We start from the raw sequence: 72,089 nt of genomic DNA, 5'->3' as shown, positions 1-72,089 counted from the left end.
AGGTGAAAGCTCATCATCAAATAACACCGTTTCAACATCCAATGCATCAATTGCACTCTTGATCTCATAAACCTTGCCAGAGCCAATGTATGTTCTTGGATTTGGAGCAGCAAGCCTAAATTGTACAGTAGAAACTGGTGTTATTTACCGATCATAAACCATAACCAAAATTGAAAAAATAAAAGGAAGAATGTACTTGGCTGAGTTTCAAACTGATAATTGCGCTCAGACAAGATCTCACAAGTCATTACACACTAAGAAAGAGAGATTACCCACTGATGTAGCAATATACTTGACTGATGATTCCCAATGAAAAATAAATATACCAGAAAGAGATATGAATAACTACCCAACTCGAGTTTGCATGAGCAACAATAGAATGGTGAGTGAGGAATCTTAAGAGTAGATATATGCAGTGGAGTAGAACAATCATTTTTCCTTTACTTACCTAGCTTGAATTAAGATTTTGTTTTATTATGGTCCTCTTTGCATTAGGATGTATAGAAAGTGATTTACTTAATCTTGAAAGTTTGAAACCAGAAGATTGGATCTAATAGTTATATATGAGTATACTATTGAATCTATCTTATTTAAAGAGTAAATGCCAAACAAAATTGGATTTTGATTCGTCTCTAACTCTAGCTTTAGCTTTAGTTTGAAAAGGTAGACCGATAGTTGACAAGCCACCAACAAATATTTAGACAACCTATGTCATATCCATTAGAAGTGAAGAATTTAAAAGTCCAACCTACTAATTCTAATGCTAGATCAAAAATCTTGATGCATAAGAATATTATCATTTCTCTATTGATCATGAGAGCTTACTAAGAGCGTAAAATATGAGGAAATGGAAATAAGTAGCTAGATAATTTAATCAAGCATGAAAACAAAATTCCAACAAACAAAAATGAACCCATAAATGAAAAGTCATCTTGAGAGCATCTCTTTCAAATGTAAAACAAATAAAAGCGAAAAAGCAAGATAGAGAGAAAGAGAGAGAGAGAGGGAGAGAGAGAGAGGAGTGTAAGTGAAGAGAGATGATAGAAGTATGAGAGAATATGGAAGAGACGGAGAACAAAAAAAATACAAAAACGGCGAGTGTAGTAGCAGAAGCTAAGATTCAATAATAAATAATACCGGAATTATAGCGTCAACAAGCATGTTACTTTATAGTAGTCGCAAGGGGATAGTGGTGAGAAATGAGAACCCAGATGCTAGTGACGGGGAAGCAACAACCTAAACAGCAAAGTCTTAGTGTCGGAAAATAAAGGTAAATATATGATTTGGCTCAATAAAAAAAAGTTTCAATACGATAACGAAGCACCAATAATAGAAGAGTCAAACTACTACTAAGCCAGTATATTCAATTTGATATTGCTAATTAGTCAATTTCTAAGAAAGGGGAAAAGGCTTAAACTTCAAAGCTTGAACAAAACAAGATACATGAAACAAACCAAGAAAGAGAATCTTGTTTGACCCCAAATATTTACTTTCAAGTAACCAATATTTTCAAGTAGTAAGAAAATCTTTTTATACACCAACTAATTTCATTTTGGTGCTAAATGATAATATTTACATCAACAAAGAGATCGATGAAGATATAGAAGTAAAAGAAAGGCATGGTTTCATATGAGTACTAACCCAGGAACTATGGGGTAGTGAGACATGCCAAGGTCGTTCTTAGCCTGATGAAGATTTGTGTGACATATTCCAAAGGATTCCTGGATTCCTTTTTAATCAACCTTTTTCTAATCATCTTAAATCACATATAGTATAAACAAATCGCAATATTATTCTGATATGATAAGGAGATCATCAATATTACTGGATACAAACCTTCAAAAGGATTGGAAGCTTATGAGAGGTGCGGCATGAAAAACGACAAGATTTCAAATAAAACTACAAGATTTAGGAATTTCCTAGATATACTACCCTTTCTTCCACATATTCTTCTGAAAGGGTGTTTGTGTATGCTTGAATTATCCTAGATATACTACCCTCTCACGCCAGGAAAAGACTTTGCAGGTAAGCTATCATGGACAAGTTACACAAATTGAACGAATTACAACCAATCAAGAAAAAAGATCTAAAATATTTAACCTCTATCTAGTATCCAGCTACACAAATTTAACAAATATTCACACGGCTACAATAATAACATCACCAAATGCTTAGATTGTGGACCATACCATGAGGAAATTCTTTATTCCTTCTCCACTGGATTTCTATGTGATCTCCAGGTTGTAGATCATTCAAGCAATCAGATGCATGAAGATCATGTAGTGGATTATCTATTGGGGATGCCCTTAGTCTTTCCCATTGGATACCACTTTCAATTGCCACTGTCCTTCTTCCATGGGAGGATACTTGCAACCATGAATACAACTTTAGTCTTTAGATAATTTCATGAATCAAATATTCAAATGCATGGTGTTCTTCATTTTTTTCATGCTCATAATATAATGAAGGTTCTTTAGAGATATAGAAGTATATAACTAAAAATGTATAACTAATGATCCACAATAAAGTTTTCACTATGCTTCTTACCTTTCCTGGGAAGTATCAGTTTGGGGATCATAGCTAAGCTCAGCATCATAGCAGACAACATAAATCCAACATGACCATCTGTCAAAAAAAATAGCATACCAAATTCAACTTTATTTTAGAATTGCACAAAGACGAAAAATGCCTTAAATTGACACAACAAAAGAAACCTCAAGCAAAAAAAACTTAAGATAATTGAGTGTGATCATTGATCAATACCTCACGGTTGTAAACTTGAGGTGGGAACCAGAACTTGCCACTTTCAAGAGCCAAATACCAGGACATAACAGTATCAACCAGGGGGAGAATTTGAATCATTATTACTATTACTTTTGTCAAATCTTGATGTAAACCATGTCAAAGGCCATACATGCCAAATGAATTTGATCAAACCATGAGATTTTTTCCCTGAAGAAGGGTCGAATTCCGGCTACAAGCAATAAACCATTGCCACTCTCAGTACGCTGTGAGACCCAGAATTCTCCCCCATTAATGCTTCATGTGCCTACCCCAAAGGTGATCACTAATGCACCTTTCCCTCAAAGAAGTACAAAAAGCTGACATACTACACAACCCAGCAGGGGAAAGCTTCTCTAAGATACAATCCAATGCTAGTTCAGGCGAATGAAGCATAAATGGTAACAACTAATAAAAGATGTACTACAAAGTACTCAAAAAAAAAGATGTAGGTAATAAAAGAAGTTTGTAGTTAAAAAACCAAAACAAATCACAAAAATCATAATTTTAAAAAATAAAATAATAGATGCGAATACTATCACTGAACTTTAGATCTCAACTTCCTCTAAAAAAATGAAGAGAGAGAAAATGGAAAGAAATTCAAAACCTTCTTACGCTGATCTGATCTTAAATATTTAACCAGGAATCATTCTAATACCTGCTTACACAATTTGCGAGTGTGAAATATTTGAAAGTCATTCCAGAAATCAACGCGAAAATTGGGGAGCTTCACGGCTATGGAAAAAACATTAATTTTCTTATTTTGAGATTAAATCTAAGTTAAATTAGATAATTCAGATACTTTTAATCAACAAAGAGTGAGCCTAGGACATCCTTCCGACTCTGAAATTGAATGTATTTGTAGGAAAAAAATTATAAAATAACACAAAAAGGAGAAAAACTTGATGAAATTGAATAAATTTGTAGAAAGAAATTAGAGAATAATACAAAAAGGACACAAACCTGAAGAACAAAAGAGACGACGAAGAAGGATGACGAACCCGCTAATTTTTGACCCATGTTGAACCCTAATCTTGCGCACTCCACGATTCAGGATTATTGTGCTTTGTTAATCCGAAATTTAATTGTGTTATTGAGAGATAAGTTAAAAAATTCCTACAAGATCAAACCCTAGAATTTGAATAAAGAGAAAAAGGAGAGAGAATTTGCTGTTGTGGGGAGGAAAAGCCAGATCCAGAGACAAAGAAAGAAGAAAGAGGAGTGGTGAAGACTGAAGAGGACAGAAGAAAGGAAAAGAAAAATCGTGTTAGGAGTGAAAGAGTGATGGATGGCTCAGATTGTTTGGGTGCTTATGAACAGTGAATTTCACTCTTTTAAGACTCAGAATACTATTCATTTGAACAGTAGCATCATTTGCCACTTTTAAAAGGTTATGGATACACATATATATATACACACATATATATATATATATATATATATATATATATATATATATATATATATATATATATATATGTGTAATATATATATTTCCTCTCTGGGTCGGTCTGGTCTAATCGAAGTCAACTGAGTCAGACAGGATTCTTCTCCTAAGCGAAGGTCTAGCTCCCCATGCTGTCTTCACAATCAAACTCAAACCCCCGGGTCAGGGGCAGCTAGGCGGAAGGCAAGGAAGGCTAGTCCGGCAACTGCTGGCTGTCAACGAAGAAAAGTCAACTAGCAATGCCAGCTTCTAAAAGATTATGATTTGAATAAATATTTCCAAGGCCAAGGCCATATATATATATATATATATATATATATGTATATATATAATATATATATATAGTATATAATATATATAATAAATATATATGTATTATATATATATATATATGTATATATAATATATATATATATATATTATAAATACAATATATTATATATATACATATATATATATATAATATATAATAATATATATATATATTATATTATATCAATATATATATATGTATATAATATATATGTATAATACAATAATATATATACATGTATATATATATATACATATATATATATATATATATATATATTTTAAATGAAGGATTTTTTGTCAGAAAGTACCTTATAAATATCACTTTTTGTGAAAAAGTACCTTATATATAAAATGTTGTGAACAAGTACCTTTTACCAACTTTTTAGTTGTAACTTAGCACCTTTTGCCGGATTCTGAGCGTTGACTTGAAATTCCGGCGTTGACCCTAACACACGCCAATCACGTGATCATTAAATGAACCAAAATCACCCCAAAATCCCTAAAAAAACCCAGTAAACCCCAAACCCATATTCCCCCCAAATTTCCCCCCAAATTCCTTTTCTATCTCTCCTTCTCTCTTCTGTTCAACTGCATCATCAAACAGCAAAACTTTAGATTCCAGCCATTTCCGTTCATTAGCTCCAAAGCAGCTGAGGTTTCGGTAACGAAAATGTTTTCCAAACGGGGAAACCTAAGGTCCTAGAGATTTCCATGCTTCATAGCATAAGTATAACCATGTTGAGGATAAAGATGATAAATTAGCAACAATTTTAAAAAGGAAGTCACTAGAAAAATACCAAGGTGCAAAGAATTCTAAGACCCAAAGATCTTTGCTTTTCAGCACCAATTCATCAAAGTTACGTGAGTTCAGCTCAACTGAAGAACCGGGCTCAGACTTCTTCTCACTTGATCCTCCTGATTTTCCATTTAGATGGTCCTTCAGAAGTGCCTTCATCTGCAAGCAACTCAAACATCTAAATATTGGCAAGCTCCCTTAAGATAGAGAAATCAGTCTGCTGGAAAATTCAAGCATGAGAAGTAGATAAAGTGACCTTCGAAATAGACACAACATCAATTAAGAAGCAAGAGCGATAACAACATTAGCTTCCATAGTGTTCTAACAACGCTAATGAACGGAAATGGCTGGAATCTAAAGTTTTGCTGTTTTGTGAAACATTTACATTTCAAGACCCCAATTCTTGTATGCTACATAGTCACTTTCGTGAATTATCATTGGGAAAGAACATCACAATGGCCACTTTATATGCATGATATAAACTTGGCTTTATAAAGACTCTGCATATAAAGTATTTTCATGGAAGCATCTTTAAATATGTGAACGTTTTTGGAAGAGATTACCCTATTATGATCAAAGCATTTGTCTAATATCGATGTCTTGGGCTGAAGATGAAAGTCTTAGATCATATTTATGTTCTTTCTGATTAAATAACTGCTTGTGTCTAATATATTCTATGGCCAGAAATTGTCTGATATGCTCCATGGGTGTGCATTTGACTGATGCATTTTTATTCTAGGTGTGGTCACTGCAAAAAACTTGCCCCAGAGTGGAAGAAAGCAGCAAATAACTTGAAGGGTAAAGTTAAAAATTGGGGGAAAATGGGTTTGGGGGTTTATCGGGTTTTTTTAGGGATTTTGGGGGTGTTTTTGGTTCATTTGATGATCACGTGATTGGCACGTGTTAGGGTCAACGCCGGAATTTCAATTCAATGCTCAGAATCCGGCAAAAGGTGGCAAGTTACAACAAAAAAGTTGGTAAAAGGTACTTGTTCACAACATTTTTTATATAAGGTACTTTTTCACAAAAAGTGATATTTATAAGGTACTTTCTGACAAAAAATCCATAAATGAATGAATAAGTAATGATACTCACTATTCAGCATGCAAGCCTTATTAACACTGAAATAAACAAATAAATAAATATGACAAAAATAAAACGATATTCTAATCCTAAATATGTGACCAGAGGAAATTATGGACTATGGCGGCGAGCTTCATCATCTGACTCAGGATCCTCTATTCCTTCCTCCATGTCAGTTTCATCCTCATTAAGCTTGTCGTCCTCAACGGTTCCTCATCTTCTAGGGGTTCTTCCTCTTCCATGGGTACTTCTTCTTCAATGGGATCCTCTTCCTCAATAGGCTCCTCTTCCTGAATAGGTTACTCTCCTCAATAGGCTCCTCTTCCTCTTTTATGGGGTCTGCCTCAATAGGTTCCTCTTCCTCAATAGGTTCATCTTCCTCATTTCCCTCGTCTAATACCGGTGCAGCCCGATCCCCGTCAACTACTATGATAAAGGTCCTATTGTCCCCCTCATCATCAGAAACGTAGATGACTGATCTAAGGTTTTAGAAGCTCTCAGGTACCAGCTCGTCCTCAAACGCTTGGTATTTTGGCCTCTTTGCAACTCTAGGTGGCGTTTGTGGTTCAGGTTTGACCCTTGGGTTCTCACAACTCCCATCTACGGCCCTAGCTCCCGAGCTTTCCCCCACATGATAGATTCTTCGGGATGATGGTGATGAAGTAGAAAGGTTTAAACCTCTTGTTTCAAGAATCTTCCACTCATTCTCGCAGTATTTGAGGTCAGCTAGGAAATATTTTTCTGGGGAAGGTATTGGTGCCAATAGGTATGCTTCTTTCTGTTAAAATACCCCTCTTCGGACCTCATATCTCCATACCTACGATGTAAGAAGCGATAAGGCTCTATGTCTGGGACAAATCGAAGCATAAAGTGTATTCTTGACAACTCAGACTTTAGCCCCTGCTCCCCTTGCATGATTCTATAATCCATTGCAACCTTCATCTTATAGGCCCAAACATCCCAATCCTCCCCTACTGGTTGTTTCATCAGATAATCTTTAAGACCTAAGTCGTAAACCATCTGCGAAAATAAAAAAATAGAATAGTCTAAGCTTTTGTATATAATAGGTTTTAAAAACATATTATATATATATATATATATATATATATATATGTTTAAGAGATAAAATGCTCATTTTAACTTGGAAATTCCTATGTAGGATTAAGATCGTTTCGATCAATGAAATAATTTTGTACTAAAATAAGGTTTTAGTCCAACATCATTGTTGTATAATATGAGCACTATAAGAGGGGGGGTGAATTATAGTGAGAGAATAAGCACTACTTTTTGCGGAATTAAAAGTAAACTTGGGAACAAACAATGGGAACACGAGAGATTTTACGAGGAAAAACTTCCTAGGCCTAGTAGGAAGAAACAACCTCGACCACAAGGGATTTTAAACAACTTTCCACTATAATAGGCCAAACAACTCTGATTACAACCTATTACTTTTCTCTCGATTCTCAACTTAAGTCACTCAACTCAAGTTCCCAACGACAGTTCCCAACAACTGACGTTTTCTCTCAAACTTCACTCGAAGTTTCCTTTCTCTTTCTCTTTCTCTTGCTTCACTCAAAGCTTTCTCACACTTACAAGAGTTCACTCAAACCCTTTTTCTCAAAAATACACTTTGTAAAACAATGGAAGAGTAATAAAAACTCGATTAATGTAAGTATGAATTCTCTTAAGGAAAGGCACTGACACTTTAGATAACTTAAGACAAATTAACTAAGTCAGACACAATTTTCTACAATGAATTAGGGCCTATTTATAGACCTTTAAGACAAGACATGATTTCCACTAACTTAGACCATTATCACATGTTCTCCATGATTTCTAATTAAATTAATTAAATTAATATTATTCCATGTCATGTACATCATCCACTAATCCACTACTTCACTTATAGAAGCAGTAAACAATTACGTGGTTTTGCAAACTTGGAGAATAATTAATCTTATTTAATTTAATTAAATACTTGGAGGATAATTAACTTAGCCACTAAATCCACTAACTCCATAAACATGTGCAGTAAACTTTAGGCGTGTAAGCTAGAATTTAGGAAATAAATAAATAAAAACCTTTAGCTAGTTTTTAGGAAAAAATCTTTTTCAAAATCTTTTATAAAAACCGGAAAACATTTTTTGATTTCAAAAAATCCGAAACATTTTGAAAACCGGAAATAATATATTTTCGAAAACTAAATCTTTAAAAATATAAAAAAAAAAGATAAAATATATTTTAAAAAGATAAGATTTGAAAATCAGTTATTTTAAAATCAGAAAATCTATTTAAAATCTTTTCCTAACAAACTTAAACTAACTTCCTAAAATTATGGATCTTAGTCAAATTATCCCTAAAAACTCTAACAACTATATTGGGCACACAATTACTTAGGCGCACAATATTAGTCACTTAGAAGTTCCTAAATTAGTTTTAAAGTCTTGTTCCCTAATTATTAAGTCTTGTTCCTAAGCCTTGTTCCTATAGTGCCAGGTCTGTTCCTTTCATGGGAACAGAACCAAGTTCCTTTGAGAATTCACCACGAACTTAATAAAGCTATTACTCAACCTTAACAAGAAGATTAATAAATACCCTAATGTATTCTAATCTTCATTCCATGCTTGATTCTTCATTTCTCGAACATCTTTACTTCGATCTTGATTAATTCTCCGCTTTAATCTTCAATCAAGTATTCTCTTAGCTCGAGCATGAATTACCTTGCAAAAACATAAATAAAATATACTATGTCTTTTGTGGTTAGGTCATCTTCAAAACTCAAGGGTCAACAATTTCCCCCTTTTTGAAGATGGCAACAAAAGGCATATACTAATCATAGTATATAAATAATTTTAACAAAGTATGTAACCAAGTTAAATTAATATTATAGACTCGTTATTTTATTTTGTAAAGTCGAAATATGAGAACATAATTCATGACAAAAAAAAATTTACTCTGATTTGCCTTATCTTTCCCCCTTTGGCATCTTCAAAAACATAGTCCACGATTTCAAAAAGATGAATATTATTCACTAAACACATCACACCACCAAACTTGTAAGAAATAAGTTGGTTAGTATAAGCAAATAAAGCATTCAACTCTCAAAAACCGCAATCCAAGAATATTAGCCATTCATTTAGACGCACACATGCAAAAAGATCAAACTTAGAATTAAGCAAACCAATAAGTTCCATTGTAGCATGATTAAAGGAGAAGGATAGAAAAGACAAATATTAAACAAAGTTCATGTTCCCACACAAAATAAAACAAGCTAAATGAGAAAAGTTTATGTTTAGGAGAGGGAGGTTGTTCTACTTCTTCCACCACATCATGAAGCTTTGCCATCACTTCTTGATGATTTTCGGCCAATGTATCATTTCCCTTGAGCACAATGTCTTCCAACTTCAACAATCTTGAGTTCATAGCTTGAATGGAGGAAGAAAGTTCACCAAGCCGAGCCATAATCTCTTGTTGTCCATCCAAGGCTTTGTCAACTTTGCTCATAACCCCTTTTACCAACCCATTTAAATCCTTAGCTTCCGTAGCAAACTCCATCATTGCTTCCGAATGACCCATAACCAAGGAAAACAAAGAATCCAACCTTCTAGCATGAGCTAGAGTATATGTAGAACCAATGGTAGGATTTTGAGAAGACGAGGGAGCTTGAGAAGGCTTGGGGTTTGCGGTTTGTTCCTTAGGTTTGGGAACAGCAGGTTGTTCCTCTAGAATGGGAACACCACTGTTTCCTTAGCTTTAGGAACAGAACAGGAGGGTTTTGAGGTAGAGGGAGGGATAGATCATCTTGTGGTGCTAGGGTAGAGGGTGAGGCAGATTTTTGTGGAGATGGAGGAAAAGGAGGATTGGTTTCCATGGGAACAGGAGTCGGTTCCCTAGAAGGAGGTAGGTTAGATTCATAATCTTCCCTATCAATCACCTTTACTTCATCTTCCTCACAATTTCTTCGGCATCAAGATAGGAAAATTAAGCACTTTCATATTTTGAACCCTTTGACTAGCTCTAGTGCTCTTCATAACCGGTTTCACCACCCATCAACCACCTTCTTCCCTTTCTTTTTAGTTTCTTCTTTTTCTTTTTCAATTTTCTTTTCTTTTTATTTTCTTTTCTTTTCTTTTCGTTTCATTTTCTTCTCTTCAACTTCTTTTCTTCTTCTTCTTCTTCCACTTCATCATCCACATCATCATCATCCTCATCATCATCAAGATTAGCACGTCCCTTAATAACTTCTCCATTCACAACACAAACATTTAAGTTATTCAAGGCACGCACATTCAACATATTTCCCGTGGACACACTTATGGACTGAGTTCCCGAAATTTTACTTTAAACTTAAGTAGAATTTCGGTTACTAAGGCTCCATACCAACAACAAATCCATTTTCAATGCAATGACTCAAATGTTGAATCATTAAAGAGGAAAGTTTATGTGTTTGTGAGAAGCTAACAATGAATGTAAATTAAATCCAACATGCTAACTTGAGCACGTTTGGAAAGACGAGGCAATAAAGCTTTCTTGAGGATGTGAAACAAAATTTTGTGATAAGGGGAAAGAAGATTATCAAGAAATGTTTTTCCTTTTGACCCCATACTTAACAATCAATTGATCAAAGGAAATGTCCGAAAATGGATAGAACCACGTTGTTTCTTGAAATAACATCTGTTCCTCTCACGGGAACACCAAGCAGTTTACCCAAATTTTGCATTAAAATCAATTTGAGTTCCTTTCACCAAGGTGGAACAATTTCCTTCTTCATCCATGGAAAAGTTTTCACAAAATTCGTCCATCAATTTAGGAATCAAACTATTTCCATAACATTTCACAAAAAGATTTTCCCAACCTTGAAACTTAATCATATTAAGTAATTGACGAAAGTTTACTCTTTTGCACCAAGAAACATCAATAAAAAGTCCATGCACATACCTAGTTGCCGTGGAATTTTTTCGAACAACCCGAGTTGTTCCTCTCTCGGGAACATCTGATTCCCCCTCACTAGTTGCATGAGCTTCTTCAACCTCCATTTCAACCGATTCTTCTTGTTTCTTCCTTTTCCTTAGAATTCTTGATGAAGAATTGGGAGAAATATCCATGGGTGTTGGTGATTCAATTTTAGAGGATGAAGGAGAGGGTTTTTCGGCTTTGTGGGAGGAGAGAGAGTGATAAGTGTTTTTGGTAGTCATGTTTTGTGGAGAAATTTCGGTTTTATGAGAAGGAAGGAAAAAAAATTTGTTTTGTTTAAGGAAAGAATAATCATAAAACCGTGTATTTACACGTGTTTAAGAAAAAAAATCTAAAAAAATATCTTCAACTAACTTGAGAGATATAAGGAAAAATAAGATTTTTGGAAATAAAATCTGAACAAATATTTTTGGTTTTTCGAATTTTGAAAAGAAAAAAATCTAACTCTAATACGCTGGGAATTGGGAACAGCGTTTGGGAACAGAATGGGAACAATGAAATTTTGCTACTTTGGAACTCCATTAATTCTTTTAATCCTTTGTTATCACTTAAGGCATAGAATTGTCCTATGAACAATAAGGGGAATATTATTGGACATTGGTGAGCAGTTTTCAGACATTTTTACTTATACATATGAAATAATCATATAAGAATTGTGATGTATTTAAGCAAATAAAAAATCAAAAATGCACATCAACATAATGCCAAAGAATTAACACAAAGGGGAATAATGTAGCAATCATTTCAATTTAATTAAGCCAAGTTCAAGTCTCAATTTCTCAAACCTATCTCTATTTAAGGGTTTTGTCAAGATATCTGCAATTTGACGTTCAGTCTCACAGAATTCCATTTTAATAAGACCCTTTTCACATTATCTTTCAGAAAGTGATGCCTAATATGGATGTGTTTGACTCTTGAATGGTGTACGGGATCTTTAGAAATACTAATAGCACTAGTATTATCACAATAGATGGGAACACATTCAAAGTAGATTCCATAGTCACGTAGTTGTTGTTTTATCCATAGCATTTGGGAACAACATGCTGCTGCTGCAACATATTCAGCCTCTGCTGTAGATAAAGCAACTGTGTTTTGCTTCTTGGTGCTCCAAGAAACTAAACTATGACTAAGGAACTGAACCATACCTGATGTACTCTTTCTATTGACCAGATCTCCTGCATAGTCAGCATCCGCAAATCCTTTCAATTCAAAGGTATCACTCCTCGAATAGAATAGGCTTAAATCATCTGTTCCCTTGAGGTATCTTAGGATTCTCTTCACAGCTGTGAGATGAGATTCCTTTGGATTGGCTTGAAACCTTGCACATAACCTACACTGAAATCAATATCAGGACGACTTGCAGTTAGATATAGTAATGAGCCAATCATACCTCGATATTTGGTTTGATCCACACTTTTCCTATAGAATCTTCATCCAATCTGGTTGAGATTCCCATAGGTGTATGATTAACTTTGGATGCTTCCAAACCATACTTTTTCAATAGTTCCTTTATGTACTTTTGTTGATGGATGTAGATTCCTTCTTCTGTTTGCTTGATTTGCAACCCCAAGAAGAAGTTGAGCTCACCCATCATACTCATTTCAAATTCTTTACTCATGAGATTAGCAAAGTCCTTGCACAAAGATTCATTAGTGCACCAAATATAATATCATCAACATATATTTGAACAACTAATAAATGTTTTCCTTTTGATTTTAAAAACAAGGTTCGATCCAATTTTCCTCTTTTAAACTCATTTTCAAGAAGGAACTTAGAAAGTCTTTCATACCATGCTCTTGGAGCTTGCTTTAACCCATAAAGAGCTTTGTCAAGCTTAAAGACATGATTAGGAAATTCTTTATTTTCAAAACCTGGAGGTTGTTCTACAAATACCTCCTCATTAAGATAACCATTTAGAAAAGCACATTTTACATCCATTTGATACAATTTGAAACCCATGAAGGCAGCAAAAGCTATGAAGATTCTAATTGCTTCCAATCTTGCAACTGGAGCAAAAGTTTCTTCATAATCAATGCCTTCCTGTTGATTGTATCCTTTCACAACTAACCTGGCCTTGTTTCTTATGATAGTTCCGAACTCATCTAATTTGTTTCGAAACACCCCTTTAAACCAATAACCTTGTTATGTTTAGGCTTAGGTTCAAGGTGCCAAACTTTGTTTCTTTCAAATTGATGAAGTTCATCCTGCATTGCTACGATCCAATCAGCATCAGTGAGAGCTTCTTCATGATTCCTAGGTTCCAACATAGAAAGAAAAGCATGAAAAGCACAAAAGTTTTTCAATTGAGATCTCGTTTGAGTTCCCTTATTTATGTCACTGATTATTAGTTCCACAGGATGGGAACGATGAGTTTTCCAAGGCTTTGGTTGGAAATCCTGGATGGAAACTTGGTTTCCTTGATCATCTTCATTTCCTGTACTTGGGAACCAGGTTCAACAATAGTGGATTCATTCACTAGTGCATCATCACTTAGTTCCTCTTCTTCCTCATTGGGAACAGGAACAGGATGTTGTTCCCTTGGCTTTGTTCCCATGACTTCGTCTTCCAAAGTCTCATCAATAAGACTTAGGTCTTTTGTCAATCCTATTTCGAAGTCATCTTCAACCTGTGTGCTTGCATCAAATTTATCTGTTTCATCAAAAATAACATGCACACTTTCTTCTACACACATAGACCTTTTATTATACACTCTATAAGCCTTGCTACTAGAAGAATCCTAAGAATAAGCTTCTTCACTTCTAGCATCAAATTTTCCAATATTTGTTTCCCATTATTATGAACAAAACATTTACATCCAAATGTTCTGAAATATGTAATATTGGGCTTTTTACCAAAATACAGCTCATAGGGCGTTTTATTTAATAAAGGTCTTACCATGGCTCGATTTATAATGTGACAAGCAGTATTCACAGCTTCTGCCCAAAAGTTTTTAGGAAGTCCACTAGCTATCACATAGTCCTAGCCATCTCTTCTAGTGTTCTATTCTTCCTTTCAACAACACCATTTTGTTGAGGTGTTCTAGGGGCTGAGAAATTGTGATCTAATCCATTGTCTCTGCTAAAGTCATCGAACTTATAATTTTCAAACTCTTTACCATGGTCGGATCTAAGGTGAAGTAACTTATGACCACTCAAATTTTGTACTTTCTTTGCAAAGACAAGGAACTCATCATAAGTCTCGTCCTTGCTAGAAAGAAAAATAACCCAAGTAAATCTAGAGAAGTCATCTACAATTACTAACACATATTTCTTTCCACTTCACTTTGTATCCTCATAGGTCCACATAAATCCATATGTATTAACTCTAAAGGTCTTGTGGTACTCACCACATTCTTGGACTTGAAAGAGGACCTAACATGCTTGCCTTTTGCGCATGCATCACACACATGATCTAAATGAAACTTAGTAGAGGGTAAACCTAAAACTAGTTCTTTAGAACGCAGTTTGTCAAGCAAGGAAAAGCTAGCATGACCTAGACGCTTGTGCCATAAATATGAATCATCATCAATAACACTAAGGCATGTGAATTTGTTTTTGGGAACAAGGTTGAGATCCACAACATATGTGTTCCCTTTCCTTGTTCCTTCCAAAATGATATCCTTTGTGCTATTGTTGACTATCAAACATTTTTCACTATTAAACTTCACACAGTTCCCTCTATCACAGAATTGGGAAATACTTAACAAGTTATGCTTTAATCCATCAACTAGAAACACATTTTCTATGGAATGTGACGATGACTTACCAACTTTGCCCATGGCAACTATGTTACCTTTCTTGTTGTCACCAAAAGTCACACTTCCACCATTGTAGGCTGAGAGTGAGAGAAATCTTGATTTATCTCCAGTCATATGCTTAGAACAACCACTGTCTAGGTACCATGTGTTGTTCCCCCTCACCCAACCTGCAAGAAAACTAATTGTTAGAGTTAGGAACCCAATCTTTCTTGGGTTCCTTTCCTTCAGGAACAATAGATTTCTTTTTCCAAATTACTTTACTTGTTTCCAAGTTCTCATTGATGCGACCAAGTCTTTTAGGACAAGAGTTCCTAAAATGACCAGTGTTCCCACAAAACATACAAACTTTATCACTTGGTAAATCAACTCTCTTTTTAGGTTTTTCAAATTTCTTTTTGTGATTAAAACCAAGACCTTCAGTTCGTTTTGTTTGAGGGTTCTTAATCCAGTTTGGAATAGGTAGCATTTTCTTTTCATTTCTCATTTGGTGCAGTTCCCCTACAAGTTCCTTATTTTCAATTTCCAAAAATGAAACATGATTTTTCAATTCGTTTATTTCAGATTTGAAACTTTGCAAGGGAACTGACTTAATGTCAAATGAACTTACTTCAGGAACAAACTCTTTTAGTTGTGATAACTCAAGCTAACAAGTAGTTCTCATTTTTAAGATTTTCGAAATCCTCTTTAATTTAAGATTTTTGTCAAACAATTCGAAAAATCTTTTCTCAATATCAAAACGAACACTTTTAAGCCAAGAGGTATGTTCCTTTGCTACACTTAAAGCATTTTGACATTGTTTTAGTTTAATGGTTTCATCTTTGCAATCATTTACAGCGTCAACAATAAACTCAAATAATTTTTCTTTACTTAAAGAATTAAGACGAGTTTTGATGGTTCTAGACTTGCCTCAAGAGATTCAATCTCTTCATCAGATTCGGAATTGTCAAGAGCCATTAGACAGAAGTTTGCAGTCTCCTCATTTGGTTAGGATCATCTTCTTCTCAGAGTCAGAGTCTCCCCATGCAGCAACCATAGCTTTCTTCATGTCAGATCGAGTATAGGAGTTTTTGTATTCTTTGTTCCTATCTCTGCTCTGTTCCCTTCCTTTGCCTTTTTCTTGTTCCCATTGGGGACAATCCTTGATGAAGTGCTCAGAACTGCCACACTTATGACAAACAAGTTTGTTAGAATATTTCTTATTCTTACCTTTGTAATCACCTTTCTTCATGTTCCTAAACATTCTTTTGAATTTTCGGACCATGAAGAGATTCTTCTTCATCTGTTTCTGAGCCTTCACTTTCATCAGCTTTTAAGGCAATCGACTTTTGCTTGGACATGTCTCCATTCTCATTGTCCAATTGCAACTCATGAGTCATGAGGGAACCAGCAAGTTGTTCCAAATTGAACTTAGTAAAGTCCTTAGTTTCCTGCAAGGCAGTTACCTTAGCCATCCAACGATCCCTAGGAAGGCTCCTTAGGACCTTTCGTACCTGTTCCTCATTAATCACTTTACCAAGAGATGTTAGCTCATTAATTATATTAGTAAAGCGTGTAAACATGTCTTGGATAGACTCTTTTGATTTCATTTGAAAAAGTTCATATTGGTTCATCAAAAGATCTATTTTTGATCTCTTAACTTCACTCGTACCTTCATGAGTGACTTCAAGAAGATCCCAAATTTGTTTTGCGGTTTTACATCCCATGACACGATTGTGTTCATGAGGACCAAGACCACAATGAAGCAATTTTTATAGCAAGAGCATTAATTTCCATCTTTTCGAAATCAGCTTTATCAAAATCAGATATAGATTTAGGAATTACCTCATTTTTGTCATTAGTGGTAGTGACTTCAAAATCACCTACCTCTATGACTCTCCATACCTGGTAATTGTCGGCTTTGATAAAGATCTCCATTCTGTTCTTCCAGTAAGTGTAAAACTTACCATTGAACATTGGTGGCCTCTGCGTAGAGTACCCTTCTTCCAGTTTCTCTCTAGTATTCATATTTTTCAAGATCTTGAACTCAACAGGGTTTCCTGAATATTAGAGTTCCCGCTCTGATACCAATTGTTGTATAATATGAGCACTATAAGAGGGGGGGTGAATTATAGTGAGAGAATAAGCGCTACTTTTTGCGGAATTAAAAGTAAACTTGGGAACAAACAATGGGAACACGAGAGATTTTACGAGGAAAAACTTCCTAGGCCTAGTAGGAAGAAACAACCTCGACCACAAGGGATTTTAAACAACTTTCCACTATAATAGGCCAAAACAACTCTGATTACAACCTATTACTTTTCTCTCGATTCTCAACTTAAGTCACTCAACTCAAGTTCCCAACGACAGTTCCCAACAACTGACGTTTTCTCTCAAACTTCACTCGAAGTTCCTTTCTCTTTCTCTTTCTCTTTCTCTTGCTTCACTCAAAGCTTTCTCACACTTACAAGAGTTCACTCAAACCCTTTTTCTCAAAAATACACTTTGTAAAACAATGGAAGAGTAATAAAACTCGATTAATGTAAGTATGAATTCTCTTAAGGAAAGGCACTGACACTTTAGATAACTTAAGACAAATTAACTAAGTCAGACACAATTTTCTCAAATGAATTAGGCGCCTATTTATAGACTTTAAGACAAGACATGATTTCCACTAACTTAGACCATTATCACATGTTCTCCATGATTTCTAATTAATTAATTAAATTAAATTAATTATTCCATGTCATGTACATCATCCACTAATCCACTACTTCACTTAAAGCAGTAACATATTACGTGATTTTGCAAACTTGGAGAATAATTAATCTTATTTAATTTAATTAAATACTTGGAGGATAATTAACTTAAGCCACTAAATCCACTAACTCCATAAACATGTAGCAGTAAATCTTTAGGCGTGTAAGCTAAATTTAGGAAATAAATAAATAAAATCTTTAGCTAGTTTTTAGGAAAAATATCTTTTTCAAAATCTTTTATAAAAACTGGAAAACAGTTTTTGTATTTCAAAAATCCGAAACATTTTGAAAACCGGAAATAATATATTTTCGAAAACTAAATCTTTTAAATAAAATATAAAGATAAAATATTATTTTAAAAAGATAAGATTTGAAAATCAGTTATTTTAAAATCAGAAAATCTATTTAAAATCTTTTCCTAACAAACTTAAACTAACTTCCTAAAATTATGGATCTTAGTCAAATTATCCCTAAAAACTCTAACAACTATATTAGTCACTTAGAAGTTCCTAAATTAGTTTTAAAGTCTTGTTCCCTAATTATTAAGTCTTGTTCCTAAGCCTTGTTCCTATAGTGCCAGGTCTGTTCCTTTCATGGGAACAGAACCAAGTTCCTTTGAGAATTCACCACGAACTTAATAAAGCTATTACTCAACCTTAACAAGAAGATTAATAAATACCCTAATGTATTCTAATCTTCATTCCATGCTTGATTCTTCATTTCTCGAACATCTTTACTTCGATCTTGATTAATTCTCCGCTTTAATCTTCAATCAAGTTTTCTCTTAGCTCGAGCATGAATTACCTTGCAATCAACATAAATAAAATATACTATGTCTTTTGTGGTTAGGTTATCTTCAAAACTCAAGGGTCAACAATCATTTTTGACCTATCCTTGTACATCCTCTTAAACAATTAAACAAACAAACAACACATACGAGTTTAAGGCACGAAACAAAATCACAATTGAAATCATTCCTATGACTTAATGCACATAACATAACTTATATGCTCCTATTCCATACTACCATTTTAAAATCCTTTTAAAACGTCTTTGAAAATAGGAGCTTCTGGCTTTGAATCCAAATTTATAACACTCCCAAAATCCATACACGTCTACGACTACGTCGCATAACGCAAGGCATAATAAGAAAAACGTTAACTCAAAACATTGTCTCGAAAACTAAAATGCAGCGGAAATAAAAGTATAATTACAACCCGGGAATCATCAAAGACCCCTTTTATTCAAACCACAAACCAATTAAGTAAATCATAGTAAACCTTATAGTACTTAATTAAAATGCTTTAAAGTTCAAATACTAATGACTATCCTCCGTATGCTCGATATCATCCAGCAGCACCAGTACACCTAGTCTGCTCCCCATTGTAGCATCAATGGTTCATCACAGGTCAACAAACACATAGTAACACACAATCAGCTATGCTGAGTACATAATGAACCATTGAATGCATAAAAACATAAACAAAGCAATAATGAACAATCCTAAGCATGATACTACAATACGTTACATCCTTTACTCTTTATTTAGTTGGTAGCGAACGGGCACCGTCATCTTACTTGAATCATACGAGCTACTTAATCCTTAATAGACAACTTGGTCTATTAGATGAAATGCAAATACGGTTTCGTTCCGTCTGACACCCATCACCTTAGTATGCATACCCCCAAGATCGTACGGAACCTTCCGCCTACTTGAGTTTTCATAATTTATAAGGACACTACTATCGTCACAGTAGGCCTGCGTAGGAGTGTAGAACAAGTCCCACACTCCCCCCATTGTTCATCACTTGTAGGGAGTCCAACTACAAGCTTATTGCCATAGTTCATTTTTAAATACTGTACATTCATACCACGACAACATGGAATCATTTAACATGTTCTCTTAGTTACAGTACTCAAATCTTTTCTCTTGTAACACTCTTGTTACACTATGGATCAAATTAATATGAATACAATGCTCATGTTCATAATACGATAGAATTACGCATTCCAATGCAACATACCAATTTCCAATCATAAACATGCTACCAAACAATCTCAACAAACAAAACGTTCCGTATCATGATTCTAGGTTCCAATAGAATAAATCGTAATCTAATCATGATACTAGTACTTGCAACTAAACTGGTACGCGTACGTACCTTGTAACGGAGAATTTTCACTGTATTAACCGAACGTGCCGCTTATGAAATTGGGACCTAAACGATTAAGTAAATACTTTAGTGCTACGTCCTTGATAATATTATCAACTAATACGTAACTAACTATAACGACTTAGTAATTCGAAATATAAACGATAGCTAAACTCATTGTTCATGAACTTCCTTTTCTTTTCTATTCGAATGGGTTTAGCGTCTTTTAGGAGTCAATGTTAGTGAGCAAACTGATTTTAGTTAGTGTAATAGTCCACTACCTTTACCAAATCCAATCGATCAAGATTCACAACATAATAACGACTTAGTAATTCGAAATATAATTTCTTTACTTCCCACCTTACTTAATTACAATTCTAAAACCAGATTCACAACATAAATCAGATTAATAGTTTAAACTAATTATACAACTTAGTTAGTTAATAATTAACTTGAACTACAAATTAATTACTTACAATTTAATTTAATTATAAAAACAGAATATAATATTAAACTAATATAATATTATATTATACATATTAGATTTTATACCACTGAATCTCGCCGGCAAATGAACTCCGTCGACCGACTTCCGGCCACAACACCAGAACCGTCGCCTACTCGCGCGACCACTCCTCGCTTCTCGCGCAGCAGTCACTACGAACCGCCCGCACAACCCTCGACTCGTTCGAGACCACTCACGCACACTCGAGCACCCACTACTCGCTTGCCAAGCCTTCTCGCACAGACCCTCGAACGTTGCTCGCACCACCGCCTCGCTGGTTCGCACAACAACACACACAATCGCACCAGCCTCGACGCGACCCTTCGCTTGCCTCGCGGAGTAGCGTCGCACACCTCGAACTCCCTCGCTCACCCTTCGAATCTCGTCGCACAACGCGAGCCTCGCACAACCCCTCGACTCGCACACCCAACACACCACATGCACGCTCGAATCATGACCCTTTGCACTCGACCCTCACACCCGCTCGCACATACGGCTTCGACGCAACACTCGCACCCTTCATTTTTTTTTCTGAATTTTTATTCTATTTCTTCTATTTATAGTGTGGCATAATTAGGTCTAACTAAACTCGGTTTAATCTTTTAAAATTCCGAAATTAACTAAATCGAACCATAATATTATTATTCTATTATTATATTTTGTAAATAATACTAAAATACCTTTTAATTATATTCTTTATATTTTCTTAATTATAAAGAATTCACTCAAAAAATACGGAGTATTACAGCTTAGTTCGTATAGTTGGTCTTGTAAGAGACCGTCTAATCTTAGTTTAAAATTATGCATGGCCCAAGCCCAATATTAAGAAAAGAACATGCCAGTTTTTTTTTTAATATAGTGACTAGTTTAATCTATTTAGGGATCAGTTTTATTTATTCGTGACCGACCCTTTTAATGACTAGTTAGTTTAATCCATTTAGTGATAGTGACTAATTTAATTCGTTCGTTAAGACAGAGTTATGTTTTGAAATTGTATATTGTAGTTCGAGAATGAAGAAAACAAAGGAAGGAAAAGAGAAGGGATGACTAAAATAGTGTTGAGTTAGAGTAAAATGAAATGGGTTTGTTAGAAAAATTCAGTATTAAGTTCGTCTAATATTATGTTAAAATTAGACCGTCTATCATAATAATTGTAAACTCTTATACTTCTCCCATTCTATTTTAAATGAGGCATTTGCTTTTCCATGTAATCCAATGCACTTCTTTAATCATTAATATATTTAGTTGTACACACGTAAAAAATATATAAAAAGTTATAATTTGCTAGTATGCATCGAGATGAATCTAACAAGATCCCACTTGACTATATTTTTCTTTATATAATAGCGATAAATTGGAGTCAAAATTGATTAATGAATAGTGTCATTTCACTCAATGTTTTATTTAAAATAGAACGGAAAAGTATAACAATTTTCAAAACCTAAGATTGAATCCCATTCCCATGTCGTAGGTGACAATGTGACATACTCCATGTGTCCCAATTTTAGTTGCTACATTTGCTTTATCACAGTTTACGAGATGCAACTTCAAACGCTAATATTTTGAGTTACATATATGAAAAAATTATAAAAATTATATATTTGGAAAATACAAATTGGGACGAATCAAACCAGATCCAACATGACTATGTTTTTTCTTATGTATATGGAGTAAAAGATAGTCAAAGTTATAACATAAATAGTGCCTACGATTAAAATATAACAACTAAAATTGGGACGGAGGGGGTAGGAAAACACTAAAATTAGTAGCAAGCCTTGTGCAATCCGAACCGTCCATCAATGCTCTCTTCGTAGTATCCGGTTAAAACTTAAAACAAGAATGCCGTAAATCTGACTGCCCTTCTTCCACTCCTCTCCTCTCTCGAGAAACTCTCTCTTCCCTTGAACACTCCTTGCGCAGTAACCACCCTTCCTCTCTCCTCTCTCTTCCATAGCCATGGCAGCTCGTATTGTGGCGGCTGTTCGTCAAGCCGCATCTATCACCAAGATCTCCTCGCACCACCCACCCACTCAACTCCTTCAACGCCGTGGTCTCGCTGGTGCTGCCGGTAAATCTATTGATTCTTCTTAAACCTCTTGATAGAACTTGATTCCGATTTATAAATTATCTTTCATTATTAGGTTGAATCTTTTCGATCTTGTTATTGCCTACGCATTTTGTCCTCCGTATTTGTGTATGTCGTCTTTTTCAGTAATTTGTGGAAGAAAAGTCAATCTAGTTTGAGTACTCGTGTACAATATGGATTTTGTTGTGATTTATTTGATTTGATAGAGATGTTAGAAACCGAAACAATTTCTGATGCGTTCATCTTGTAGGATTTTCAAATAAGCATAGATAGATGTTAATTTGATGATTTTGGTGTTTGGAAGTGGGAGTTTGACAGAAATGTTAGCAATTATAACAATTTATTTGAGTATAGACGTGAATTGAATTTCCATTACATTGATGTTATAAGCTATTTACAATTTATGATGTCTTCGGTTGGTAGGATGTTTGGTTGAGCTTAGATGTTTGTACGAAGAATCTAAAAACGTAATTTTTCTGAAGAACTGAGTTGCATTTGTGACATTAATGTTTATCCTTTTGTTTGTGTTGTTTCAGTCTTTGTTAGACCTCATAAATGACACACTAGTTGTTAAAAACTTCGGAAACAATAAGGGTAGAGTATAATGATTGAATTTTACCTTTTGATTCTATTTGAATAACATTAAAATGACCCTTCATATTAAACTATGATGATACGATGCTCTTTTTTGCTCAAGCTAGTTGTAAGTGTCACCCTTATCATCCATAATAGAGTCATTGCTACAAATGAGATGCGAATATTATTACTTCCATGTGGAGGAAACACTATCGGCTTATAGTTTTGCTTTTATATAGGGCAGCAATTAATTATTTTTGATAGAAACTTTTATGTTTAACCTTCTCCTAAAATTATTGGCATCTTTTCGGTGACATTAGATGTGTATGAGATGCGAAACAAACCAGATTCCGAGTAAAACTTCAATGTCGATACATATGTTTGGTCTGTAGCTCTACTTAAGTGACAAGCACATTGGTCTAGACCACAAAATCAAGGGCCTTGTATCTATTATTTTCAGTTTCTAAATTTTTATGTTGTTTTATGATGCACTTATGTGATTTATTGCAGATCATCATGGGCCACCAAAAGTAAACTGCTGGCAAGAACCAACAAACCCTGGTAACTGGAAGGAAGAACATGTGAGTCCTCATTGTTGAGTTTTATATGTCTTCTTCTTGTATTTGTATTACCAAGCTTACTGTGATGCTCTTTTGAGTGTCAAAATTTCAATAATTGTTGAACATGATTTATATTCCTTCATGCTGCCTGTTCTTGTTTGTTTCTTCAGTTTTACGTAAGACTTGTCCAAAATAGTCAAATAATTATATGTGGTTGGTTCTGTATTTGTTAACTTTAAGCTCCCCTCAAGCTCATGCTTTTCAAGACAATCATTTTCTTTTTAGCAACACAAAGGTTGTACTTGACTTTAATTTTTCACTCAATTTGAAAAGTAAATGGAACAATGAAAAACAATAGTGGCGGAACTATGCTTAGTCCTAGATGGTCACGTGACTAACCATTACTTTCGGAAGATACCTTTTATAGCTATTCTGCACCATATTAGTTCAATGATTTGATGTTTGGTTCAGTAGCTGGGCCGCGAATCTTCAGCCACTGTATCAGTAGTACGCATGTTTGATCCTTGCTGAGGCGGCTTTTGGTTTCCTTTTCCATGTTTTCTCACTCCTCTTCCCTTCTTTTGTGTTTTTGTTCTGTTTTGTATGTTTTCTGTCCTCTTCCCTTCTTTTGTTTACTTTGTTTTGTTTTGATGGCAAAGTCTCCACATTGGTTTTCTTTTCATTTTCTATTTTTTGTTTTCTTTCTACACAACCTTTTTTCTTTTTCTCTTTTTGATGTAGAATTTTAGATAGAGCTCTACTTTTCAATTTTGTTTTTAGCTTTAAGTTTTATAGAGCATGTTCTTCCTTCTTTGAAAAAATTTACCCCAAATAACCCCAACTTTTGCCCATCTTCTTATAGTAATCTGAATTTTTGGAAAACACCCAAGCTCGAGGACTATCTTATCGAAATAATATGAACTCTTCAATTTCCTGTATACTTTATACAATATACCTAAAATATATTAGTGATGTGAGAATCATCCCATGACTTTGATTCTACATATTACGACTTTTTTGCTTTTCAATATTTGGGTTGCAAATAGTTAATACCTAACTACTTGGAAATATATTTCTTCCAAAAAGTTTGAGGATTTAATTGTCCTTTTTGTACATCTATATTTTCAATGCTTAAAATAAATGGTATGTAATGGCTAATGCACAAACAATTTCAATTTTATTTATTTCATGTTTTTTCGAATACTCCGAACCCACGTGGGTCAGCTCTTCGATCCGCCACTGGTTAGTGTGATTTTTGATGTAACAACAGAGGGGTGGGGGAAGTGCATTTGTAATGGAAAGATATGTATAGTAAATGTTCATGCTTGGATTGTGTTAGAACAAGTATCTGCTGCCATCATCTTAGAACAAGTATCTGGTGCAAATGTCCTCTAATCACCTTCAGTAGCTTAGATGTAATAAGTTGCAACTGGCGTCTATGTGAAAATTCATCTCAGAGAAATATAGCAATTGTCATCTGTCAAATCATGTTGTGATTGGAATGATCTAAGTATCGTTTTGAAGAAAAACTGTGCAACAAACATAATCAGTTCTTGATCTGCTGATGTTCTCGTCCATTTCACCAGTGAGGCTTATATTCTCACTTTTCCTCTTAAAGATATTCCTTATACATGGATATATACATTAAAATTTATGACTAGTGATTGGGTTATATGTGGTAGAAAGTCTTAGCCATGGGCTCATGGCAGGCTGAGCAGTATGTAGAATTGCTGCACATAGTGTGACGGTGTCCATGTGAACTTGATTTTTTGATTAGTAGTTGCGTGTTTTAAGAATGCTAAGGATCTATGTTACCTTAAGATGGGCCGTGTTATAATGTTGCAGTATTAATAATTGCTGTACTTATTGTCATGATGTCTATATGTATTATTGATTGTTAATTTGTAGTTGTATGCTTCAAGGATGCTAAGGATCTAAATGTTACCCCAAGATGGGCCAGGGTGGTGGTATTGTTATACTGTTATTTAAACATCCTATACTTCTCTTAGTTGCATACTTGCACTTGTTACCTTTCTAACAAAGTGTCCCCTGAGCTGTTTTCGCTCACATGTGGACAAATGGTTTTTGTGATTTGTGGAATGCTTACATAGCTCCATGAACCTTGAGTAAAGTGACCATTAAATTTTTGTAAGGGGTATGCTGCTAAAAATTTTCAATGGTGGTGTATTATATCGTTGATAGTCAAGGACACCCGAATGGCTTTTACAGATCACGTCTTAAAACTGCTGACTGGCTTGATGCTTATTATCAAAATTTTGGGGAAGTTAATCTGATAGATGTTTCTACGTGAACACTCACAATGCCCGGCAAGCTAACTGCTAACGGGCACTTGGAATAGTGAACAAAAATTTACTTGGTCTTTCTGTATGATGTTTCCAGAGTGGCTCAGCGTTCCTGGGTTGGCTCTGTTTTGAATATGTTTTAGACAGGAAAAGTCTCTCTTTTTGATGATCTTTTTATATGTGGATTTTAGTAAGAAATTCTGTTTGTTAGACAAAACCTTTAAATCATGTCTTGTGTTATATGCTTTCAACATATTGAACCAGCGGCAGCAGCATTAAATTAGGTGTGCGGAAGAGTGACAGAAGTTTGTGTTTCTGAGACAAGTCAAGTTGGGTTTTGCTTGTCTTTCAGAGAAAACCTTTTAATGTTTTTTTACAGCACCTCCTGTTCATCATTGTTGCTTTTAAATCCTCTGCTCCATCAGCTATTACTGGGGACTTGTCAATGATTAGGGTAAAGTTCAGCTACTAACTTGTGCATATCTTGCATTATGCAGTTTGTTATCGTTTCTCTCACTGGATGGGGTCTGCTTATCACTGGAAGCTACAAGTTCTTTACTAGGGGTAAAGGCAAGAAAGAGCAGGTACTTTTCTTTATACGCATGCTCTATGGGAGCTATCTTGTTATCATTGAATTATTTTTGATCAAAAAGAACTGTCATGATAAAGAATGTTCGTTTGTTCTTTTATGCCAAACCACTATCATTGCTTTAAATAACCAGTACTTCCTCCGTCTTTTTAGCTCTATCATCTACTCTTTGCACGTTTGCCAACGCCAAAACTAATATCTTTATATAGGTGAAGGTAAGAATTGTAAACATTATACTTTGAAAATGTATGCTGTGACGCATCGAACAAGATTCCACGTGACAATGTTTTTGCTATGTATAAATGATACGAGATAGTCAAAGTTGAATTTGTGAAAAATGTCACAAGTCAAAATGGTAGAACTAAAAGAAAAGGACGAAAGCTTTCTTAAATTATTATATAGTGTTCCCTCCGATTCTGACTCCATATCTAAATCTTCTTTTTAAGCTTCTCTATAATAGGACACTCTATATCTGAAAGTCTATATTACCCTTAAATAATACCACGAACTAAGAATTTTTAGATATACTATCATATGGCAAGGTCGATATGTGAACTTTTAAATTGTGAAAGAAATTTATAAACTAATCATGCCTTAAAAGTGGCCCTTAACTTAAAATTGCCTTGTATTTTGGGATTTTTTTGAAAGTTGTCTGTGTTTTTCTTGGTGCGCATGTGTTTTTTTATACTATAAGCTGCTGAATGATTATTTTATTTGATTAACTGAGTTTTGTTCCTCCTCTGTTTTAATGTCTTCAACAATAGGTGGCGGAAGCTTGACATTAGAACATCATTAATGAACCTCAAAACGTTTTTGCAATAAAGTCATCTTTCGAAACTGTTCAACCAGGTGGATACCCTCTGGCATTCCAATTGTTGCTGGTTGATGGCTTAGGAGCAAACGACTGTGATTAAATGTTTTTTTTGACAATTCTAATTGTTGATGCCTGTGACATATTATTGTCAGAAATAGTGTTGCTTCTCCTTCCTTTTCTCTGATTTGACCTATTTTTGCTTCTATCATTTCTTTACTCCCTGGTCTGCTGGTTCTGTTTGCGCAATTTGGCATCATACTACCTTTTCAATCGTTTTCCTATGATTAAACGGATTGAGTGAATAATATCACCAGCTCATGGGCTTGTTTGATATTGTTAATTTTCCTGGAGTAATGCATGACGCTAAACTAATCTTCTAATGCTGCATTTTAGAGGGCTTGGTTCTTTATTCCAGTTATGCTTAGTTGAGCTTTGTTTGGTTTGATGGAAATAAACATTTTCAATTCCTAGGGAAAACGTCATCCTAGATTACTTTTTCTCTTTTTGGTTCTTTGGGAGAAAAGTTATAGGCAAGAGGATAATTGGAAATGGAAGGGAAATTGATGAAGGTATGAGTGGAGGAGGAATAAATGACATTGTTCCTTTGATAAGGAATTTTTTTATCTTTGGCAGACCTTTTTTCACTTTTTACAAACCAAATAGTGGAATGTGGGAAATCCATTTTTACTAGAACATGTTTCTTTCCCAACCAAACACTCTCGCTTACCATAGGAATTTCAATACTGTTCAATGTCTCTTCTTCATATGACTTGGGTTGATGATATAAGCTTGAACTTTGATACTGTGAGATTTGAGATTGAAGAGTAAATACCAAAAAGTGACCAAAGAAAAAATGCAGTTCAAGTTGTCAGTTCTTCTTCGTACTTCCCTTAATAAATTTCTATTACACTGTTCTCAGAGAACAACAGCGATGTCTCCGTGTAATGACATCGGAAATTTAAAGGTTAAAATGTCTCACTTTTATAGGCACACTTAGGATGTATGTTATAGGCTAAAGGCATTACATTGCAGTGTTGACACTCTACAGAAGTAGGATGTTCTTAAGTTGTCCATGTTTCCCAGTCATTTTGAGCTGTTATTTGCTAACTTAAAATTCGGTCTCCTCTGCTTCATCATCAGGATCTGATTCTGAAAATCTTTTGATATCATCTCTATCTATTTCTGGTATACGAGTTTCTGGGTCCTCTGAGTCTTCAGCCTCACTTTCGTCATTATCTTGTGCAATATCATTCTCTTGTGCATTCTCATTCTCATGCTCCTTCGCCTCAGTATTATGTGTCATTTCTTGCTTTCGATTCACTTCTTGGTCAGATGATTGATTGATGATCTCATCAGAAACCTGCTTCCTGGCATTCTTTTCAACATCATCTAATTTTGCACCCTCAGCATCAGGAAGCACTTCAGTGTTGGCCATCTCATTACTGTTTTGCTCTATGCTCACCATACTTGTACGTTCATCCACATGCTCAGTCTCCTCAGACCCGTTAGATTTTGTGTTTGTCGGCTTGTTTTCTTGCTCTTCTCTCTTCACTGCTTCTCCCTTCCCTTGGCCACCATTTCTAGTTTCTGTAGTCTGATTTAGTTTCTCGGATACTGCCAACTGATCTTCGGAGCCTAGCTCTTTCTTCGTCTCAGACTCTGCCTTGTCATCTCGGTTTTTCTCAATTCTTTCCTTTTTTTCATTGCTGGTAAGAGCTGCTGGGATGCTCTCAGTCTTCTTGGCCACAGAGTACAACTCATCCCCTGATCTCCTGTTTCTTACAGTCTCTCTCCTCTTGCCCTTTGAATGTTTCCTTCTCAGTGTGAAGCCAAATCTGTGTCCAGATCCATCTGCCTTTTCTAACTTTACGCCCCCTCTACGAAGGCCTGTATATCTCTGGCTTTCTTGATTTTGATGATCACCAGACCCACCAATTATGTGCTGTTCCTCTTCACTGCTGGTGGTCATCTCGTTTGCTATTTTTTTCTCTTCCAATACTTCATCAGCTCTCTTGAAATCAAATTGTGTACTTACCAGCTCTTTTTCATTTCCATCTTTCACATCATTCACCTTGACATTTCGGCTTCTGTTTTCGCTCTTTTCGGAGTCTCTTGAATAATCGCTCCTAAGTTGTAATTCTGCACCATCTTCATTCTCTTCTTCTGAGTCAACAGTGGAACTTGTTAGTAGTTTCGCCCTTTCGGACTGCACATCTACTTGCATTTTGAGCTGAAGAGCCGTCACATGTGAGGGATCTCCATTACTTGAGTTCAACCCTGTTAGCGTTTTAATCTCCCTCTTCTTATCTTCGAGGGTCGACTCTATCACCTTCCTTTCGTCCTTGAGAGATGCAATTGTAGATTCCATTTCCAACAGTCTCCGGTCGAGCTCTAGCTTCTGGGTTCTCAGGAAGTAGACTTTGTTTTTCATCTCTTCGATTTTCTTCCGAGCTTCTTGATTGAATTTTTTCTCTCTCTGCAACCTCTCCAAAGGAGATGCATATAAGAAAGCAGCAAAATCATGTACGTACTCCACATTTATTAGTTATCAATATCAATGAAACTAATAATACTTGGAAAAAGTTTATGACATATATTTCAATGCATAATTGCTATAAAATTAATTAATAATTACTCCCTCCGTCCCAAATAATAATTTCCATTTTCATTTTGGGTGTTTCAAAATATAGTTCCCATTTCCATATTTAGTTTCACATTTTTCCGTAATTTGTCTAGAAAAACCGTGTCTCATCATTTATTTGCTTCTTGAATTTCGTTTTTTCCTTTGTTTATTCAAATAAAATGTTACAATTAATGTTCTTTCACCAATTATTCTCCATTCTCTCTCCAACAATCATATTTTCCCATACAAAATTTATTTAAAAAAAAAAAAATCTTTACTATCATTCTTAGATTCTACTTGCATGTGAAAAAAGGAAAATGGGAACTATATTTTGGGACGGAGGGAGTATATAATTATTCAACAAAAAGCCAAATAATTATTTACTCTTTAGATATGGAGTTATTATTAACCACTCTTGGCAAATAGAAGTAGGAAATTTCTTAATCTAAACGATGGAGGCTGGAAAATACCAATTTTTTTTTCGTGCGGCTAAGAGACGACGCTCAGAAACCCAATGGTTTTACAAAGACACCCATCTCTGATATTTGTTTATTAAGATCAATTGTAATATTTCAATAATACTCCTACAGTAATAATTTACAGTGAAATGAATTATAATGGTATAAACTAAAGGAATAGGAAAAATTGACAATAGAGGTCTGAACTTTGGGTGATAATTTTTAAAAGGTCTGAACTATTGATTAACCTGTGTAGGTCCCAACTTTAGGGGGTCTTAATTTTTAGCGGGCCTTAGTGACTTAAAACTGGCTTAATAGGTCATCACTTGTAAAACTTGGATCACATCAGAAGGGTTAATTGAGGGAGGGATGTAGGAACTAGGTGATATTTTAAAAAAAATCTTCAGTTTTAAGTCGTCGAGGCCCGCTAAAAGTTAAGACCCCTAAAGTTGGGACCTACACAGGTTAATCAATAGTTCAGACCTTTTAAAAATTATCACCCAAAGTTCAGACCTCTATTGTCAATTTTTCCTAAACTAAATATCTCTTAATGTATGCTGGGAGCCATTTTCTAACCCCCCCTTAAAAATTAGATCTACGTACAAACAAAGCTCAAGGAATATTGCCACATTTAGAAAAAAACAACTGATAGGAGTCAGGAGATGGTGGTTTAATTGAGCACCATTTTACTATTAATTTCTTAAAATGAAATGAAGATCTAATATGGAGTATTTATATGTATGGTAATTTACTACATTTTCCGTGATATGAATATGCAAGTGAGGAAACCTGGAAGAGAAGGTGAAGCGTGAGGAGTTGTTGATCTTTTTCCTTGACAAGAACAGTAAAGATACGCTTCTCTCTAACCTTATGAAGCACCATTACACCCAAAATAGCTGCTCCAAAAGCCAACAACAGCATCAATGCATACGGCTTATTCCCTCTCTGGTTCTGGTTGTGGTTATGATTATAGCTGTTCATACTCTTGAAAGAACTTCCCATCTGTCTCTCTTGTTTTCCTCTCTCTAGAATAACAACTTTTATATCACTGCTTCCTTGTTGCGTCTCATTCAAATAAGCACTTCAAACTGCTCCCTTTCTCTCTCTTTCTCTTACATTGATGTGTAGTGTTTGGCATGCATGAGGATGATGTAGTCAAGAAATCATGGATTTTTGACAAATGACGATCAAGCATGGGACTTGTGCCTGCAGCATATTTTTTCCCGGTAATCTATCTGCTAGAGCTAATAGTATTTTTTTTTTTAAATAAAAAGTTACATCCTTGTATTTTAATTAGTTAAATGATTCTGTTAGGCACAAATTTTTAAGAGAAATAGATATGTGGATTATAGAAATAAAAGAAAAAGTATTAATATTAATATATTTTATTAAAATTAATGTTGTGGACTAAGAAAAATGAAAAAAGGTAAAGATAATAATAAATAATTGTTGGAACTATTTCAAAAATAGAAAAAAAGAAAAAGAAAAATTGATAATCTAATATTCCCTCCGTCTCTTTCTAATCTACACACTTTTCTATTTAATCTATACACTGTCACTTTTTCTATATTTGGTAACATATCACATCTACTTTATCTTTTTTTTCCACCTATGTCATTTATTTTTAATATTTTAATCCACTCTTTTGTTTCTCTCTCTCACTTTTCAGCTTTTTTCTCATACTTTTACTTTCCTCCTTGATTCTTCCCCAAAGTGAAGTAAATAAATTAATATGAAATGGAGGGAGTAAGAGATAACCAAAAAGAAAAATAGGTAAATTAATAAAATTTGCTAAACTGGATTATACTCGTATTAAATGTTGATTTTTAGTTGCCGGGTATTTGCCACTAGGTAGATAACAGTTCCTTCCCTTAGGGCCGATTTTAAGAAGACAAAAGTGAAAAATTAAGCAAAATTAAGCAATGACTGAATAGCACCAATTAACACTTGACAATCATACATTTCTACAATAATTGTATTTCGGAATATATTTTTAATGAGTATAAATAATCAATAGAATTACAAATATCAAAACCTTATTGATTATTTTTCCAGGTGCCTTCTTTTTTATCTAATGCATCCGTTTGAATTTTGATTCATTGTTGAAACTTGGAAATGATGTACACCACCCTATGCATGTTGCTCCACTTGGAAGTTGGGATAGCAAGCTTTTGTATCTGTATGATTGGCCATTGCTCTCATCCTCGGTTTTCTACCTTCCACATCATTGCATATTTGCATTAAAACATTCGTGGCTGAACTTGGAATTGTATGGACTAAATTAGAATGATTTACGCAGGCACGCAGCTTTAAATCTTTATTTTCATAATCTCTCTAAAACGAAACATTCTCTTTAAAAAATATTTTTTCTCCTCCTCCCTCCATACTCAAATAAGTATAAATTGTAATAGATTAATTGATTAAAATTAAATATAATATTTAATGGACGATTATCTTCACCGAAATGAATTTCAATATGACGTAAGTTACTCGTTTTTTCTCGAAATTATACTAATTCATGCAAGTCGAATGGAATCTTATGCACTATTTCGTGCAATCCACAAGAAACATATTAACCTGTTTCGTGCTAAATTACGAAATAGGTTGATCGATTTCTTGTGGATTGCACGAAATGGTTTACCTGATTTTATGCGTTTCTTCCAAAATAAGGGATCTTATTTTTACGTATCAGTTGGATCGTATGAGACCCTAAAAAAATCATTTTTTTGATATTTTATGTGAAATGTTTTTTTTATAACTCATCAGTAAGTCAAAATTAAATTATGTTTGGGATTATAGAGATTTTTTTCAGCATCTCGCCTTCATCGACACTAGCTTTGCGCAGACATGTCGGCCCCAAACCTTAAGCATGTTGGCAGACTCATAAAACTCATTCAAGAGATCCTCCCAAATCCCACTTCCAAAAGACCAGAACCATAAATGATGGCGACACAACTCCATTATTGCTCATTAACAAAGCTCAAGAACTCATTGCCTTGGTAAGTGAAGCTATGTTCGAGTACAAGTCCATGTCCATGAATTATTCGAAGGAGTTAGATACTATTATTAGTATAGTTTCTAATTAGTGTCGAATGTATTTCCCTTTGATCTATTTACTTTGATTAACTCTTGTGTTAGTTTGTTTTGAGTTGTATTTTCAATTCCCTAAACTTGTACTACTAAGTATCATTGAGTTGTAATGAACTTAAGTTACATAAAAAGAGTCTTAGTGTCCTTAGAACTGTGCCATTCACTGTGCCATTAAAAGTGCCAGCGAACGCATAAGAGTCCTAGTATGAGTATGAGTTATTTGATGCAAACGTGTGTGAGTCATGTGCGAGTCATGCTGGAATATGGCCGTTACAAATGCTAAAGTTGTTGGAGAAAATGGTGCGTGGAAATAGGCATTATGTGGTGAGCATCTAAACCATGATCAGCCACGCAAAGAATCTGGGAGTTGGTTCCAAAAATCAAGGGACGCTTGCTGAATGTGCATGTGCGCCTTCCTCAACGCCACTTCCTTTTTCCGTAAGAAGTTATCAAGCCATGTCCGTCCATGATCAACATTTAGTGGATTAATGCATTTTATTTCTTTTATTTTTATGAAGAAAATCAGAAAATTAGGACATGAATTCTTGTATAAATATTTACGGAATTATCAATGGAAGGACAATCAAGTTTTTATGCCTAATCAACCGAGCTTATCTCACTTATCGAATTATTATTTTTTCTTGGATTTGGAAACTTAGAGTGATTTATCCTTTCCTTATTTAGTCCTAGCTAGACTAATTTGTGATCTTAGGGGACTTTAATTAACTAAGGTGGTGTGACTGTATCCTTGGAAGATTAAAGATAGCTAATTTATCCGTAAACCGTCAAGGCACAATGCCATTCTCTGTGTAAGACAGTGTTATTCTTTGTTCGATTGTTATCCGCATTTTGAAACTTGTATACTTCGAGTGTTACTTTAAGTCTACAACATCTTGGTATCAGAGCTGGAGGTTGAAGAAGATACCTTTAACCAATCCTAAAACCCCCAAACACAATCCACAACCCACCCCAAAACCACAAACCGAAACCGCTTAAATATGGAGTCTGGTGAACCTTTTGATCCACCAAGCAATTGGAGAGCAACCATGAAGTTGCTGGAGGATGAAAGGAAGGATAATGAGGCTAGAATGCAACTCCTACAAGAGCAAGTGAGGCAATTGTCATTAAGGTTGCAAACACAAAGAGGAGATAGAGATGGAGAAGATCACTATGAGCGAGAAAGTGATGAGACTTTCATACCCTATCGAAGGCCTCCACAACAACCCTATCGCCATAACAATGATATTAAGGTTGATATCCCTGACTATGATGGTAAGTTTGATGCTGATGAATTCATAGAATGGATGAGAACAGTGGAGAGAGTATTTGATTACAAGCAAATACCCGAAGATAAACGAGTGAAGTTAGTAGCTCTTAAGTTGAGGAAGTATGCCTCTACAAGGTGGGCTAGTGTATGTGCAAAAAGGAAGAGAGCTGGAAAAGAAAAGGTGCGTACTCGGAAGAAGATGAAGAAGTTACTTAAGCAGAAGTTCTTGCCAACTTACTATGTTGCAAGAGAACTTTGCTAAGCTTCATAATATTCAACAAGGCTCGAGGAGTGTTGAAGAGTATGCAAGGGAGCTTGAATCTTTCTTGATGAAATGTGAATTACAAGAGGATGAACCTCAAACTCTTGTTAGGTTCTTGGGAGGACTGAATTCTAAGATTGCTAATGTAGTGGAACTCCACCATTACTCAAATCTTGAAGAACTTGTCATCTTGGTGCACAAGGTAGATAAGCAACAAAAGACCAAAGGTAAATGGGATTCGTCTCGACCCTTTGCTAAAACCACACCCTATACTAAGCCAAACACATTCACCCCTAAGCCTAACCCCACCAACATTTCTAAACCACCCTTCAAAAAGCCCGAGAACAACCCCATACAAACCAAGGCTCCTAGGAGATGTTTTAGGTGCCAAGGATTAGGACACTTTGCATCTGAGTGCCCTAATACGAAAGTGGTGACCTTAGTGGAGTATAAAGCTTTAGAAGAAGAACATGAGATGGAAGAATATGAAGAAGAAGGAGAGGAGGAAAAAGTACTCGGCCCTGATGAAGGAGAGTGCTTGGTTGTTCGAAGAACTCTTAGTGGTATGGCTGTCCAAGAGGAGAAACTACAAAGAGAATCCATATTTCACACTCGCTGCACTATTGGAGGAAAGGTATGTACTTTAATAATTGATGGTGGAAGTTGTACTAATGTCGCCTCTCAAACCCTCATAACAAAGCTTAACTTAAACGCAACCCCACACCCTAACCCTTATGTCATTCAATGGTTAAATCAAGGTAAAGGAATACATGTATCTAATCGTGTATTGCTTAACTTTAGCATTGGGAAAACATATGAAGAGGAGATTTGGTGTGATGTAATTCCCATGGATGCGTGCCATGTGTTGCTTGGGAGACCTTGGATGTTTGATAGGAGAGTTATCCATGATGGGTATAAAAACACGTACACCTTCATGAAGAACCACAAAAAGATTATCCTTGCCCCCCTTATACCTAAGCCGAAAGAAAACCAAAACCTTCAATCCAAAAGGAAGATAGCCTTAACCACATTGATGAAAGCCGAATACCATGAATATACACCTATCGAGGAACTAATTCTTAGTGGCCTTGATGATTCCCCACCTCCACAAAACAACGAACATCCTTTAGTCACCCCTTTGCTTGAGAAGTATGTTCACGCAATTCCACAAGAAATACCGCCTCGCTTACCCCCTAAGCGTGATATACAACACAAAATGGACCTCATTCTTGGAGCTAGCCTACCTAACAAACCTACACTTTTGGTGCCAAAGAAGAATGGTGAATGGCGTATGTGTGTTGATAGTAGAGCCATCAACAAGATCACCATAAAATATCGATTTCCCATCCCTAGATTGAATGATCTCCTTGATGATCTTCATGGTTCTAAAGTCTTCTCTATTGATCTTAGGAGTGGCTATCACCGAATTAGAATCCATGAAGGGGATGAATGGAAAAATGCCTTCAAGACAAAGGAGGGATTGTATGAATGGCTTGTCATGCCATTTGGGTTGTCGAATGCACCTAGCACATTCACGAGGCTTATGAACAAAACACTTCGACCCTTCCTTGGAAGATTTGTTGTAGTTCATTTTGATGACATTCTTGTTTATAGCAAGAATGAGGAGGAATATGCCTCACATTTGGAGCAAGTGTTCGAAGTATTGGAGAAAGAAATGCTCTATGGGAACCTAGAAAAATGTCACTTCTTCTCTAATCAAGTGATTTTTCTTGGATTCCTAGTCTCTAATGAAGGAATCAAGGTTGATGATAAGAAAGTGCAAGCAATAAGAGATTGGCCTATCCCTACATCCATCCAACAGATCCGAAGTTTCCATGGCCAAGCTTCATTCTATAAGCGATTTGTGAGATATTTTAGCACTCTCATGGCACCCCTAACTGAACTCACCAAGCTTAAACACTTCCAATGGAACCCTCAAGCCCAATTAGCCTTCGAAGAAGTGAAGAGGAGACTAACCAAAACCCCCATCCTAGCCCTACTTAGCTTTGAGGAAGTATTTGAAGTGCAGTGTGATGCATCTGGTGTGGGAATAGGTGCTGTCCTTTCTCAAAATGGTCGGCCCTTAGCCTATTTTAGTGAGAAGCTCAATGAAGCTAAGCGTAAGTACTCGACATATGACAAAGAGTTTTATGCTTTGGTTCGTTCATTGGACCATTGGCGCCATTATCTCATTGCTAAGGAGTTTATCCTACATTCTGACCATGAGGCTTTGAAGTATTCGCAAAGCCAACAAAAGTTGCAATCGAGGCATGCTAAGTGGGTTGAATTCATACAAGCTTTTCACTTTGTTATCAAACACAAATCCGACAAAATGAATAAAGGGGCAGATGCTTTATCAAGGAAGTATGTATTGCTGAATTCATTGAGGAGTCAAGTCATTGGACTTGAAATATTGAAGGAGAACTATAAGGATGATCCGGATTTTGGAGACATGTTCGTACAGTACCAAGCTCATGCTCAAGGGGAATATCATCTCTCCGATGGCTTCCTTTTCAAAAACAACCAATTATATGTTCCTAGGCATAGTGTACGAGAGTCCCTAATCAAAGAGTTTCATGAAGGAGGATTAGATGGTCATTTTGGGATAGAGAAAACTACAAATATGGTAAGTGACTACTTTTATTGGCCGAGATTGAAGAGAGATGTGAGTATTTGATCAAGCGTTGCAATGTGTGCCAAAGGGCTAAAGGCCATTCTTTACCTCAAGGCCTTCACCTGCCTTTGCCTACGCCACAAGCCTCAGAGGAGGATGTGAGCCTTGACTTTATCACTGGATTACCACGATCACAACACCATAAGGATGCCATAATGGTTGTTGTTGATTGATTCTCAAAAATGGCTCACTTCATTGCAAGCAACACCACTCATGATGCCGTCCAAACTGCATTATTGTACTTCAAAGAGGTAGTCAAGTTACATGGTGTTCCAAGGTCCATGGTAAGTGATCGAGATTCTAAGTTTTTGAGTCATTTTTGGCTCACTTTGTGGAAGAAAATGGGAACAAAGATGAAGTTTAGCACCTCTAGCCATCCACAAACCGACGGCCAAACTGAAGTTGTGAATAGAACTTTAGGCACCTTGCTTAGAGCTCTAGCCACCAAGGGTCCAAGACAATGGGAAGAGATGCTTCCCCATGCTGAGTTCGCCTACAATCATGTCCCTCATAAGGTAACTGGCCTAAGTTCTTTTGAGATTGTCTATGGTCTCAATCCTTGCACCCTCTTGATCTTGCACCCCTTCCAATTCAAAGCAAGTTTAGTATGGAAGCTGATGAAAGAGCACGAGAGATCAAGAAAATACATGAACTTGTTCGAGCTAGGATCATGAAAGCTAATGAAAAACTCAAGATACACCTCGACAAAAAGAAAAGAGATGTTCAATTTGCACCGGGTGATCGAGTATGGATCCATTTGAGGAAGGAACATTTTCCTTCCAAGAGGCGTTCTAAGTTGAGTCCAAGGTCATATGGACCATTCAAGGTACTTCAACAAATCAATCCTAATGTAGATAACACTACCAGTAGAATAAATGCTTATTGCTACGGTCAAAAAGTGGCATATTGCTGCAGTTTTGGGCGCGCAGCAATTATGGGGGCAGCAATAGGTAATATTTATATTGCTGCGGTTTTAAACCGCAGTAATATCTAGAAATATTGCTGCGGTTTTGAGGTCAAACCGCAGCAATATATTAATTTTTTTTATCAAATTCACAAGACATATTGCTGCGGTTTCTTGGAAAAACCGCAGCAATAGGTAGTAGTACATGGTAAATTTTTTTTTCCATTTTGTCATCAAATTTAAAAGACAAGAAGGCTAAAAGAAAAGAAAATACTACTGATTAAAATTAATGACAAAAAAATATTATACAAAATTCAAAAATATAAACAATACAAATTGAAATATATTATTACAATATAGGTAAGGCATAGTATAAAAAAAATCAAAAATATAATAAAAAAACAACTAACTGATTCATTACAAAAAAAAATATAATTAAACAAAAAATACATTAAGAAGAAATAAGTAACTGATCTAAAAAAAGAAAAAAAAATCAAGAAAAAAACAAAAACAAAAATCTACCCACACATCTAAAAACGAAAAAGATCAAAACAAAAATCCTAAAACCAAAAATCTACTTACAGCGCTTAAAGACGAAAAAAAAGGGAAACGAAAAAAAAAGAACAAAATAGATCGAACGGCCGACGAAGATGAATGACCATCGGCTGTCGAAGGTCTGCGAACGACGAAGGTCTGCGAGCGACGACGAAGGTCTGCGAGCGACGAAGAATGGTTTGCGAGCAACGAAGAATGGTTTGCGAGCGACGAACCACGGTTGAATTTGGCGGACGAACGTTGGTCGTGGTTGAATTTCTGGCGGACGAACGTTGGTCGTGGTTGAAACAATGGCAGACGAACGTTAATGGTCGTGGCCGAGAGGAAGAGAGGAGGAGAGAGAGGCGCCTGAGAGATGAAAGGAGTGAGGCGTGAGATGAGAGGAGAGAGAGAGAGAGGAGAGAGAGGCGCCTAAGAGATGAAAGGAGTGAGAGATGAAAAAAAACCCTAAGTGAAACCCCACGTCTTGATATAATTTTTTTTAAATATTTTTTTGATGATATTGCTGCGTATGGGTAAAACAACAACAATAACACCGCAACAAATAGCATTTATTCTACTAGTGTAAGATCGACCTTCCAGGGGATTATGGAGTTTAAGCTACATTTAATGTTGCGGCTCTTAGTCCTTTTCATGAGGATTTTGGTGCTATTCCAAGTTTAAGGGCAAACTCTTCTCAGCAAGGGGAGGATGATGGCGACACAACTCCATTATTGCTCATTAACAAAGCTCATGAACTCATTGCCTTGGTAAGTGAAGCTATGTTCGAGTACAAGTCCATGTCCATGAATTATTCGAAGGAGTTAGATACTATTGTTAGCATAGTTTCTAATTAGTATCGAATGTATTTCCCTTTGATTCATTTACTTTGATTAACTCTTGTGTTAGTTTGTTTTGAGTTGTATTTTCAATTCCCTAAACTTGTACTACTAAGTATCATTGAGTTGTGATGAACTTAAGTTATGTACAAAGAGTCTTAGTGTCCTTAGGATTGTGCCATTCATTGTGCCAGCGAACGCATTAGAGTCCTAGTATTAGTAGGAGTTATTTGATGCAAACTTGTGTGAGTCATGTGCGAGTCATGCTGGAATATGGCCGTTACAAATGCTGAAGTTGTTGGAGAAAATGGTGCGTGGAAATAGGCATTATGTGGTGAGCATTTAAACCATGATCAGCCACGCAAAGAATGTGGGAGTTGGTTCCACAAATCAAGGGACGCTTGCTGAATGTGTGCGCCTTCCTCAACGCCACTTCCTTTGTCCCAAAGAAGTTATCAAGCCATGTCCGTCCATGATTAACACTTAGTGGATTAGTGCATTTTATTTCTTTTATTTTTATTTAAGAAAATCAGAAAATTAGGACATGAATTTTTGTATAAATATTTACGGAATTATCAATGGAAGGACAATCAAGTTTTTATGCCTAGTCAATCGAGTTTATCTCACTTATCGAATTATTCTTGTTTCTTGGATTTGGAAACTTATTAGAGTGATTTATCCTTTGCTTAGTTAGTCCTAGCTAGACTAATTTGTGATCTTAGGGAACTTTAATTAACTAAGGTGGTGTGACTGTATCCTTGGAAGATTAAAGATAGCTAATTTATCCGTAAACAAACCGTAAAGGCACAGTGCTATTCTCTGTGTAAGACAGTGTTATTCTTTGTTCGATTGTTATCCGCATTTTGAAACTTGTATACTTCGAGTGTTACTCCTAGTCTACAACAATAAAGTCAAGGCTACAATTTGTCGTTATTTTTATTCCACTACAGTATGACAAAATTATTAGACATTGGCATAAATGAAGTAAAGACATTTCCTAAAATGATAGTTTGGGAATTCAGGATATAGTAGCACATGAAAATGGAGAAAGGAGGAGGAAGAGGAAGAGGAAGAGGAAGAGGGAGAAAGAAGGGAGAAAATAATCTTAGGGCTGTTGTAAATAAACAGAAGAGAGAAGAGAGAATAGTGTTGTATATCTTATTCCATATAGTCCAATATATATATATATATATATATATAATATAATAATATATATATATATATATATATATATAATATATATATATATATATATATATATATATAGTTAGGGATTTGCTTGGGGAACAAAATCCTAGAATATCCCGAATATATTAATGGGGGTATAATGGACATCCATATTATATTTTATAACACTCCCCCTTGGATGTCCATTATAGAAAATAAAAGTTCTCTCTTAAAATAATATATTTCCAAATGCGCGTAAGGTGCTGCCTCATTAAAAATCTTACCAGGAAAACCCAGTGGGAAAAATCATGGTTAAGGGAAAAAGAGTGCAGCACGCATCTACTCCTTCTCATGATTACATAACTTGAGATCTTTGAGACGATGCAATCCAATATGGTAAACTGATTTCTTGAAAGTAGCAGTTGGAAGTGCCTTGGTAAATAGGTCTGCCAAATTTTCACTTGAACGAATCTGTAGAACCTGTAAATCATCATTCTTCTGCAGTTCATGGGTGAAGAAGAATTTTGGTAAAATGTGCTTTGTTCTATCACCCTTGATGTATCCTTCCTTGAGCTATGCGATGCATGCTGCATTATCCTCATGCATAGATGTTGAAGCTTATTTCCCTAAGATATGCCACAATCTTCTCGTATATGTTGAATTACGGACCTTAACCATACACATTCACGACTAGCTTCGTGGATAGCTGAAATCTCTGCATGGTTGGAAGAAGTGGATGCGATGGTTTGCTTCATGGAATGCCAAGAAATGGCAGTACCACCACTTGTGAACACATATCCTGTTTGTGATCAAGCATTATGGGGATCAGACAAATACCCTGCATCTGCAAAACCAATTAAGTCTTCTTTGGGCTGGTTAGAAAAGAATAAACCCATATCTTTCGTTCCTTGGAGGTAACGAAGTACATGTTTTATTCCATTCCAATGCCTTCGAGTCGGACATGAGCTAAACCTTGCTAACAAGTTCACAAAAAATGATATGTTAGGTCTCTTATGACTAGCAAGATACATCAATGCCCCTATTGCACTTAAGTATGGTACTTCAGGAGCAAGGATTCTTCCTTGATTTCTCGAGGACAGAATGGGTCTTTATCAACATCAAGTGATCTTACAACCATTGGGCTACTCAACGAATGTGCTTGATCTAAATAAAACTTTTTTAACACCTTTTCTGTATATGTTGTTTGATGCACAAGGATTCCATTCTTTAGATGCTCAATTTGTAGCCCTAAGCAAAATTTTGTTTTTCCAAGATCTTTCATCTCAAATTCTTTCTTCAAATATTTCACTGTGTATGAAATCTCTTCAGGGGTCCCAATAATATTTAAATCATCAACATACACTGCAATTATTACAAATCCTGCCCCAAATCTCTTTAAAAAAATGCATGGACTGATAGGGTCATTCTTATAGCCTTCACTTAACAAGTACTCACTGAGGCGATTATATCACATACGCCCTGATTTCTTCAATCCATAAAGAGATGTGTTTAATTTATGCAGTAATGTTCTCGAGAATTAGAATTTGCTGCTTCTGGCAGTTTAAATCCTTCTGGGACTTTCATATAAATGTCATTGTACTGTGGCCCATACAAGTAGGCTGTAACTACATCCATTAAACGTAAATCAAGTTCTTCTCTTATTGCCAGACTGATAATAAATATGAAGGTAGTTGCATCCACCACAGATGAGTATGTTTCTTCATAATCAATTCCAGGTCTTTGTGAGAATCCTTGTGCAACTAAACGTGCTTTGTATCTCACAATTTCACCATCTTCATTCTTCTTTAGCAAAAAGACCCATTTATGTCACACTGGTTTTACACCTTTAGTTGTACGGACTACTGGTCCAAATACTTCTCTCTTTGCAAGAGATTTTAATTCTGCCTCACACTAGTGGAAAAAAACGGAAGGGCTGCGGTTAAAACAGCCCTAAGTGCTGCGTTTTTGGCCAGCAAGCCTTTCTATAGCAGCCCTTCACTAAAAGGGTTGCAGTTTTACCCCAAAATCGGAGGCCTTTTGGACCCCACAAAAAAAATTATTTTTATTTTTTGCATTTTTATGTCAAATTGACACAAAATCAATTCCAAACTGATAAAATTATAACTATCTAGCAACTAAGAGCTTCAGGCATTAAACAAATCCAAGACGGATAACCTTAAATCTACACAACTAAAAACGATAATAACCTTAAATCTAGAATTACAAACGAAACGAAAAAAGTTTTGAGTCTAATTAGAATGAAATGACAAAATAAATTTAAACATAGATCTGAAATTACAAATGAAACTAAAAAAAGACGAAAAAAACTCATAGAACTGGAATTACAAAAAAGATTAAAAAATGAAAAAAAAAATCAGTAATTGAAAACTAAAAACCTCGAACTCGTTTTCGAATCCAGCGAACACTACACTTTCGAACCACCGTTTTAAAAGCAAATTACAAACCGACGTGTGACGACCGAAGACTGTTGTTGATGGTTATTGGCGAAATCAGGGTTTGTCGAAAGGAGAACGGTTGTTTGAGCAGCAAATTAAAAAACTAATACTACCCTCTACCAGCTAAAAGTCTCAAAAACACTAGAATTTGTAAAATTATCAAAACCCTATACAAAAAATTTTTGTTCAAACTTCAAAACCCAGAAATCATAACCTCAAACCTTACAATAATATCAATTCAATAAAGATATAATAACGCAACATAACCCAACCCTAAACTACAGTAATAGTATTTTGTCGAAAATCAAATAAATGCAAGATAACCCACAAAATAATTCCAGAAATTAAAAGCTAAAACATGGAATTTATCACTAACCATAAAAAAAATTGTTAAGTAAGAACATAAATTAGCACATAATTTATCAAAGAACCGATGAATTCACATTTCTGAAGAATAACAAATTGTGAACATAAAAAAAAAGGTTTTGTTAAGAAAAGTACCTCTAAATGATGAAACGACGACGTAGGAGAAAGAGAGTGAAGGTTTTTGCGGTTTTAAGCTTTGTTGCAGAGCACAAAGAAGAAAGAAGGTGCTAGACAAAAATATAAGGTAGACCGCCTTTAATTTGTGTAATGAAAATTTTAAACCCATATGAACTGAGAGGAGATTGCAGATGAGTTGGAAAGTGCAGATGAAGTTGTGAGGCGAGGAGAGAGGAGATTGAGATTTGAGAGTGAGGTGAGGAGAGGAGAGAGGAGATGGGGGTTGTAACCCTTAAAGTCCATATTTCTTAAACTACAAACTCAACTTCTAAAATCTTACTGAAAACTCTTAAACCGACATGCTAAAAACCTCAAAAATTTAAAAAATATACATAAGTTTTATCTACAAATATAAAAAACTCCCAATTTTATCATCAAATCCCCTGTTTTAAAAAAGAAATAGAAAACATACCTGAAGTTGAATGGTTTACCCTTGTCGAACTCTTTCACTTTCTTCACAAAGTTTATCAAGGAAAAGAAATCTTTTCAGACCATATTTTTTGGCAAATTTGGTAAGGCTAAGAAAAGAAACAATAGAAATTGAAGAAAGAAAAAGGTCAACAATGGAATCAAAAGGTGAGAGAGGGAGGAAGGTGAGAGAGAAGAGGGAGGGCGGCGTTTGAGATTGAGATTTGTTGAGTTTGTAAGATTGAGAAACCCTTAAAGTCCCCACAATTCCTTTTAAATTAAAGTTATTTAAAAAAAAGCCCATAAAGGGTTGCGTTTTTAAAAAACCACAGCCCTTTAGTACTTAAAGGGCTGCGTTTTTTAAAAACCGCAGCCCTTTATTACTTATAAGGCTGCGGTTTTCGGCTGACCGCAGCCCTTCACTAATAGGGCTTCGGTTAGCCCAAAAACCGCAGACCTTCATACAAGAAGGACTGCGTTTTAAAGAAAATGCAGCCCTTCCAACGCAACCCTTCCTTTTTTTTTTTCCCTTAGTGTCAATTGCTTCCTTTCATTTTGGCCAATCATCGCTTTGTGCACACTCTTCAATATAGTTTGGTTCATGATCCTCATTTTCTTCCATAACATAAACTGCTACATTGCACGCGAAAATTTCATTGACGTCGATTTGATTTCGGTTCCATTTTATTCCAGACATGACATAATCAGTTGAGATCTCTTCATTGTCAGGTACCTGAATTTCTTCCTTTCCATGTCTAAAGTCTCTCATGGAGATCCTTCAAAATTCTTTGTTTCCTCGGTCTGGCCATTATCAATTCCCGCTCCTTTTCTTTTCCGAGGATTCTTACATTTGGAACCAATAGGTCTACCACGCTTCAGGCATGCTGTAGACTCACTAACAGTTTGATGTTTTCCTTCCGGGACATCAATTTTAATTGGAGCATTCACAACTGGTATATGCGACTTGGTTACTCTATTTGGGTCAGTAAATTCGTCTGGCAATTGATTTGCTAAGCTTTGTAAATGAATTATCTTTTGGACTTCTAATTCACATTGTTTATTACGAGGATCAAGATGAGATAATGATAATTCATTCCAATTGATTTCCTTCTCTAGCTGTTTATTCTCTCCCCTAATGTTGGAAAAACTGACTCACTAAAGTGACAGTCTGCAAATCGAGCCTTAAATAGATTCCCTGTGGATGGCTCTAGATATTTAATTATTGATGGAGATTCATATCCAACATATATTCCTAACCTCCTTTGAGGACCCATCTTAGAGCGATGTGGTGGAGCAATTGGAACATATACAACATATCCAAAAACTTTTAGATGGGGGAAATATTTGATTAAACTTCATGGGTCTCATAAGAGGAAACCCCCTTATCCTCCCTTCAAGTGAGCTACATTCATCTCACCTTTACACACACACACACACACACACACACACACACACACACACACACACACACACACACACACACACACACACACACACACACACATACATACATACATACATACATACATACATACATACATACATACATACATACATACATACATACATACATACATACATACATACATACATACATACATACATACATACATACATACATACATACATACATACATACATACATACATACATACATACATACATACATACATACATATATACATACATACATACATACATACATACATACATACATACATACATACATACATACATACATACATACATACATACATACATACATACATACATATATATATATATATTTTTTTGGAGTTAACTTTTTCATTAGAGCTACAACACTTGTTCATTAGAGTTATAGCGCGTAAAATTCATTTTCATTTCTATGAAAGTATGCATTCTTATATGAACTCACTTCTCTCTCTATATATATATATTAGACCTGTTCAATGGGTCGGGTCCCTAAAAAAGGCCCTTGACCCGACCCTTTATTATAGGGTCATGACCCGACCCAATTAAAATAGGGTCGGGTCATATAAGGTCTGACCCTAATGAGACATTAGCGGGTCGGGTCGGGTAAAAAAAGGGTCGCTTTGTTTTGGGCTTGCACACGGAACATATTTGCATGTATCTAAATTAACCTACTGTGATCAGCCCTGAATCTGCGTATGACAAAATCTAATGATATGCTCGATTATTAGCCGGAAGTAGCAGTCAACAAAACAAGGGAGCTGAAGAAACTATGTGAAATCACTCTTTCATCCATGTTCAATGGAAGACCTATCAACATTATTGGAGAAATCGATACCCTATAACTTGTCAAGTAGTGGTGCAGCAGTATGATCCTTGTAGCTTTTCCACCAGTGTTGGGATTATGATATAATATGAACTAGGTTGACTTCACATTCTTTCTAACACTATATCATGCTACCAACTGAGGTTGGATATAGAAACTTCTTGATGTTTTATTACTCACTTTTGTAATATATACTAATGTAATGAGCTTCAAGTTTTGATCAATTTCTGAATTTTTCATTTGGATTAATTTCTTTCTCTGCTCATCACTAATTGTTTTGAAGTATAAATTCAAACTGAGTCTTCACTCTTCAACTTCTGCTAGAGAAGATTGCGAGAAAACAACAGTCACAACTCACTATATGAAAATTAAAGCATGAAGGATTGGCATAACCATACTAAGAAACAAAATATCTGATGCATGTAAATTAATTCAGGCTCCATGATTAGTTAGTACTCTGCTTTTAATCCATTTGATTGTTATAAATAGGGTCACGGTCGGGTCAGTCTAGCCCTTGACCTGGCCCGACCCGGCAGTAATGACTTTAGACCCGACCTGACCCGCATACAACATGACTCGACCAGACCCTGACCCGCCCGTTGAACAGGTCTAATATATATACACACGCATATAAACCCCCCCCCCACACACACATATATATATATATACATATATATACACATATATATACACATATAAGAACTAGGAGCTAGGAATTTCTAGTGAGAAGTATGCTCCATAAGTGATGCGTGTGTGGAGCATCAAAATGCACAATCCTAGTTCTGTTAGGATTCTTTATAAAGTCTCCTAACACACTTTAAATTGTAACACACACCAACAACTAATAAGATAAACACAAACTAAGAAGATAAACCATGCATAAAATTCATCACACGCCTAAGATTAAACCTAGCCATGCCTAGGATAAGAATTACCATATCCTAGCTCACTTAGACTCCTAACAAGACCCAATGACAAAGGAATTAGACTCCTAAACATAATCGGATTCCTTTATCACTCAAACACCTAAAATAAAGAATTATAAAGCAACTAAAATACAAATTCTCCTAACCGAACTAGGACATTTCATAAAGAATCCTAACAGAACTAGGATTGTGCATTTTGATGCTCCACACACGCATCAATAAGATGCTTAGAATTCCTAGTAAGAGAAAAAGAAAGAAAAAAAAAGGAAAAAACACCCTGATTGTTCTTTCCTTCTGCATTTTCACCCAGCTTCCCTTGCACGCTTCTTTTCCTCCATTATCACCACCTCTCCATATTGCCAATTCAGGCATCTAGAGTTCCTTTAATTCTAGCTACTTCCCCTTTGGATAACCCTGTTAGTGACACCAACTCAACTAGCACCCTTATGGTTTCATTGATGTGTAGTGACCCTCACTGTTCACCTTCCTCTTCCTCTGAACCAGGGCACACAAGTGCTCTTATCCCATACCTTCCACATCCTGCTACCCCGAGCATAACCATTCAATCCCCTCAACTAGCCGATGCTGAAATTTCCCTCCTCAAATCCACTTGTTTGTTCGGTGAAGTCTTGGGTGACCCCATTCCAATTTCTTCCGTCATTAACCGCCTTCATAGGGAATGGACTTCTATTCACGGGGAGGTTTCTATCCGTTACCTCTCTAATGGGTGGTTCCTGATTCGTTTTAATAACCCTTTAGACCAACAAAATGTTTGAAACCGTTGTCCTTGGTTTGTCCAGGGCTTGAACTTTGTTATTCTACCTTGGAGACCTCTCTTTAAGCCTTTTTATACTTCCATTACTCATGTCAACCAATGGGTCAAAATCTCGTTCGTACCTGATGAATTCTGGTCCATCATCCATCTCACCACCCTCACCCAAAAAATTGGCCACCTCATTAAACTTAATAGGTTCACTCAAAATAGTGTTGAAAACGCCCAATTTGCTCGGGTGTGTTTGAACATCAACATCTCTAGATCGGTGCCCCGCTCTATTACCATGACATCTAACTCCGATGTCTCTGAATTTTTTCTCACTTATGAGGGGGTCCATGAGGTGTTCCCCCTTTGTGGCGCCAATAATCACTTCCTCAACCTAATCCCGAAAAACCTGCCCCTTGCCTTAACTTGGTGGTTGCCAAGCTCCAACCCAGCAACATCACCACTGGTGAGGACCCTGATTGGATCACTGTGCGGCCCCAGCGCCGCCAGCGATCCCGCCTTCCTCAATGTCACATCTGAAACCTCTCTTTTCGCCACTTGCCTCGTCTCAAACCTGTTCCTTCACTCCTCTGATCTGAAACTATTTCTCCAGCCTCTCCCAAGGCTGCTGCCTCGCCAATGAGTGCTGTAAGTCCCTCCATTCCCACCTCTAATGCATTTGCTACTCTTGCGAAATTCCAAATTTTCTGTAATGAGGGTTTCAAACTTCAACCTCATATTCCCTTTCCCTCCCTTGGGGATAATATTGAACCGGATGAAAATGAAGATGACATTGATGAAGCTTTTATGCAAGCTCTTGGAGTTATTCATCAAAACCCCTAGCTTCAATTCAATGCTGAAATGTCGGATTTCCGATCTCCGCCAACTTCTCCTCCTCCACCACTGGCTGAGAATGATCCCAAAGACAGTCTCAAGAGGTTGAAACGAGATGATTTTGATGCCTCTCCTTCTTCTCCATGATTAATGCTTTACTATTTAGTTTACTTTTTGAGGGGCGGACCTTGTTAAGTGTTATGTTCATCCCCCTTATGATGGGATTGAGCTTAATGTACTTTCCCCCTCCCCTCCTTTTTTGTTTATCCCCTAATGCTTCCTTGTCCCCTCTGGGTGTTCTTTGGGGATTTTTTTGTGTAGTTCTTTTGGCTTCCTTTATTACATGAAGCATTTATGTTATTGTTGTTGGTTTGTTTATCTTCATGATCTTTACACCATTGCCGGTTTTATTAATGTTTCAGTTTTTATCACTCTTTGTGCTTTCTTGTTTTTGGAGGCTCTCTGTTCCTCTCAGCTGCTGCATTCCTTGGCTCCCAACATCGGCCACGACTCACATCTTCTCCTCTAATGATGCGATCCCCTTACTGTCACCACTTCGTGGGTATCCATGCTTAGGGTACTTTGAGCACATCTTCAGTTGTAACTTCTCCTTTCCCTCATCTCATCTCTCTTTCTCTCTCTCATATGTTGGTTCATACCTCTGTGTCTATGTGGACTCGAGTAGTTAATCACTCGCAACTGAACTTGGGGTTTCTTTTCCCCCCTTCATGTCCAATTTTTGTTCTTCAGGTTCCAACCGTCATGGTTCATTTCTCTCTCGTGCTACCCCTCCCCTCTACATGTGTCGTCCTCTTGCTCTGGTCCTTCTTCACTTTATTTGTATTACCTTCCCCTGGATTGGTACGACTATGTTTTTTATGTGGTTCCCTTGTGTTTCGATTGGCCTCTTACTCCATGGTTTTTAGACCTTTTTTGCACTTGGACCATTGTGGATCTCTCTGTCACATGATTCGATCATATCTCCAAGCCTTGTATAATGAGCGTCCCCCTTGATTTGTTGTCAAGGACATTACCACACTCATTTTGGACTATGCTTCGAATCTTACGGTCATCCTCATTTTTAGATCATATTACTACGTTTTTCATTAAGGAAATATGGTTATGGCTGTCTAATTTTGATTACTATTTTTTTTCTTATTGCTTTATAAAATTTTACTTCTGTAACGTTGCTTCTTTTTTGGTTATTCCGTGTCCCATGCTTGTCCTCTCTGGAAAACCACTGCTAGAGGGGGCCTTGCACCTCGCCTTGGATCGCTTGTTTATTGCATTGTGCCTTATTTTTCTTCTCTGTATTGCCTCTTTTATCTCTTTTCTCTAAAATGGAAGAGGGTTCAAAACCCCCATGGACTCGAGGGCTCCATCACTCGCTACTGAAACTTCTTTCTAATTGGTTGCGAATTATATGCCATTTGGTTTCTCTATAAAGATCTTATGTTGGAATATTCAAGGGGGTAAAAAACCCAAAGTTCTTAGGGAGCTTCTCTACCTAAAGAAAAAATATAATCCGGACATTGTCTTTATAATTGAAACCTTAACGAATAGTAATAACAACCAACGAATTATGAAAGCACTCCATTTTCAAAATAAGCTCATCATTGACCCAATTAATCATGTGGGAGGAATGTGGGTGTCTTGGGATAACTCCAATCTTACAGTTCAAAATCACCATTCCCATGAACGTTTGGTCTATCTTGACATTTTTTACAAACCTCAGGGTAAAGTGTATTCAATCCTCGACACTTACTGCCCGCTAAAACGGCCGAAAACGATGCTTTCTGGGCATTTTTAAATAACTATGTTACTTCTCTTCACTTCCTTTGGCTTTTGCTTGGAGATTTCAATGAGATGCTTTCACATGAAGACAAAATGAGGGGATATCTGTTAAGGTCAAATCAGCTTCAACGCCTACCTTCCCTCATAGCCAATTCTAACGCCATCGACAGCCCATGCCTCCAACAAGATTTATTTCTCTTGGAAGGTGTTCGTACTAACAGTCTCATCTACGAAAGACTTTATAGAGCTATTAGTCACACCTTTTTCTATGACGAATTTAATAAAAGCACCATCTCTTATGGTCTTTTTACTATCTCGGACCATGCTTCACTAATCTTCTTCTCCACTGAAAGAACCAACTCCCGCCCCCCACCTTTTCGATTCCAAAATTTTTGGACTCTCGATCAACATTCCCACTCAATCATTAAAAAAAAACTGGAACTTACAAATAACATGATCCCGATTCTTTCGTATTCAACAAAAACTCGTCCGTATAAAAACTGACCTCAAACTTTGGGCCAACGCCAAATACAAACCTATGACCAACAAACTAGTAACCAACGAGGACAAATTAAAGGCCTTACAACTACAATTGTGGCTACAACCTTTTAATACCATTCTAGTGAAGCATATCAATGGATTAATTATCCAACGAGAGAAGCTTCTTCTCTTTAATCAGAAAGTTTGGGGAATCTCAAGGAGATCGCAACTCTCTTTTCTTCCATAATAGTTAGAAGAAATCCATGGCGAACATGACTTTTTTAAACTCAAAAACGATGTAGGCCAATGGGTTGACTCTTGTGACGACTTATCACATCTTTAATCTAATTCTTTCATACAGCATTTTCGCTCTGCACACCCCGCCCCCCGGGATACCGACCTGCACTTTCTCGACTTTTTCGTTTCTTCTTCAGATGCGACCTCTTCACTAGCTCCGGTCACAGCTAAAGAAATAAAAGGGGTCTTCTTTGATATTAACCCTCTTAAAGCTCCTGGTTCCGATGGCTTTGGGGGAAAATTCTACCAGGTTTATTGGCGAACCTTCCTAAAAGAACTAGTGTTAGCCGTTCAAAGCTTCTTTGCTTATGGTAAATTTCCCTTCGTCTCTGAACCACACATTGATAACGCTCATTCCAAAAAGGGAGGCTCCGTAAACTCCTGAACACTTCACACCCATTAGTTTAATTAACACTATTTACAAAGCTATTTCAAAGATCATAGTAAATCGCTTAACCCCTATCCTCCAACGAGAAATTAGTCCACTTCAAAATGCATTTACCCCCGATCGATCCATTCACGACAATCTGCTGATTGCCCAAGAAGCCCTTAGTACGTTTCACAAATCTCAAAATAAAACTGGGTGGTGTGCTTTAAAGTTGGACATGGAAAAAGCTATGATCGAATCGAGTGGGATTTCCTTTGGGAAACTCTAAAGGCTTTTGGCTTCTCTCCCACTTGGATCCTTTGGATTAAGGAATGTGTTTCTAAGGTTTCTTATTCAATTAAAGTTAATGGCCAACCCACCCCGTGGTTCCGACCAACTCGGGGTTTGCGTCAAGGCGATTCACTGTCACCATATCTTTTTATTTTGTTTATGGAAGTTGTTATCCATAATATAACGCTCCAAAGTCATTCTCGGGAATCGGGTATCGGGTTTAAGCTGCTTCCCCGAACTGCCACTATTCCTTCCCTCATGTTTGCTGATGATAAGCTCTTATTTTGCAAAGCAAATTCCCTGGCTTGCAGTAATCAGAAATCTATCCTTGATGATTTCTGCAATCTCTCTGTCCAATTAGTGAATTTTCATAAGTCTGCTATTTTTTTGTCGAAAAAAGTTTCCCCTAGCCGGAAGGCTTCCTTAGCAAGTTAATTTAATATGTTGTCGAACTCCTCCCTAGGGAGGTACTTAGGAATCTTTTTTAGTTCCCACCACCCCTCATAAACTAACCTTTCTCATATTGTCTAGAAACCTGACCAGAGGATTAACCTACAGGAATCAGGTTTCTTGTCCAAGGCAGGTAGACTCGCTCTAATTCAATAGAATCTTGAGGCTCTACCATCTCATACGTGTGCCTCCACCATGCTGCGGCCGCCTTTAGCAGAATTCATTGACACTCTTTACAGGAAATTTTAGTAGCAGAATTGACCCTAAGTGATCTGGCCAGAATCCAATAACAAAATTTAGGAGAGTCTGTGGAAGACTACCTATCTAGATTCAAGATGGCTAAGATCAGGTGTCATGTTAGCATTCCTGAAAGGGAATTTGTACAAATGACTCAAGAAGAAATGTTGATTCAGCTTAGAACGAGGTTTGATGGTCATGCCTTTGGTGATTTTGTTGAATTAGCGAAATTAGCCTTAAGGTATGAAAGAAACCTACAAGCTGAAAGTGCAGCAAGGCACCAGAGCTTATTTCCTCAGAATGAGGAGCCTTTCCACTTTGAAACTGCAAAAGAAGTGGACGTGGCAGAAATCATTCTTGGAGTTCCTTACAAATGTTCTCCTTTAGAGAAGAAAGAGTTTTTGGCTCCAAATGATATGAAATCGCGACAAAAAAGGACATATACATTCCAAAAAAGCTAATGCTATTTTTGACTGGTTGTTATTTGACAAAAAGATTAAATTGGTAAGGAGACATAGAGTAAGAACTGCTGAAGAAGTTAAGGGTAAAAATACTGTAAATGACATGTTACAGTAACTCATGATACTTCTGAGTGCTTTTCTTTTAGAAATAAAATCTAGGATGAATTGATAAGAAAAATATCATGTTTCCTGATGATGAAGATGTGAATATAGTTAGAATTGATGAACAATATGAACTTTTCAGTGGTATGGCAGAAGCAAATAGTGTGTGTACTGTTACCTTGGAGGCATCTCAAGCTACTAAAATCGGTAACCAACTGTAACAGCCCGAATTCTCCTGACCAGCTTACAGAGGATTAAGCACAGCGAAAGAGACTCTGGTCGAGATAACCCGAACTATTACCATCACACTCATCAAACTTCATCGGAGAGTGTGGAACTCATTTCCCAACTCTATTCAAATAAATTAACTATTATAACTATGCTCTGATTCTCAGACTCTATTCCCATGAATTTCTACAGAAAATCCGGCAGAGTTTCCTTTGAAAATAGGACAACGCTAAAGCGAGAAATAATATGAACCTGTTGCAATTTCAATTTATAAAATATTTCCAAATCCCAAAGCTGAACAACCTCAACGCTTTCGCGGAGCAACAACCAACAGAGAATCAGAAGCACTAGCTAACAATTCTTAAATGAAGAAATAAATTATAGAAAATAAACGATTAACTATTACAAGTGGAGCGTCCTCACTCCGATAACAACTATAATACTGCTCCAACTTGTATTAGCTTCAACTTGCAGAAGAATAACTCACGGCTTCAACCTGAAACATTTAAGATACTGCCACCCACCAAGTGACAGGCCACAGAAATGACAAAACAACGTACACACATCAGCAAAGCTGAGTACTAACCCATAAACAAGAGTAACACATGCTTTGGTGGCTTTTACTTGAAAACGACTCAGCAGTCAACATAATCACATTGTCATAACATGCATCACATCAACTCATGTTGACAACATACTTATACATCTTCGTCTAATTGTTCCTTTCCTACTACATCGTCATTCACATAAAAGTAAACCCAACAACGTAACTTCAAGCAATCTTGTAACTGATATATATCTTATATAGAAACTGATTAGTTGACCTTTCAACATATCACGATCCCTTATGAGGAATCTGGGTTACCAACTTTGATATAAGCAATATACTTTACTTCCTTTAATCGATTTCTTAATGGAAATTCACACTTATACTTTCATATTTTATCAATCACTTTCTTATATTCTATAAACAACCTCTTATTAAGCAATAAATATCATAACTTCACTATAACGATTCCTTATCGGGAATCCACATAACAGATATGATTCCTTATCAGGAATCCAATATAGTATCATTTACCATGATATGCCTCCTTATCAGGAAATCGATATCGATATTCATATTCATATACTGAATAAACATTCATAACTTACCTGAGATGATTCCTTATCGGGAATCCAATATCGAATTAACTTACCACCATATGATTCCTTATTGGGAATCATATATCGAAATAACTTTCATTCTTTGAAATAACATTCCTTTTTAACCAGGGGGAAAGAGAACGCGGCGGAGGAGACAAAGCTTACACTCCGACAGTGGGGGTCGTCACCCAACCATTCACTTTACTTTTGGCCAATAACCGCGACTAGTCCGGAGTATATTTTTCCACTGATTTCATCAGCCATCCACAGGTTTCACATTACCTGATATATGCCCGATTATCGCCCCACAGAGTAATGGGCAGGTTTCCCTATGGGGCCCCCAAGGTTCACAGTCCATGGGGCACTGTTCATGTCACCTCATCCGTCGACTCAGACGAGGCTACTTTCCCCTTTCAGATTCCTTTCGATTATCGTTCATAACTCAATCGTCATTCTTAGAACTATTTCATAGTTATAGTAATCCTTGAAAATCATTGAACAACAAATAAGGCGTCTTCTTAGATAGTTATAATCGCTTAAGTATTTCGAGGCCAATCTAGTTATGCATTTCGACTCAACTCAATTACAATTATAAAACATACTTACCACACAAGTAACCAATCATATTCTGTAAAATACCAACCATAGTGACAATAGGTCTCTCAGCTAGAATTAACTAGCGAGAGTTACTAACCAAATTCCACACATCACATACTTTTGCATATAGATAGTTCATATTCTTTTTCACTTCACTGATATCTATGTAGACTCATCTCAATAATGATAATAATTGTTATCAAACACCATCGATAATTACAATAAGTCTCTCTCTTAGAATTAACTAAGGAGAGTTAACTCAAACTTCATAACTCAATGTTCACCAATCAAAGGTTTATTAAAGTGACTAAATAGGGTTCTGGTTATACCATTAGCTGAATTCTAATTAACGTGATCAACAATGAACCCATCTAAGAACCATACTCACACCTGCATTGATGAATCCATTCCTTTCTTAGTTACAGAACAATTGAATCAAATAACTAGAACTTCTCTAAAAGAATCATTACCCTTATAATCACTTATCTACAAAGAGTCATGTACCGATCCATTTATAGTATTCTAATTATAGTTACTAAACCAAATCCCGATCTATAAACATCATCTTAGTAATCTAGTCCACAATTAGGTAAACTTCTTCCAATATCCTCCTTATTAACGATTATCAGTTAATTCCTTTCATAACTTTTTATGAGAAAACTATCTAAGTTATTCACTTAATACTTTCTATAATAAATACCTTGACAAACCAACAATTCACTGTTATACTTCTCTTCCCATACTAGGGAGTATATTTCCCTAAAGTAATATGAACCAATACTAACAACACATAGTATAGGTTAGAGGATTCAAGAAAAAGAACCACTAGGTTGGATTAACTCGTATTTTAGTTCATTCGATATTTATGTCAACATTATACATTAACTATGGTCACTTAAACTAGCTAGAAACATCATATCAACTTATAATTCCAACCGGTAATCAATACACTTCTAACCAGGAAACTCGATTCAAAAGTTGATTGAACTAATATTTTAAAAGCAACAATAGTAGCATCTAACATACCAATACATGAACTAACTTTATAACTTTATATAATACAGTAAATCATAACTAAATTAAGTTCCATACTCATTCTTTCATTTACCGATACTCTTGAAATTACAAACGGTAGTAAAAACATCCAACTCCAAGAAAGAAAGCTGTTAAATTCATCTCTTCTAAGATCTAGTTACTTCATTGATCTTACAATTAGATTTCTCATCTCCAATTCCAATTACAAATATAAATTTGTTAACATTGTAGTCTAGTTAAGCTTTCTTAAAGCTATTCATTATACCAACTTACTCACATTCTTAATTTATGACTTAATTAACCTAAATCTCTCACAAATTAACTTTAATTCATTCATAAATAACAACAATTATTACAAAAGAAAGTATTCTAGTTTATCCCATTACATAATGTACTAAAACTGAATTACAAGCATGACCATAGTTAGATTGAAACAATAGCTTAAATCCAACATAATCTGATTTTATAACAACTTAACTTGAATATATAATATAAATCAATAATATGAAGTTCCAACTAGTTTTAACTCAATAGTCCAAGAAGATTTTCTAACCTTTAATCTCAGTAAGCTATAAACAAATTGCAACCAAAACCCAAATCAAAACACATTTCAATGTAACAGTTATAGAATCAAAGCAAATCCACAACGCAATCATCATAAACAAGTACCCAGTTCATAATTACTCATTTAATTAATCAATATGAAGAAGAGGAAAGATGGGTTCAGTACCTATGGTACTCTTCAAACCACCAGTACACGTCGGCGGTGACAGTAGCAAAGACGGGGCGACAACAGCGGCGGCGAACAGGGGAGCGAGAGATAAAGTAGGGGAGGAGATGTCGATGACAAACACCACCATCAACAATAGCCACCGGTACAACAACAACAGCAACACAACAGCAGCACCGGCGACGGCAAGGCGGCGCGGGTTACGCAAGAGCAGAGCGAACATGGCAAGGGAATCAAACCGCGAAGAGAACGAAAAAGGAGGAATCACTGCGGTGTTCGTCGAGCTTCGGTGAACTAAAGGACGCCGGCGAGACTAGGAAACTCCGGCGAGCAGGCTGGCGAACGAGAGAAAGGAGGTCAGTTTCATGGGGTTGGGGTTTTGAGTTTCTTTTTCACGGTTTGGGGGTTTGATACTCTTCACCGCTAAAACAAATTTGATAAGGGTTTGGTTTTGTTACTTTGAAAAATAAAATAACCGACAATGAGATGATTTGGGTTTGGGTTTTTATTATGGGCAAAATACAACTCAACTAGTTGCACATAAAACTCAATATATAAATTACTAATAATAATAACTTCATAAAATTAAATTAGATAATTATTTTACAATACGACAAATGAATTTCATACTCCATAACTCAAATAAAATAACATTTTCGAAACATAATTAACTTAATAATTATAATTAGCTTTTAAATAAACGCTCTTAAAAACAGGACTATTACACCAACTCTTCAAAAGATTGCTCGATGAAGTAATTTTGGTCATGCCAAAAATAGCCAATGAAGAAGGGTTGAAAGATATGTGCAGATGACACATGAATGGGTCACATATAACAGACCACTGTCAAATATTCAGAGGGTTCTTGACTAGGCAATTGAATCTCAAAAGATTGGTTGTCTCAGTCATGGAACAACATGCCATGAAACTGGAAGAATATAGGGCCAATGTAGACAATGTTAAGGCGCCTGTAAAGTCAAATCCAACAGAAAACCCAGTAATGCATGAGAAAAGAGCTAAAATCTATAAAAAAAAAGCATTGTAAAAATTCCCATTACAGACTAGGGTAATAGAATGGTTGAAGGCTCTAAGGAACGGAATGTGTTCACAATGTGCTGACAGGCTAACCTTTGAAATGGTTAGAACTCAGATCATTCCAAACGATCCTACTTATGTGCCTGCTTATTAGCGTCCATTCCAAAGAAGGTCCAGAATCAAGGACCAAGAAAATATGACATCCCTAGTTTAGGCCCTTCCTCAAAAGGAAAAGAAAGGGAGCCAAGTCATATTTCTGTTCCCAAAATTCTTAAAAGAGGAGCGAAGTCCCATAGGGACCAAGGGGAGATAAAAATCAAACCAGCAATTAAGCCATTGCCACTACAAGATATCCAAAATTTACCTAAGAGTAGGAGATCAAAGATGAAAGACCTAAGTGCAAAGACCTAAGTCCAAAATTTGCTGCAGCAAGGGCTCAAATTAGCAATCAAAATATGCAGGAGTCCCTTATTACAAATGTAAGAATTGATGAAGAGGCACTACAAGCCGGCATCACTAAATTGTTACCTCTGGAGGAGGAACAATGTGTTGAATCATCTCGAAAGAATGATGACCAACAACCTCAAGGAAGTGATTCTCTTATGAAAGAGATACCTAAGACATGGATTTAATGAGGATTATGGTTCAGAGTTTGGTTCTGAAGATCTAGACTTACTAGGGTCACATAGTGACTTGATGTTGGATGGAGACCATTGGATGAATGAGCCTCAAGCATAATTTGGAGAGAGCCATAATGTACGGTGTAATGTGGTCATGCTACCAACAGAGTTTAAAAAGTCAGAGATCAATCAGAATTCCAGACCAACACCACATTATGAGAAGATGAAGGTCACAAATAAGAGAGGGTAGGTAAATTTAAAGTTACTTCTTCCAGAAGTTTGTCAACTTATTTTAATGCACCTCACAAGAAAGTGCCTAATAACACATCTCTAAAATCTAACTTAGAGAAATTAATCATAGATAAAACCTTTTAGGTCACTTGATGTTGACAACAAGCAAACTAAAGCTTTATTTCTAAATGTTGATTTTGAGGGAGTTCGCTTAGGCAAAGTATTGGTGGACACTGGAGCTACTGTTAAGATTATGCCACTCTTTGGGTTTAGAAAGCTAGGAAAAACTAGAAAGGATTTTCATAATATACAAATCAACATAACTGGTTTCTCTGGTTTGTCAGAAAAAGTGAAAGGAATGGCTAGCCTAAAAATTAGAGTAGGAGTTCTTCATAGTCAAAGTGACACTAATTATAATGCAATTCTAGGAAGAGATTAGTTACACCATAACTATGCTATTCCATCATCACTCCACCAAGTCTTAATTTGGTGGAATGATGACACCTATGAAATGGTGCAAGCAGGTGAGGAAGTTGTCAAATTACATCTCCTGATTTTGTTTTTATTAGGGACTCTCTAAAGTCATTTCCTACTATCAAAATTGAGGTTACTATACAACTTGAGGCACAAACTCACCAAGAGATGGAAGACTCAGGTACAATCCTCATTGAAGAAGTCAAGGACGTCCTGGAAGTTGAAGACATTGAATCAAAATATGAATATGTTCAACTTCATGCGCTAGACTATGATCAACCCTTAGCTCTCATTAGTTTATAGAGTTATGATGTATATTTCTTATAAAAGTTTATTATGTTTATAAACCAAGAAGAATGTTGTAAGGGGTTTACCCCTATTGTTGATCAAGTAATGTAAGATTTAGTTTTCAGAAAATACTAAGAGGATTTTCTTATAAATTCTAATGTATGTTGCTCAATTTAGACGAAACTGGATCCTTTGAAGAGGAGGATGAAAAAGTATGGGCAACAAGTGAGGATATTAAACAGGAGGTTCAGGATCTACTAGAAGAAGTAAATTTAGGGGACAATGAAAATCCGCGTGTTACTTACATAAGCAAGCTCCTCACTAACCAAGATAACAAGAAATAATAGAAATTCTTAAAGAATTGAAAAACTGTATTGCATGAGAACATCATGTAATGCATGGCATTGATAGGCAAATAGTTGAGCATAAACTCCCTATTAAGGATGTATTTAATCCTGTGGTACAAAACCCTAGAAGACTAGCGCCTGAACTAGCCTATACGAGAGGAGATAGATAATCCCCACAAGGCGAAGTTCATAAGGTCTTGCCAATATGCTAACTGGATCTCCAATATAGTTCTAGTTGTTAGGAAAAATGGCAAGATACAATTCTACTTTGATTTTAGGGATCTAAACAAAGCTACACCTAAAGATCAATACCCCATGCCAGTAGCTGCTCTCATAATAAATGCAGTATCAACATATGAATAAATATATTCCATGGACGGTTATGCAGGATATCACCAATTAAGGATTGCATATGAAGACTATAACAAAACAGTCTTTAGATGATGTCCAAAGTCATTGGGCTTGTTTGATTATTTGCCCATTTGGGTTAAAAAATGCTGGAGCCACATACCATCAAGCAATGGACGCAATCTTTAAGGAGATGATTGGCAAAATCATGGAAGTTTATAGATGACATACTTGTAAAAAGTCAAATGAGTTTTTCGGACATAAAAAGCATTTGGTCAAGTCATTCACCAGAATAAGAGAATATCAACTGAAAATGAATCCACTCAAATGTGCATTTGGAGTTAAAGCTAGTAGTTTTTTAGGATTCCTCATTCACAAGAATGGAATGAAAATTGACCAGAATAAGGCTAAAGCAGTATCGACAGCCAAGCCACCTAATAAAAAGGAATTACAAAAATTCCTTGGACAGGTCAATTATGTGAGAAGATTTATGGCTAGTTTTGCTTGAAAAACTAAAAAGTTTTCACCTCTGCTACGATCAAAACATGAATCAAAATTCAAATGTGAAGAGGAGCATCAAACATGATTTGGCAAGTCCTCCTGTATTAATTTCTCCAAGGCAAAATGAAAAACCATTAAGATTGTATCTATCTGCCTGTGAAAACTCCATTGGCAGTCTCCTCAGCCATGAAAATGATAAAGGACATGAGCAAGCCACATTCTACCTGAGTAGAATCCTACATGATAAAAAAAGGTATAACATGACAGAGAAATGGTGTTTGTGTTTTTATGATGCATGAGTTAAACTCATACATTATTTCATGGCCTTTAAAGTAGAAGTAGTATCTCCAACAGATGTTATAAAATATATGATATCTCAACCTTTTATGAAAGGAAGGTTAATCAAATGAAGTTTACATTTACTACAGTTTATCCTAGTATATGTGCCGCAAAAAGCAGTAAAAGGTCAGGCTATAGCTGATTTCTTGGCAACGAATCCTTTTTGTGACTTAGGATTCATTGATGAAGACGTCCTTCCATGGACCTTATTCTTTGATGGGTCCAACACTAGATAAACAACATGAGCTGGGATATATATTTTATCTTATGCCAGGATCCCATCTAATAAGCTAGAATTAACCCTCAAGGGTCCATGTACGAACAATAGAGCTGAATATGAGGCTTTAATAATTGGATTGGGGATCACTAGTAAAATAATTGCTTATTGCTGCGATTTTGTAACACCCCGACAAATTTACATAACCTTAATCGTCAACGGAAGCATAACTCAATCCTGTGGGTTATGGCCCACAAATAAAATAATAGCCAAAAATTTAAAATTCACTCTACAATTACTCATCGTAAAGAAATACTTGTTTATCCATCATACAAAATAACCTAAAACCTCATAGAATCATACTTAATCTCCATAACGCAGTCTATTAGTGATTGAGAACTGTTCTTCCATACCTAAAAATATAAAACAAAACGTCATGAGCCGAGGCTCAGTAACATACTACTCTAATAACGTAAATTCATTTCACATCATTTTATTTATAAACAGGGAGGAGAGAATAAGTAAAACATTTCACAAACATATCATATCATGTTATATTATCTTCTTTATCATGTTCATCATCATATATCTTTTACTTCGGTAACTTGGCTAGTACAACGGAAGGGACGTCTCCCCAGAACATAGTAACATCATAAACGGAAGGCAGCCACCCGAGGACAAAAGCCCTCACTAAACGGAAGGTGGCGTTATTTGCCCAAAATGCGCGGTGCCACCCGAGGACAAAAGCCCTCACTAAACGAAAGGTGGTTAACCGGCCGGAAGCTACGTGCACGACCCGGGATAACAGAATACTTGCCAAGAACCGTCTTTCACTTGAATTTATCATGTTTCATTTCTTTTAAGCATATCATCATCATCGTGAATAATTATATTCTTTCATTTCATATCATAACATCATCATCTTCATTTCATAGCATCGTATCATCATAAGTTCAGAACCATCATAAGACATTTCATTTCCCACAATCCATATATAAAACATAATATTAATCATGATCATAAAACATACTTCGAAGGGGAATGTGGGTGTTAGCAGTAGACGTTACCTGTATTTATGCGTACCAACCATGATAGCCGGGGGAGGCTTGTAATATACTTTATCTTCTTTAATCTATTCAAGAATAATTTTATTAACGAACGTTTCGTTATATAGCTTTTAAGCCTGAATATTAGTTAACGCTTATTGCGGTTATAACGTTCATTATTACATCGTAAAAGTCTCATTAAAGGTCATTATTTCTTAATCGTTAATAACTTTTTAATTAAGGTGACTCTTTAACAACTAATTAATGAAATAACTCATTTAGCTATATTTTTAGAAATTATCGAAACATTAAAGTTATATTAATACATAACCTATAACCCTTTGAAATTATATTTTTATTATAAGAGTTCTTAGTTAATAACCAATTAATCGTCTATTATTAAACTAATTTTTAATATACTAGAACCATTAACATTATTTTAATATTATTTAATCACTTAAACTAGTAAGTCAAGTAGCTAGTTATTATAAGTGAACTTAAGGATTAGTGAAGTGATGATAACTCAAACTCAAATTACAAATAACAAGTGTAATGGATTTGTTTTAAACAACTCAACTAGTTTAGAAGTCATGAATTATAACCCAATAATAGATTTATGTAAATAAGTTAGGTGGTTTAATAAAAATAACTAAAATCAGTCCATGAACATAACATGACAAGTTCATACAACAAGTTCAAACTATCTTTTTAGCCCAACATAATAGAATTCAGATTATAAACACTTGAGTTGAGTCCAAAGGTATTCTCCTAGGCCCAAACTAAAATAACTAACAAAATAATTTAACTTGGGCTTGAATTAAAAACTAAGGAAATCAAAATTTAAAGGAGTTTCATTACCTCTGCTACTAGGAGCAGGGAAGCCAACAAAAAAAATCCGGCAGGAGAATTCCGGCGACCGCCAGCGACGGCGAGCAGCGGCGAGAACGATGGAGCGGCGGCGGGACGTTGCTGGCGTCGGTGGCGTGGTTCAGCGACGCGCGAAGAAGAAGAGCGCGAGAGAGAAGAGTGTGCGAGGAAGAGAGAATGCGCGGGTGCAGGCAGGTGCAGCGAGTGGCCGGCGAGCGACGACTGGGTTAGGGGGGAGGTGCGACGGAGTGCGACTCAGGTTCGGCGTCGCCTGAGGTGGCCGACGGGAGTGTGCTGTGGGGGGGGGGACCGAGACAGAGGAGAGAGATAGTTAAAATGCGGGGTTTCCTTTTTGGGTTCCTTTAGTCACGCTTTCCGGCGATTATTGACTGAAAATTCTGATTAGTGAGAGAAGAGAGGATGAAGGTTGTTGTTGATGGGTTGGTGTTGAATCTCCATGGCTATTTATAGTGAAGTTGGGAGCTTAAAATCAGTGGTTGGGAGGGAGAAGTTGGAGCAAATAATCTGAATTGTTAGCTTGAAGAAGCTATGGTGAGTGATTGTTGACAGATATTTGACTGAAGAAGAAGAAGATAGTGTGATGGCATGAGTGCCAAATGGCCATGGAAGGGTGAGGAAGAAGGCAACATTAATGGGGGATTGACCATGGCTTTCTTTTCTCTTTTTCCCTTTTTGTTTCCCAAACCAAAAATCAGAAATATTTCCACAATATCACTTTTAAACTTGGCTTAGTAAAATTTTGATGCAATGTTGACATTTTTCTTTAGTAAATTAACAACTACATTAGCCTTCTTGTTTAACTCATGAAATCCTAAATTATAAATTATCGTCACTAGTATATTAATATTTTTAAGTTGGAAATTTTTTTATATTCGTTTTATTATACGTTACATAATTAGTGAAACTTTAAGTAAAATATAATTTAACTACTCATAAAAAAAATTAATTATTTACTTAAACACGTTTAAGTTTTCAGGATATTACATCCTTGCCCCCTTAGAAAAAGTTTCATCCTCGAAACTTGCAATTTAGTTAATTGATAAAATAACAAGCTAAATTCATTTAACAATACCAAGATCTCAAGCCTTCATGGCTTCGTTAGATATTCAGCCTCCATTCCGCCATCATCTTTTGTATCTCTACTTCAACTCGACTCGCGAAATCGAGGAGCAAAGAAAATAAGAAGGGCAAACTTGTTGGCAATGAATTCTAACTAAAACATGTTGTGAGATCTCGTTTGAAAACCTTTTGATTACTTAAATCATATAAGTTAAAATCAATCAAAAACTATTAAAAATCACATAACGTCACGTAGGCCACTTAAACTCCAAGAAGGCATCCATAATCATGTTTCTTAAATTCTATCAACCTAAAACTTTCTTGATACAACTTTACTTTCCATAATATATGTTGAATTCTCATGTATACAAATATCCATGACACAATTTCATACTACGTCCGCTAGTTTTAATTAGAAAGTTCAAACTCAAATTCAATACACTAATGTGCCCTTTAATATATCAATCTCTTCCTCTCAAACTCATAACCCTTAAAGAGTTTCATCGTACTTCGTATATATTCTCTACCAATTCCACAATACAAATTTCGTGGACAATTAAGCATCGGATTCTACCTTTGTCTTTATAGTAACAAGTATCATCTATAAAGCTATTCACCAAAAATTCCTAAATCTAATATTTATGCACTTCGAAATTGTCAATCATCACAGTCCTGCATCAAATCAATATCATTATCGTAACCTCGAAGTTAAGCGCTTACTTTTCTGACAATCATAACATGTGCTCTTAACATCAATGTCCCAGATCTTTATTATTCAAGGCTCTATACATCCAATAATGGTTTTCTTTTCATCATAATTTCAGTTTCCTCAATATTCTTCCCTTACCCTGCTCTTTTATTTGGAATTTGATCACTTGAATTCATTTCTAGATCATCTCAATAACCTATACGAATAAGCCAACAGTTCAAATTTAGAAATTCTTTGTCCCAAATCTTGGTAAAAATAGAAAAGTCAAGCACTTATGCACATTAATTTTCGTCTCGACATCAATGCTTACTTCTTAATTATATTCCATATGGCTATTACATCTCCATGTAGCAAATTCCTATTCCTTTAAGACATCGATTTGTCTAACTCTTCAATTACATAGTCATAATTTATTTTTCACTACAATCCCATAACATTTCAAAAAGTGGTTTGCATCACATTATGAAGTGCTTCAACCATTAAAACTAAAATCCTTAATAACTCAAGTAATGGTAATTGCTTTCTAATTCCTCGAGTAGAATTTCTAAATCCCTTCAAAATTTTCGAATCTCCAAAATCGTCATATGAACTCCTATAAAGTAAAATTCAATCTCAACTTATATCTATCAGGACTTCATATAGCTTAGCCTTTTTATCATCCCACAAATAATATAACCCTACTCATCATAGCATATCTAAATATTATTTCGTGTATTACCTTGGGCTTCAAATATTACTACTCATACCTCAAAAGATCATTCACCTTGGTCCCTATTACTCAAATAGCCATCATTTTATCCCCAGGTTATTCAATATCAATCTTTTCAGATAATTCCTGCCAAGTGTAAATCGCAAAATTTTCCATTTAACATCTTACACTCTAGTAACCCCAAAACTTTAGGTTGTACTAATCTTCAAATAATACCTCAAAAGATCATAAGTTCAAATCCTCACTTCTTTAAGATTCTAATAACCCAGATAATCCTCAACTCCTAATAACTCATTCATGGAAGTAAACCTCATATTTTTCATCCATTGTCTTATATCTCATCTTATATCAACCCAAATGGTCATTTACAAACCTCGAGTTTTCCTCAATAGCTAATTTCCCAAACCACCACTCCTAGGCGGTGCAAAGTCTATTACTCCGCACTTCCGGCTAAGTTTCGGCTCTGATACTACTCTGTAACGCCCTGACAAATTTACATAACCTTAATCGTCAACGGAAGCATAACTTAATCCTGTGGGCTATGGCCCACAAATAAAATAATAGCCAAACTTTTAAAATTCACTCTACAATTACTCATCGTAAAGAAATACTTGTTTATCCATCATACAAAATAACCTAAAACCTCATAAAATCATACTTAATCTCCATAACGCAGTCTATTAGTGATCCACAACTATTCTTCCATAACTAAAACATAAAACAAAACGTCATGAGCCGAGGCTCAGTAACATACTACTCTAACAACGTAAATTCATTTCACATCATTTTATTTATAAACAGGGAGGAGAGAATAAGTAAAACATTTCACAAACATATCATATCATGTTACATTATCTTCTTTATAATGTTCATCATCATATATCTATTACTTCGGTAACTTGGCTAGTACAACGGAAGGGACGTCTCCCCAGAACATAGTAACATCATAAACGGAAGACAGCCACCCGAGGACAAAAGCCCTCACTAAACGGAAGGTGGCGTTATTTGCCCAAAATGCGCGGTGCCACCCGAGGACAAAGGCCCTCACTGAACGGAAGGTGGTTAACCGGCCGGAAGCTACGTGCACGACCCGGGATAACAGAATACTTGCCAAGAACCGTCTTTCACTTGAATTTATCATGTTTCATTTCTTTTAAGCATATCATCATCATCATCGTGAATAATTATATTCTTTCATTTCATATCATAACATCATCATCGTCATTTCATAGCATCGTATCATCATAAGTTCATAACCATCATAAAACATTTCATTTCCCACAGTCCATATATAAAACATAATATTAATCATGATCATAAAATATACTTGGAAGGGGAATGCGGGTGTTAGCAGTAGACGTTACCCGAATTCCTGCTTACAAACCATGATAGCCGGGGGAGGCTTGTAATATACTTTATCTTCTTTAATCTATTCAAGAATAATTTTATTAACGAACGTTTCGTTATATAGCTTTTAAGCCTGAATATTAGTTAACGCTTATTGCGGTTATAACGTTCATTATTACATCGTAAAAGTCTCATTAAAGGTCATTATTTCTTGTTAATAAATTTTTAATTAAGGTGACTCTTTAACAACTAATTAATGAAATAACTCATTTAACTATATTTTTAGAAATTATCGAAACATTAAAGTTATATTAATACATAACCTATAACCCTTTGAAAATATATTGTTATTATAAGAGTTCGTAGTTAATAACCAATTAATCGTCTATTATTAAACTAATTTTTAATATACTAGAACCATTACCATTATTTTAATATTATTTAATCACTTAAACTAGTAAGTCAAGTAGCTAGTTATTATAAGTGAACTTAAGGATTAGTGAAGTGATGATAACTTAAACTCAAATTACAAATAACAAGTGTAATGGATTTGTTTTAAACAACTCAACTAGTTTAGAAGTCATGAATTATAACCCAATAATAGATTTTAGTAAATAAGTTAGGTGGTTTAATAAAAATAACTAAAATCAGTCCATGAATATAACATGACAAGTTCATACAACAAGTTCAAACTATCTTTTTAGCCCAACATAATAGAATTCATATCATAAACACTTGAGTTAAGTCCAAAGGTATTCTCCGAGGCCCAAACTAAAATAACTAACATAATAATTCAACTTGGGCTAGAATTAAAAACTAAGGAAATCAGAATTTAAAGGAGTTTCATTACCTCTGCTACTAGGAGCAGGGAAGGCAACAAAAAAAAATCCGGCAGGAGAATTCCGGCAACCGCCAGCGACGGCGAGAACGATGGAGTGGCGGCGGGACGTTGCTGGCGGCGGTGGCGTGGTTGCAGCAGCGCGCGAAGAAGAAGAGCGCGAGAGAGAAGAGTGTGCGAGGAAGAGAGAATGCGCGGGTGCACGCAGGTGCGGCGAGTGGTCGGCGAGCGACGGCGGGTTAGGGGGGAGGTGCGACGGAGTGCGACGTAGGTCCGGCGTCGCCTGAGGTGGCCGACGGGAGTGTGCCGTGGGAGGGGGGACCGAAATAGAGGAGAGAGAGAGTAAAAATTTGGGGTTTCCTTTTTGGGTTCCTTTAGTCACTCTTTCCGGCGCTTATTGACTGAAAATTATGATTAGTGAGAGAAGAGAGGATAAAGGTTGTTGTTGATGGGTTGGTGTTGAATCTCCATGGCTATTTATAGTGAAGTTGGAAGCTTAAAATCAATGGTTGGGAGGGAGAAGTTGGAGTAAATAATCTGAATTGTTAGCTTGAAGAAGCTATGGCGAGTGATTGGCGACAGATTTTTGACTGAAGAAGAAGAAGAGAGTGTGATGGCATGAGTGCCAAATGGCCATGGAAGGGTGAGGAAGAAGGCAACATTAATGGGGGATTGACCATGGCTTTCTTTTCTCCTTTTCCCTTTTTGTTTCCCAAACCAAAAATCAGAATTTTTTCCACAATATCATTGTTAAACGTGGCTTAGTAAAATTTTGATGCAATGTTGACATTTTACTTTAGTGGATTAACAACTACATTAGCCTTCTTGTTTAACTCATGAAATCGTAAATTATAAATTATCGTCACTAGTATATTAATATTTTTAAGTTGGAAATTTTTCTATATTCGTTTTATTATACGTTACATAATTATTGAAACCTTAAGTAAAATATAATTTAACTATTCATAAAAAAAAATTAATTATTTACTTAATAAACACGTTTAAGTTTTCAGGATATTAGAGATTTTACCCATACGCAACAATATATCACGTAAAAAGAAAACGTAAAATAGAAAATAGCCAAAACCGCAGCAATATGGTATCAATAGGAAATTTTGTGAAAAAAGTTGAATTTTTGACCAAACCTATTGCTGCGGTTTTTGTCAAGAACCGCAGCAATATATTAAAATAATATTAAAAAAAATGATATTTTAATATATGGCTGCGGTTCTTGTAAAAACCGCAGCAAAATCATTAAAAAAAATTAAAAAAAAGTATAAGAGGTCGCACTCTCACTAATAACTAGGTTTGTTATTTCCTCACATATTCTATCACAGCCGCACTAAGCTTCACCTTCCATCCTCCCTCCTCTCACCCTTCACCTTCCATCCTCTCACCCTTCACCGTCATTCACCTTCCATCCTCTCACCCTTCACCGTCATTCACCTTCGACACCCTTCACCTCCTTCCTCTCGTCATCATCATTCACCTTCAAGACCCTTCACTGTCCCTTTGCATCAAGTGGAAAAATCAAAGATATGTGAAGTAGAAATATATAATAGTATTAGACATGTGTAGAAAAATCTAGAATATAGTATACATTCACGTCAATCCATCACATAAATCACGTACACATTTACGTCATCTTGTTCAATCCAGCGTGAACATATTCAATCCATCATAATCTCAATCTATTCATAGTGATTTCAATAAATCATTTCATATTCACAATCATCACTTGAGTTCATTTATCACTTCAGATTCATAATCATTTCATTATTACACGTTCTTACCAATTCCATGAAGTCTCAATATTAATAACAATAATAATATTCATGAATCATAATGATATATAATAACAATAATAATCATCATAATAATAATAACAATGATAATAATAATAATAATAATAATAATAATAATAATAATAATAATAATAATAATAATAATAATAATAATAATAATAATAATAATAATAATAATAATATACTAATAATAATCATAACATTATTAAATAACATTAGCCGATTTTAATAACGTTATAATAAACATCATTGTCATATCATACATCGTCAATGGTCATGATCCATAATCAAAATCCATAGTCGTCACTCGTCATCCATTTTGTCATTCGTATTCATAATCCGCATTAAGTCGATACTTCATAATTATAGTCCATACTTATAAATTTTATAAGCACATAATAATCACGTAATCAATTCGTTTTACGCTAACGGAATCTATGTTTTGATGGACATATAAGATTACCTCGTGACACGTGCCCAAAGTTAAGTTCACGAACGTATTTGCACTCTTGATATTCCTCGTCTACGAAATCGGAGTCTACAATAGATGTTAACGAAATCTAAGTTAGTTCCTAAATAACCCCGTTTTTATGTGTAAAAAAATTTAAATAATTCAAAAAACTTAAAGATATTCTTAATTAGTTTAAGGGAGTTTATAAATCAAAGTTATAGTTTTGAAATCATTTATGAAATAATTTTAAATAATCAAAGATTAAATCAACTTTTTTTTTTTTTTTTTGAGGGGAAAAGATAATATCAACTTCATCATTTTAAACATGGAAAACTAATTTTATTATACTTTTATTTTAGAAAATTAAGAAACATTATCAATTTATAAAAGATTAACTTAAATTAAAACATAGTAACTTCACTAAAGTAAGTAATTTAGGCCCCTCAAAAAAAAAAAAAAAGTAAGTAATTTAGGAAAGGTGGGTTTTGGTTTAAAAAGAAAATAAAGGTAACTAACAAAGCCAACTAAAACTCAATTAAACTAGAAAGAGAAAAGGGAAAGGAGATTTTCAAAAATCTCAGTTTCTCAAACTGAGAAACGAAGCAGAGAGGGACGAAAGAAGGAAGAACAGGGGAGACGAAATAGGGGAGAGGTGGTGCTGGTGTTTCGGTGGCTCGGTGCGCGGCGGAGCAGGCGCCGCGAAAGAGGGAGGTTGAGATTTTGCGTGGTGGCTGGGCGCGCTGCAGGGGACGCAACAGAGGCGTCGCGAAGGGGGGGAGTGATGGTGGTTGCAGGGCTGCGAATTGGTGGTTCGAATCATTTCCGGTAGTGGGGTGGTTCGAAGGTGGGTTGGAGGTCAGGTGGTGTGTGGTGGTTTCCGGTGGAGAAAAGAAATAGAAGAGTTGTTGTATGGGTATAACCCAAGTTCATTAACGGCCTTCTCATCTATGACCACGAATAAGATTATGGACGCGAGTACGATAAAACCATTAAAAGCACCGTTCGAGCCAGTTCATCCCCTAGGACCGGCAGTGTTGGCGGACGCCTAACAAGACAAAATAGAGGGAATCTTCCCACCTGTCAAATGCGTCATAGCCCTACACGTGTCAAAGGATTATACGTCCT

At 35.8% G+C, this 72,089-nt stretch overlaps 2 protein-coding genes across 2 annotated transcripts; one reads left to right on the top strand and one right to left on the bottom strand.

Moving 5' to 3' along the window:
- Positions 1 to 22,386: 22,386 nt before the first annotated feature.
- On the top strand, positions 22,387 to 27,690 carry LOC104903367 (hypothetical protein). Its single transcript, XM_010691395.4, has 4 exons — positions 22,387 to 22,614; positions 23,719 to 23,789; positions 26,569 to 26,655; positions 27,425 to 27,690. The coding sequence occupies exons 1-4, from the start codon at positions 22,503 to 22,505 to the stop codon at positions 27,437 to 27,439; spliced, it is 285 nt and encodes a 94-aa protein (XP_010689697.2). The 5' UTR covers positions 22,387 to 22,502; the 3' UTR covers positions 27,440 to 27,690.
- Positions 27,691 to 28,582: 892 nt separating this feature from the next.
- On the bottom strand, positions 28,583 to 29,905 carry LOC104903366 (uncharacterized). The gene has a single exon (XM_010691394.3). The coding sequence runs from the start codon at positions 29,903 to 29,905 to the stop codon at positions 28,583 to 28,585; it is 1,323 nt and encodes a 440-aa protein (XP_010689696.2).
- Between the last annotated feature and the right edge of the window lie 42,184 nt (positions 29,906 to 72,089).

The sequence above is a fragment of the Beta vulgaris genome, chromosome 9 (assembly GCF_026745355.1).
Source record: "Beta vulgaris subsp. vulgaris cultivar EL10 chromosome 9, EL10.2, whole genome shotgun sequence".
Classification (NCBI taxonomy): Eukaryota; Viridiplantae; Streptophyta; class Magnoliopsida; order Caryophyllales; family Amaranthaceae; genus Beta; species Beta vulgaris.
Note: the sequence above shows the minus strand (reverse complement) of the source record. Positions and strands in the feature narration are given on the sequence as shown.

Bases quoted from the DNA above. Each gene is read 5' to 3' on its own strand.
- LOC104903367 (XM_010691395.4), top strand. From the start codon at position 22,503: ATGGCAGCTCGTATTGTGGCGGCTGTTCGTCAAGCCGCATCTATCACC. The intron at 22,615-23,718 runs GTAAATCTATTG...GATTTATTGCAG, and splicing joins TGGTCTCGCTGGTGCTGCCG to ATCATCATGGGCCACCAAAA. The intron at 23,790-26,568 runs GTGAGTCCTCAT...TGCATTATGCAG, and splicing joins GTAACTGGAAGGAAGAACAT to TTTGTTATCGTTTCTCTCAC.
- LOC104903366 (XM_010691394.3), bottom strand. From the start codon at position 29,905: ATGAAAAACAAAGTCTACTTCCTGAGAACCCAGAAGCTAGAGCTCGAC.